Genomic DNA, 72089 nt, shown 5'->3' with positions numbered 1-72089 from the left:
GTCTTACAACTGGAATGTTTAATAATTCAGCTGTTAAGCTTTTTTATGACACAGGTAAGTGGACGTGCTAATGGCCCATCTGATGGTATGTGGTCACCACCACACTTACACACTCTAGTTTATTACGTAGTTACTCTGACTCACTCACCCTTCAAACCCGAGAATATCGGATGAGTGGGTGGCAAAACTAGTAATTAACAAAAGTTAACAGCTTGAAATAACATTATTGATATCGGTTCAATCAAGATAATAGGACAGAATATCTTTCAAACAATAGGCTGAAGTTTCGATCAGTATTGATTATGCAAATGTACAAACAGATGATCATTCATTGTTGTTGTTACATTAGGCGCAATTATATTGACGTGTATTCACGTGCTTTACATAAAGACCATGTATATGTTATACATATGTAGAAGCTTCGAGTTATTATAGATAAATAGAAATATTTAGACCAAGTAACATAGAACATGTCATTCTATAGCCCTATAGCCCTTATTGGACTGTAGTTATCATCCCATTGAAATATTATACTCCAAACTTATTGCACTTTGAACATTTTTTATGTAGTAGCTAGGCGTACAGATAAATGGGTCAGACATTGACGCTGTAAGAAATAATATCTATACCTTACATCGCAATGCACCACCAACCTTGGGAGCTAAGATGTTATATATCTTATACCTATAATTACACCGCCTCACTCACGCTTCAAACGGGAATACAAAAAATACTAAGTATTACTGTTTGGCGGTAGAACATCTGATGAGTGGCTGATACCCATATTGTAATAAAGTATTTTCCGAAGTGTAATTAAATAATAATCTGATGTTAGTGATAAAAGTTTTAACTAGCATTAATTTATAGCTTAGCAAATTAATATGTACTACACCTAAGGAACTGTTGCACAGCGATCAATCAATCGTTGTCACCCTTCGTTTAGTACATATTATCCGATCCTGATAAATTTCTATATGCATAGCATAGTAACAGCCTGTTAACGTGTCTTTTTGAGATTTCTGCTTATAATTACCAAATACTTCTATGCGGATTTACATGTGTTAGATTTTTATCACACACATACACAAGTTTTGATGTAAAATGACTTATATATGTAAAAATAAAACTCAGTCTTGCTTTGCCGGATATGAACCGCAAATATTCGTTTATATTCACGTGTTCTATTGGACCATCTGGCTCCACCACCACATCTGGCAAAACTTTACTAATAATCCTATAATCTCCTTGAAATTGTGCTAAGAGGACACGACAATTACTACGGCTAAAATATCCAAGTTGTAAGAAACAATTTTACAAAGTTTTAGTACAAATCGTATCACGCCAGGAATTACATATTTTATAACGTTTAGATTCAATAATAACTAGTATATATTCAATTTTATTACTCTGTGGTTTAATTGTATAAAATGTAAACATCGTATTAGATAGCTCGGATTTTGATCAATCAATCTGTGTAACATTAATTTGTCGGCTTAATACACATGAACTACCACAGGACCACTTGACGAAAGAGACGAGCCTTATTAAAATAGTTCATATGTTTATGGATTAGGAAACAATTGTTAGGAAACCAGTTCAATATTAAGAGGTTTGATATATATGAGTTACGTATAGAGTTTATTTATTTTAATTACCGCCTTCATGGTTTTCTGTTTGACCTAAAGGTTGACTGGCAGAGAACGCCTTCAGGCATTAAGTCCGCCTTTTGTCAAATTAACTTTGTGGTGGTCAATAAAGTATTTAAATAAAAAAAAATAAACGGATGGGATAATAGGTTGCATGGTGGTAAGTGGTCACCACTCCCCATAGACATTGGAGCTGTAAGAAATTCTATTCATTCCGTACACCTCCAAAGCGCCTTCAACTTTGGAAATTATGTTATATCTGACTCAGTCATCAAAACGGAAACCGGAGCCCAACATTGGAGAAGAAGGCGTGCATCTAACCGTTGGTTGCATGAACATGTTCGAACCCAGGCAAGCACCACTGACTTTGAGTTTGTAATTCATCTCGTGCATCGTGAGGAAACCTGCACGTGTCTAACGAAATAATATTGCCGACTGGCAACACTGGTAAAAACAGCATGCATCATTTTAATACAATGTTAAGACGGTACGAATAAGTACATTAAGAATAACCAACAATAATATTATTTATAAATTATATGATATATTTATAGTAGATTACGTATATTTAAACTTACTAATATCGATATTATAAACGAGCAAATTGTAAGCCAATCAATCAGCCGAGGCAACGACAAACACCTGTCACCGTAAGGTTGTTTCAAATTGAATCTTCGACTTTATTTCTCTCTTAGATTTATGATTTGTAATTTAATTAATTTCATTCATATTCAATCTAATAAATAACTTGCAACGTCAAAAGTTTATGTAATTTTTTAAGATATAAAATGCCCTTTTTCTATTATGAATACTACATTCAAGTCTGAACAAATGCTCTGAGAAAAATTCACGTATTCGATATACGATTTTTATATAGTATTCTATCAAGATTTTTATACTTTAATATTTTCCACTTATAATTACAGATTTTGTTAAAAATGTTTTAATGATAAGCGTGCTTTTACGCTGAATTTAAAAATAGTATGTCGCTGTAATGTTGGAAACAGGACTCAGTGAGCAAGTATTCACATTACGATTATATTGAATAACCCTCGGGCCAATAAAATCGCTATAATAAACGAAATAATTACAATTTATAATTGTGCCTTGTCTTGCTTTGCTAACGGTAAAAAAACAGTTTCTATTATTTTCCTTAAGCTTTCAAAATAATCCGCCATTTATTTTTACATCTTTAATTTTATGAGAAAAGTATTTTTAATAAATAAAAAAGTGTAACGTATTTTTCCTTGTAAATATATTCTTAATTACCTACTAGGCAATGTCCACTCAATCAATAAAAAAATATACATCGATATCAACAGAAGTGCTGATTGTTTTTGGCCACAGTGGCATTTTTAGGGAGACTACACGATTTTCGTAGGACTTAATACACATGCACTATGTATTTGCGTAAATACGGAGGACCTGTTTATTACCTCACTCAAATCAATCCAACGAGACGGCAAATTCGAAACGATCAGAACGAGTTCAGGCGCAAAATGCACGGGAGTATAAACACACTTCGAGACTCCAGTCTGCCATTGAGACTTATTTACCGACAGTAAAGCCCCCAGATCTTTTTTAATTGGCTTGTATTTGAACCTGGTTTTACGGAGTCTATAGTCATATAAGATAGCCACAAGACTAACGAGGTTAACGTTGATGGTACTCTACCAGAGACCTTTTTTTGTAATATTGGTAAGCGGACGGAAGAAAGGAGCACGAGGTAGAAAGTGGTCACCACATCCCATAAATATTGGCTTCATAATTTTTTTAACATAACATATATCATAAATGCATCACCAGAACGAAATTGCTAACTCCTTTGTGCTTATGATTACATTGGCTCACTCAGTTTTTAAACCGGAATATAACAATTTAGTATTGCTGCTGCCCTACCCAGAAGGGCTTGCGCCTTTATGTAAGTACTAAAAAATGGTTACAATATTCCTAACGAACACTATTAACACAAGACACCCAACCTAGTATTCTATAAAGCGAACAAAATCAACCATTACTTTTATTAAGACCAAATTAAATAATATATTATGAAAGCTGTTATTCAAATTAGAATAATTTATATTGAGAACTTAAATCCCTATTATTCAGTCTATTACCTCTTCACGCTGAAACCGCTACACCGATTTCGATGATGTTTAGTATAAATATAGTTTGAGTCCCGGGAAATGACGAAGTAAGTTTCTATCACGGAAATCGATAAGAGTGTGAATAGGGGGTTGGAATTTTGTATGGAGAAACAATGATTTTTAAATAAGGAATATGAAACTCATTGTAATGTAGCTTTTCGTTAATCTAAATAATGTTTGTACATTTTTGACCAATCAGTAGCTTTGACTTAAAGATAATTTAATTTTTTTAACGATTTTTGTATATGTACAGCCTGTCTATACTTATCACTGAGAGATTGAATGTAAATCAGTCTGTCTGTTACGCTTTCACGACTAAGCCACTAAACATATTTTGATGAATTTTAGTAAACGGAGTAAGCCGCAAGAAAGGTGATATACTACTTTTATTTTATTCACCCATCAAGGAGATTAAAATTTGGCGTGAAGGTTTGTGTGCTATATGCACTTATATATACGTAAAGTTTTATACGTTTCACTCGGGTAAGGCCGCAGGCTTAGCTAGTGAGTATGTATAAATCGAAATTAAAAAATAGCTGCTGTACAGATCGTGACCGCGTGGAATGGTTGCAAGAATGCTATGCCGTTGCATGGCGTTGAATATAATATATTAAATTTAGTTAAAATTAAACACGCCATTCAATTATGTTATGAAAATATTTGCAAATTTATTAAGTATGTGTTTATGTTTATTATTATATAAGTAATTCTTACTGTGTATATGAACATTATTATTTCTTATATAGAACGCAAATAGGAATAAATTCCATCATATCGAGGTTAACATTGCTATACATCGACATTAGTAATCAAGTAAAAGATTTAGACATATGTCACGATAGCTTCCCTCAGTTCAATCGAAAAATAAAGAATTTTAATAGTGCTCATATATAATAATGAATATTACTGTGACTGTGTGACTAACATTAGATTTGTTAGGTGACATTGTAACCGAGGCAGCGATATAAATAGCTACATAGTTTGTCACAAAATTACACCCTTATAAAGTAGAGATGGATATTTTTTTGTTTAAAAACGTTATATAATAATAGAATAGAATTAAAATAGAAATTCATTCGACAAATAATTAAAGACAAAAGGGCTAAGGATCTCAAATGATTAATTCGAATCCGACTTGTTCTAATATTGAAGCTTAAATCTGAGAAAGATAAAATCTTTTATTCCGAAAGGGTTCGAAGTCAATGTTATTGTTTAATTTATTTATCGTTTGTTCTGATAATAGCATAATTTATAAAATAAGTATTATTGCTTTTGAAACTGCATGACTAAAAACATCCTCTAACGAAAAAACAATAAAATTTAAGTATGAATTGTTTTTTTATAAAAAAAGTTCAGTCGGCCTTTTATTAAATAGTTATATATAATAAATACAAGTGATATTTCTTTCCTTTATTCTTGTTTTATATTTTCGCTTAATCTTTATAAGCAGATCCTGAGCTTCTATGTTCGATTCCAATCTTGGGCCACATAAAGTTATTAAGATTCTTCTGTCAATAAATTAGAAGGTAAAAAGTTGGTATATTAACAGACCCGTAGTGTTTAAGCTATAGCTATATAAATATATGTAATATATAAAAGCAAGCAATTTGGTAAATAGGTGATTTTTTCATATTTACTTGGTGGTAAGGCTTTCCAGTCAGCCAGTAGATCCCACCCATTTATACTTATTCTATCGCTAAACAGCAATACTTTATATTGTTCTTCTGGTTTCAAGGGGGAGTGACCCAGTGACATACTTATTATTTTTGTGTCCCGGTTGAGAGAGTTTATCGATGTTATTACAGACACAATGAACATAATCTCTTAGTTTCAAAAGTTGGTGGCACAATGGCGGTTTAAGCAATGGTCATCATGGTGCCAAAGTTTATGGGCACTGATAACAATAACTTAAAATCAGATTTCTCATATGCTGGTCTGCCTGCCTATTTAATAAAACGTTGCGTCGTTCAAAGCACTATTAAGCAAAATTTAGTATACCACATAATTAATCTCTCAGACGCGGTCAAATCGAGGGCTCCTTAAATCATCATTGTATTGTTCAAATGAAACCTTTCGTTTCTGAGCTTAGTGAGTACAAACATACGTAAATCTCTAGCGTCATAATATAAGTACAGATTAAATAGATGTATGACAATAAAGTCATACGTAACAGTTATTAAATGTTCCGTTGTCGGTATGATAACCGCTATTGTGATGCGATCAGGTTATTCCAATTAGCAATTGAAATCGATTTGAAATACCTCACAAATCGAGACGAAAACCAGGTAATTCGTATTGAATCTCTCGCTAACTTCGTGAAATTCGTTACCCTTTTGGAAAAGTGCCAGCGCTCGTATTAAACCTTAATTCTGTTGAGTTAAAAATTTAGGATGCCTTATCACATATTTAAGACTTCTAAATACTTTATATTGAAGTTATTAAGCAAGTTTGTTTTAACTCCGTAGTAGGAATTATTTTTATAGTATTAAAATAAAATTGCTTTAAATCGTGTTAGAGATGAAATAATTTAATTATCCAACTTATCGTAAAGTATCGATCACATCTGCCTGAATAAATCTACGGAAAGCGTCTCAATAGTAAATTATCTGTAAAGTATCGGTTACACTAAGCGACTAAGCGAAATATCTAATGCAAAGATACTTTGTGGTCATAAAGCTGTTTGAGGTTGCAAAGTTCTGGCTGTAGCTTGATTTTGTTATGCATCAATTTCTGAGTAATTCGACCCTTAAAGTTTGCACCGAAGTTGGCAAGGTAGTGAGTTGTAACTTTCGTATTCTTAGCCGTTCATTCTGCTTCAGCTCTTACAGAACAAATTAAGACATTCGTAGGATTACTTGAGTTTTGATCAGAGACATTTACCTATTTCAAAACAGATGTTTCGATAATGCTTAGTACATATTTATCCTGTCTATAGAACTAGCTTCTATGTGATTTCCGCGTGATCTATGCACTTATGAATAGAACGAAAAACTCTGCATTGAGGACAATAATAATCAATATAAATTACAAAGATATAAAACTAAGCCTGTTACTTATATTATATCACTTAGATATTTAGGTATATAATTCATTTTGATTGAATCGTTTTCTCAAAGAGTATTTATACAAAGCCTTCGAAAGCACAAATGTCTCTGTCAGGTAAATCAACGTCAATATTTAAATTGCTAAGATGGATAAACCGAGGCCTCCATTGTTAGAAATCACAAATCAAGACTAATGTCATCTTATTTGCTTCATTAGTGTTCGCTTAAAATATATTTCAGATTTTTGTTGACACAAACCTTGGCCTTCGCTTCTGAGTGTCCTACCTCGTCAATATAAAAGTAGATGAGACGCGGACTAGTTCTACTTAAGAAATAATGCCTTTGTTGGCTGTTACGATACCGAGGTAAAAAACCTACAGTCCTACATCTGGGAACTTATTCTACAACTCTGCTTCAATGTGGTTTGGTTGATACGCGTAGGTTTGGTTTTCATCTGACATCTGGAGGTTTCCTCACTATATATTCCACTTTATTTGAGTTCGAAACTGCCGGGGCAATTGTAGCACTTTACATTTATAATATATTACTTTCCTATTGTATTGGATTTTTTCGGATCCATATTTAAACAATGCTAATTTTATTACAATATTATACTGAGGATTTTTTAAATGGTTTAATGGTCACAAAATATATATTTTAGGTTAATTAAGGCGTCGTAGTCATTTTTCGATTTTTTTGGTTTGTAGTTTTATACGAATGTAGAAGAACACACACATCTAATAGAGGCCGCCTTTTATACTAATACTGGCGCTTCGAGACATCAATTCAATCAGTCAGTCAATGGAAACCCTGGGAGCTAAGATGTTATGTCACATGCTCACAATTACTCTGGCTCAAAGAAATCTCTCCGTTTCTCCGGTGAGCGTCACAGGATTGCTTTCGCATTGATACGGTGATCCCGTACACCTTGACTTGTGTACGATAAAACAAGAGTGCATGCTAACGTTTCTGGATTCTTTTCTATTTTCAAATTCAAACAGAGATCGTTTTTCTTTTCTCGCCACTAATATACTTCATTTGTACACTTCGCTTATTGAAACGTTTTAAGCTCCAATTACTTACAACGTTTCCTTAAAACGTCAGCTTTGTAAAACTATCTGCTACGTCACACTGTTATATCGTATTAAACTATATTCAATTTCGAGTTCTTGTTTATCTCCAATAGACATTTACTGGACACATCAAAACTTTTAATGTAATTTTCGTTGAATGTCATTTTTACTGGTTTTTACTTAAGGTTTTACTTGGTCAGAGGTCGGTATTTAAATCATGAAGACATGTCGATACTGTAAGGTAAAAAAGGTCGCGTTTATAATGCCAATTAATAAATATAACTCATATGTTAAAACAAAATATAATGAATATTACATACCTAGACATAATAAAGAGTGGAGTTCTTATTTGTTGATTTGCAAACAGAAAAATAATAATTTAATTGTATTAATATGTAACTTATTTCGTAATAAAGTATGACAACTGTTTAGTAGAATCTATATCCCTAACGAGGCGTAACTAAAATTTTATTTGAACACATCTAGTGGTTTAAACAGCAGTTAATTGATAAAGTGATTTTGTTTGTTACAATTACTCTATTTCTGATGTTTTGTAATTAATTTCAGCATTTTTTAACTAATCAGGAGGTTAAAATAAATTTATTGGACTAAGAGCATTTATAGGTACACTTCTGTCCCTCCAAGAAATTCTAACTAAATGACTTCAACGCACATCTTAAATTGAAATACAGGGAACCATCGTTTTGCAATATTAGGGACACACAATAATTTTTTATGGCGGACCGTGCACTTCCTCAGTTTTCATCTTGATCGACCACAATAACTTTTTATAGGGCCGACCTGGGACTCGTGGTCTGCAGCCGCTATTAGCTAGCCACTAAGCCAACGATTATCCTTCAACTGAGTATCAAATTTTGCAAGGGAAATAACTCAAGGCGTCAGACTCGGGATTAATAAAATTATTAATTACTATCAATAATAGAAATATACATTAAAGTGTACGACCATAACACCCGTAATTTTAAAGTAATATACACATGACTGCTTAAAAAAATGTCTACTATAGTAGCAAATCTCGGTAGACCCATTCTTGGCGTTATATACGAATTTTCATGGTAATCGGATGCTCAGTTGAAAGGTAAATAGTAAAGACAGAAAAACATATGTATATACACACTGGTACGTGCTAACTTTCATGATAGTTGGTCAGAAGATGTGGAAGGCTATGAACTCAAAAACATTTTATATAAACTTGCTACTGTCCAATATACACATAAAGATCATCAAAATCGGTTCAGTCGTTTAGGAGGAAATCAAGGTATATCAAACTCAAAGTCCAACGTGTAGCTCGAAGAATTTTGTGAACAAATTTATGCATGAAAAGCGACGGTACAAATATTATAATGACATCATCATTTAATATTACATGTCAAATATAATAATAATAATAATTTATTCGCGGTCGGCGGTCAGTCGACCGCTAACATGTTTTTAACTTACCGTTTTAATTGAAAGCTTCCATTTTACAAATACCAACATAGTTTATTTTTATTAGCGCTGTTGTGTATGATGTTACTGATTATATTAATTTCGATCAGAGTAGTTTTTTTTTACAATACTTTGTAATAACATTTGCAACGACTCCGGTAAAATATATTAGTGATGTCATCCTGACCGATTTCAGTCACAGCTGCTTAACTCAAGGGAGACCAGCCACCTACCAAGTTGTACGCAAATGTGCGCGCAAACATAGGTGGACTATCATCTCTCATAGGCTAATTTGACACAACTTAAAGTATTCAGGCGCAGGACCAACAGCTTCACGTGCTCTCAGAAGCACGAAGAGGTACACTCTTCCAGACTTCGGGCTGTTACGCAAAATATTTCGACAGTAAACCCTAAAAAAAATTACAAGTGCGACTTTGTGCATTATATCAAATGACTAGACCAACGAAGCAGTCACATTCGAAGTCATCTAATTTTTTATGTATGAAAACTCCACCGATTGACCGTTGAATTTCGACCTATAAGCGACTAGTTAATTTAATTTTGGTTATCAAATACCTACCAATTTATATTCCGGTCTTGTTTCAACGATCATATTTTACGAAGATTAATTAATTCGGACGCGTAATTGTTTGTCTACTTATTTTTTTAATGTATTATAAAATTTTATATTTAGGTATGCATTGATATTGATATTAATAGGGGAAGATCTATAAGACCATGGTCAGACCTGCTGTTCTATATGGATCAGAGTGTTGGGCCACAAAAGGGATGACTGAATGACAATTGCATGGGGCGGAGATGAGAATGTTGAGAGGAATGTTTGGCGTTACGCAAATAGATAGAGTAAGGAATGAGTACATAAGAGGAAGTTTGAAAGTGGCACCGGTACAGTTACTGGTGCCACTGAGGCTATGTGGAAACCGGCTGTCTTGGTATGGGCATGTTATGCGGAGGAATGAGGACCATGTTGTGAGGAAGGTCTTGAGCATGGATGTGGATGGATATAGAGGTAGGGGACGACCAAAGAAACGATGGATGGATTGTGTGAAAGACGATATGGTTAGAAAGAATGTTACTTGTAAGATGACATCCAACAGAGAAGTATGGAAGAAAAAGACATGCTGCGGCGACCCCACGTAGAATTGTATATTATTATATATGTTAGAATTGTAGGGCAGGAGAATGATGATGATGAGGTATGCATTGATACAAGATATTCGAAATTTTCGGTGCATTGTCATCTAACTAAAACGCGAGTGTAGCTACGGGTAAGAACTAGTATTATATATACTACTAGTTAGCAGCCAAAAAATTAGTTTTACTAATTGTTATATTTTTAACAACTTTGAATTTTATTATATAAGGATTCTATCAGATATACTTTTTTATGCCTTGCACCTACGGCAATTTTTGGTTGATAAATTCACTTATAATAATTATCATCTTGTGTTTATTTACACACGTTGAATGTTAATATTATATTTATAAAAAATATTTTTAGTTTCTGTATAAATCGTTCTATTTTATAACATATTTTTTCTTTTATAAGTCTGAAGACTATAAACAAAAAAAAAAAGATTTTACTACGAAATTAGCTCAATTAAAATTTTAAACATTGAGGATAATATTTATATGTATGTAACAAGTATACTCTATCATACATTATAATTTTTAATTGGTGGTAATAATTTTTCATGAGCTGTTTTTTATTAAACAAGTGTGTATTAGGTTTACCATCTGACGTCACGTCCGCAATGATTATAAGTCTTAACTAATTCCAGCTGCTGCGATAGTCTTCTGCTATCAACTATCAGTCATATGTGATTAATTTACAGGTAGACAATGTTAATTTTCGTTTGCTGTTGTAATTTAATCTCTCTATCTATTTTATTTATCAATGTGTGCGTTTGAATAGAAAATTCAAAACAAGTGGTATTCTCATACGTTTTGATATAACTTTTTTTTATCATAATTATCAAAAAATTATAAAGAGTAAATTATAATATACATTAAGATAACAACGAAATATATATTTATTTATACTATATACATATATATATATAGTATAAATAAGGAAATGCATAATATTAATCCGTATTTAAAATAGTCTCAGAGTAATATTATGTCACAAAAATACTGTTCGAGGACTGCTTTAAGTTTGCGTTTCGTAACAATACGAAGACGAACTTTCTATTCAAAGAGATTTTACTACACTATCCTTTAATATTTTCTGTTCTATTAGATGTTGGAGCCTAGTTGGTTTGGTGGTTAAAACGCGTGCGTCTTAAACGATGATTGCGAGTTCAAACCCAGACAAGCACTACTGAATTTTCAATTTGTGTTTATTCATATCGAGTTTGGCGGTAAGGCAAGACATCGTGTAAATCATTATGTGTCTAATTTCATTAAAATTCTGACAAATGTGTATCCAGTTACCTTAACCCTTAAAGGGAGAGGTGGTCTTAGCCCAGCAGTGGGATATTAACAGGCAACATTGCTTTTATATTTTCAAGTATTGTATCCAAGAGATATAATAATAAATACCAATGTACATTCATTTAATACTCGGAAACCACTAAAATACATATTTAGGTAAAAACCAACGGGTTAAACTACACTTTCCATTTACTATAATCACTTTAAACACCATTGTAATTTTTAAAACTTATTTCACACTTAAAATAAATCAAACGATCGCCACCTGGATTGGATTTCCTTATTATATTGAATTTTGTTACTAATTTAAAAAAAATAATAGAAAAAGTACCCCGCTATGTGTATACATGTTAGCCTGTGGTCGATTTTACTTTGACTTTCAATAACGACTTGTTTCGAATGAAAAAAATCTACAAGATAAAATAACTAGCGTTACGTGGGAATCAAATCTGTGAACATCTCGTTATAGTTTAGTTGCGACGATAACTAAGCAGTCTTTACAGTATTTTAGACAATTTCACTACGCCCGGAGCGCCGCGGGTCGATGCGAGGCGGGCGGGGTGTTTCAGACTTCAGTACTTCGACGGATCGTAAGCGAACCGCTCGCTCGGTGTCATCTACCCCTCTCGCGAGTGTAAAAAAGATAGACGCTACAGGTACCCTCTTCCAATGATACATGACAGTAATTTTGCGCCTACTAACATTTGAATATACAACAGGTCTCGGTAATAGAAAACTTGTTTTAGGATGTTATATTTAGTTTATTAGCTTTAATTTATATTTAAGTACAGTATTTTTGTATTTCTTTAATATATAATTAAATTTAAATTTTTAATTTTTAACGTGATCAAATTTTTAAATATCACTAATTTAAATTAAATTTATTAAAACTTTATAAAAGTTAAGCGTGATTGCTTTTTTGCGCGCTTTCTTATTGCGCATGATCAACGCACGAAAAACTAAAAGCTAATAAAAACCTTTAAAAATTATGACCATTATTTAATTGCGTCAATTTCGAATCCATATTTTATTAGTAAACCTTTTAAAATAAACTTATATTTCGTTTTAAATAAAAGCTTCGAGCTTTCAAGGTGAATTACCACTGTAAAAATCATCGTAAGTATATTATTATTAAACAAATTGTTAAGTAAGAGCGAAATATATAAGATTCATTAATAATTTCATGTTTCAATGATATCTACATAATCTTATGAGATCCGTTGGGATTTCGTATATCATTTTATGTTATCGAAATTGAATGCAAGACTCTCCGATTTGAATTTTCAATTTAGGCGTAGCTACGACAGCCCTTAAGGATACCTCGATATATCTATGTACGTATATAATGTGCATGTCGGTAAGGTCGAAATTTCCTGTGACCTAGATTTTATTTAGCTAAAATGGATGCTTCGGAAGAGAGTCGTTCGATAGATAGGGCGAACTTCGTGCCTGGGGCTATTATCGCTATCTAAGTACAGTTGCTTCACTAACTCCCCATTTTGTATTATGGTTTCTACGTAAATGTATAACGGTAGAATTTGAGTAATAGATTAGCGATGTTATTCATGCACAATTTTAAACGTATTCTAAATTTAAATATTCAGATGTTTTTTAAAATTATTTTGTAGATATGAAAAATAGAATTAAGACAGATTATAAATATATTTTTCAACCGATTAAAAAAAAATATATAAAAATATTATTTTATGAAAAATAATCTTCCGTCCGATCAATATTTGTTCGTTATTTAAAATTAAATGCAATAATGATTATTATTTGGATTTTTTACATTCGAATATAGCATTATTTGTAAAAGAGAATAATATGACGCCATACATCGATACGCTATTTCTATATTAAGACATATATATTTAAGGTTTACATAATAACAGATTATATTATTTGAGCTAATTTTTAAGTGACAATGTTACCCTTAGACCTGGGTATCCGTGAGCGTGACAGTTACGAAATTTAAGCGATTATAGTGAGCGTGACCTTTACGAAATTTAATATAATTATACGTTTCTATATTTGGGGAAAACTCATTCATGATTATAACTATAAATAAATATTTTCAGAAAATATATTTTTGCAAATATGATATATTTGAATACTATCATGAAATTATTAAGATATTGTTTTTTTTTACTATAAATCATATATAATATTGAAACGCAATAATGATATAAAAATCACAGCCTTCAAATGTCCTACTACCAGTCAACGGCCGTCAAGGTGACTCATTCTTTTTATGCATATTCGACCTCGATGCTCCAACGAGGCTTGGTGGTCTTTCAAAATTTCATTCCAAACATAAATTTCTTCACGATATTTTTATTCGCCAAGTACGAGATGAATCATTACGAACACAAATGAAGCACCACTGTAATAACACCTAATATTCACGTCTAAGCCTCCGTTCAAAGTCGTGTTTAATTAAATTACATGTCAGTAAAGACATCAAGTTAAACGATTCGATAGATTGATACGCATAATAATTACGGCACGAAGTCGTATTACACATACACGCACATTATCGTCAAATACAAACTTATGTTTGTAATAAAGATTTTTTTTTTGTATGCGTAGGTCGGGCGAGCAGATGAACTATTTGATGGCAAATGGTCACCATTTCTTAGATCACTTTTGCGCCACCTTGGGTACTAAGCTGTTATAGCCGTTGTTCCTTTAGCTGCACTGCCTCACCCTTTAAATCGGAACACAACAATACTGAGTACTGCTGTTTGGAAGTACAATATCTCATGAGTGGGTGGTACCTACCCAGACTTGTACAAATACCTACCACCAAGTTAACAATTTGTGAATTACAATTCGTATTAAACGAAATACAGAGAATTTGAGTACAGTTACACTTGACAGTTTAATTCAATTGATATTCAAATTATTTTCAAGTAAATTTTTAACAACGTTTTAGATATTTCACAACATTTTTAGATCACCTACTACCCACTACTACTACTTTGGTAGTAGGGATTTTTAGGTGGGTAAGTAATTTTAAGTAGGTAAGTAATAAATAGTATTGTGGTATTCCGGTTGAAGCATGAATGAGCCCGTGTATTACAGACACAAACAACTCATCTAAATAATAACTAAGGAATGGGTTCAAACACTAATGTATGTCGATGGTGACCAGTTACACTTATTACATCCGATGGACGAGCCTTTTTTAAATTAATTTAAAAATAGAATGAAGTATGTCGCAGTTTGGCTGCCAAATTATATAGAATGTTATCGTAATTTAAGTGGTACTTAAATTTCGTGGGGGAATCTCGAGGTAATATCCCTAGTAGGCGTTTATGATAAGACGTTTCAGTTACAAGATGTCGGTTGATTTAAGTAAATAATCATTATAATGGTGTTTGGGATTTATGGTTTCTAGAGAGGTAGTAATGATAAAATGAAGTATCTTGTCAGTGAACTCAAACTAGCAACACCAAGTTACCGATTTCGCAAAGACAATAAATCCTTCGCGGTTCGAGTATTTTAATAACATAATAAAATCGCTCAGACTGTTTTAAATTTATTACTGTATGTGTTAATAATAACTAAGCTCATGTTATTAATTATTAAAAAATACTTAAAAAATATTAATTATGAATATTATTGTAACGAAAATTTGGAGGAATAGATGTTTGTTACTCAATTACGTCAGAACCTTGAACTAATCTGAATGAAATTTGGAACAGAGAAAGATTTAGAAACAGTCTTGAATTGCACATAGATTTTGGAATGGTGAAAATCGAAATCAAAATCACAGTATACTTTATTCAATCTGGCTTATCATTTTGAATCGTTATTTTACAAACTATATTAAGTGAAGTTACCACCGGTTCGGAATGTAGAGAAGAACCGGCAAGAAACTCAGTAGTTTTTTTTTTCAACATTTAAAACACAAATTTATGTATGTATATAAATATCCTGCCTGGAAGTCAACGAGTATTAGCTCCGCGCTTTTTTATCATCTTAATTTTATCCTTTTCCGGGATAAAATCTGAACATACAATCTACCTTCCTCCTCCCATCTGCGCAAACACACACAGACACACACACACACTGGTGCACACGAAGCCATGGGCGGAAACTAGTAAATAATAAATGAGTGTGGAGTAAGTTCGTCGATTTTCATGCGGTATTCATAAATAAATATATATATATATATAATATTTCATGTCTACGTTTGTAAAAAAAGGTTAACTACTGAACATCTTGCTCTTTTTGGTAGAATATCTATATTCTCAATCGGTTGTATCATTACATTAAGTTTAATCTTGAAAAAGGCGAGTCTAGAGTGTTTCGATTTGACGTCAAAATGTCCGGAAGAATAAAGGTAGACAAATTTCAGTAGGCACCAGGTAATGCGATTTTATTAAAAAATAAATTAAGTTTAAATAATTAATGATGTAATGATCAAAACAAAATATGATTTAAATTACAATTAAAACAGGTTTTAGGCTTAAGTATCAATTTTAGTTTATTTTGTGTATTTTTACACAAAATAAACTAAAATTATTATTTATTAAATTGGTAAGTGGGGAAATGTGCCACCGGATGGTAAGCGGACACCGTCGCCATCGTTATTGGCGCATTAAATCCATTTCATAAAATAACAATGCGTCAGCATCCTTGGGAAATCAGATGTGTCCCCTGTGTCTGTAGTTATACTGGCTGTCTCACCCTTCAAACCGGAACACAACAATGTATTGTTGTTGGGCAGTTAGGCATTGCTATTGGTGGTGATGGTGCTGGTGGTACCTACGAGATTTTTTTTTTAATTATCGTGATACTGCCCACTGTGACACCAACAGATGGAAGGATTTCGTATTATTACGGTACGAAGGTTTAACGAGCTGAGCCTGTGTATTTACGATACAAGGGGTATAAGTTAGATTTTACAGTAGGCAGCACATTATCTTCTACTTACTTCTTAAGTTATTCGTTGAATGTTACTTATAAATATCTTATAATAAGTTTATTTAAAAAAGTTTACATTTACGACTTAAAGCGTATAGGTACGAATCAAAATTAAAAATAGCTTGGTTTTAAATCATGAATGCGTGAAAGGATGCCAAGAATGCAAGCGACATTTCCAAGTTGAATCGCAATTCCGATTCTCTGGGCGAAAAATGAATAAATCTCCTGTCACTGGTGGATGCAATAAGACGGGGCATCCCGACTAATATTACGAACGCGAAAGAGAGTTTGTTTATTTGTTACGCTTTCACGTCTTAACTACTCAACCGATCAACATGAAATATTTGCAAACATGGCTACGAGAACGTTCATAAAGTTACCTCTCATCTGCCCTGATTATACGCTGGTAAAGCAACGGCTGGAAGTTAGTACGTTTTGTAAATATTTTTGTACTCCAAGGTCCAAGTGTTACTGCATGCGGTACAAAGATATAATTTTCAATTAGAGACGAATATTTGCATCGTTTGTTCGCTTCAGCATTTTCCGCTGCGACTGCGGCCTTTGAAATTGTGTTTCTGATATGAGACGGGGCCAATGTGTCAACGCTTGTTTCGTTCCTAAGCACGTGGTACGTTAGGCACTGTCTTCCAATTCCAAAGAGAATTATAATTAAAACAGGCTCTTACATCTATACCTTCTAATATTATAAAGAAATCAAATTTGTATCAGCGTTCAAAATGATTCTGTTACCAAATTTTACAAAAATTGTTAACGAATGCTTGTGTGAGAAATGTATTAGTGAGTTCATGATTGATAGCACATCTTGGGAATGAAACGATCGCCTCCTGGCTATGTCTTTTCATATTGAATATTAATTGTTAATAGCAAAATTGACAAAAAAAGACCCTCTTAGATTCTTTCGCCGGTTATTCTCAGGTCAGGGTGTTTTATTTTCCGAACCGGTTGTAGTGTTTAATTTCACAATAAATAAGTATGTGTAATGCTTCTCATCATCCTCCTGCCCTTATCCCAATTTTACTTGGGGTCGGCGCAGCATGTCTTCTTCTTCCATACTTCTCTGTCGGACGTCATCTCACAAGTAACATTCTTTCTAACCATATCGTCTTTCACACAATCCGTCCATCGTTTCTTGTGTCGTCTCCTACCTCTATATCCATCCACATCCATCCTCAAAACCTTTCTCACAACATGGTCCTCATTCCTCCGCATAACATGCCCATACCAAGACATCCGGTTTCCAGATAGCTTCTCGGATGTGTAATGCTTCTATATTGAATAAAAGAATTTTAGTATATTTGTATGTAAAGGTTTTGTAAAAAAATATCACTGGTAGAAAGCTACTTTATTTTTGAGTGCTACAGTGTACAAATTATATCATAATATTTTCTTTATTAATAAATTGAATCCGTGCGTAGTCGGGGCGGGAGGCTAGTAATTTATAAAGTATTCTTAGTAAATTAATTTTCTTATGTATTATTTAAGTCTTGTCTCGTACTCAATGAGATTTTCTAGAATGTTATCTTTTGTCTCAGATTACTCTTGAATCTAAAGTGTTTCGAACAGTTTAGAATTCCTTTAGAATTATATTTGTCGTATTAACGTAGCATTATGAGTATAACCGTGCCTTTCGTTAATTTTGTGAAAGGTGTCAAACTGTGAGGCCAACTATTTACAAGCCAAACAGTAATTATATGTATGTTTGTCAGTGAATGGTGAGTGAGCCAGTGTTACCAGTACAAGAACAATAACATTGGTCCCGCGTTTTTAGTGTTTAAATGTGCAAAATATGTTTAAAATTCTTCACATGTACCTGGATAGCTGCTTTAAGCTTTTAAATATTTTTTTTAACTTTTAATTTTTCTTTTTTATTTCAACTTAATTTGTATTTCAATATTATGCCACCTTTTGTTTTAAAGGTGCGCTGCGTCCCCTCTGTTTTAAACTTCAACGCTCGACCAATTCAAAGTAATATTCTATTTATCAAACCAAGAAAATTAATATTATCAATGAGACAAAGGTGTCGCATTGAAAATGAATGACTCAGTAAAACCTCCCGTGGGCGATGCTACGCCAGTTAGTGCTAGTAATTCAATAATTGTATATAAAATTAACGACCACATTGTATGACTTTTAAATTATTAAATTCATTTCTTTATAATTCAAATGAATTAATTTATAAAAAAAACTTACACAGTAAAGTTAATATCTGCATTTGTTTACTGCTTATAAATGGGATACGTTAAAATGCGAAACTTTTATACCGAAGAAAAATGTTCAAAGGGTAAAAAAAAAATAAAAAAATGCGACGTTTGAGATTGGAACAACCCTCATGGCGGCATAATTTACATTTATATGGACATAGAAATAGAATATGCCGCTGAGGCGGCGAACATCAAAGTTTTTACACGCTTCAATGAGAATATTATAACAAGGCATATTATATCATTACATGCTGTATATGTACTTTTTTTAGGTATATTAAAAATAAACATAATCAGCCTGTAAATTTCCCACTGCTGGGCTAAGGCCTCCTCTCCCGTTGAGGAGAAGGTATGGAGCATATTCCACCACGCTGCTCCAATGCGGGTTGGTGGAATACACATGTGGCAGAATTTCGTTGAAATTAGACACATGCAGGTTTCCTCACGATGTTTTCCTTCACCGCCGAGCACGAGATGAATTATAAACAAATTAAGCACATGTAAATTCAGTGGTGCCTGCCTGGGTTTGAACCCGAAATCATCGATTAAGATGCACGCGTTCTAACCACTGGGCAATCTCGGCTCTTTATTAAAAATAAAAGCATGAGGAATTATAATTCATTCAACTCGTATGTATTTTATGCATGTTCAATGATTACTTGAAAACGGCCAAATTGATTTGGATGATTAGTGTTTAATCCAATGTGGTCCCTTCGAGGTCGCATGCATTTCACCTTAAAGTATTAAATATAGTTTTACAGAAAAATTATGAGGTATTTTTTGTAGTAATGCCCCAAATTAATTAAGGAATTACTAATATTCATATTTAGGGCGCTTTTTAAGCTTATCACTTGTGTTAGGAGTGGGGACAACAATAGCCCAAAGGGCTGACCCTTTCCGATCCTGAGATCGATCCTGCGATTTTTTCATCACATCTATCATATAGTCATATCATATCATGATATTGTCGATTCACATTAATTGTATTTATTTTATTTGTCAATGACCTGAATATTTATAACACTTAGAAATCGAACCAAATCGAGTTATTTCATGAAACGTAAACGATTTTTTTACCAAACAAATTAATCGTTAATATTTGTTTTATAAACGTGTTATGAAATTAATAATATTAGTTTGCGTCTGTAATTTCAATCTCGGGATATTAAAACATGGCGCGAATAATTAAAGCCCTTATCCAAATGAGGTCAGCGCTCCCTGGGTCATATACGCATTTACTGTTATTTAAGGTCTCTATGATAACAAAATTATGAGATCAGTATAGTTCGTCTTATCCCGAATTTTTACAAAAACTACTAAACATTTTATATTATATTTCAATGTGTTAATATTATGTATATTTTTGATACAGCAAATTGATGTCGCTGTTCTGGTAAACGCTGTGAGTAGTGCCTACAGCAGTTTTTGTGAAGGAGCATCTGAGTAGGTTAGAAAATAAATGATACATTTAGAAAGAAAGAAAGAAGAAAGAAAAAACATTTATTGACATACACACATATAAAGAAAAAAAATATATACAAAAATGGATATAAAAACAACATAATAATAAAGAAAATATAATTAATATGACACTTGTGTGCAGTCAAAAGGAGACAGCTCAGGCTATGAGGGATTTTTATCCCTCTGCTGATTTTCAGCTGTCTCCCTTGTCATTTATTAGATATTATACGAGTATTTATCCCAAATAGATAGGAAAACTCAAAAAAAGTTTTGCATTTATAATATAAGTATAATAGAGTGTAGCCTTATAACCAATTTTTCTTCTTAATACCAATAAGTTTCCCTTAAAATTTTAATAATGCATATATTCCATATACAGACGAACAAAGATTTCTTTTAACAAGACAAATAACTTTTTAATTATTTCTTTTCGACAGCTAAAAAAATATAGAATATCAATGGAATATTTTTACAAAAACATTACATGTTCAATCCACGATTGACACTTGGTGCCAGGCTTGGCTTGGCTTGGCTTTGTACTTATCAATAATTCAATCGACAAACGGTATTATCTGTTAGAAGAGTGCGTGAATCAGAGACACTTCCAAAAATTTGACTTATGTAGAAAGATGGTCGTGACCATTCAGTAGAACACTAGTGGGTCACCCACGAATATTCAACACATTTATAGGAATTTCGAAACCTATGATAGGTTATTTTTCATTTCATTTTATTATAAACTGATGACTTCTATTAGCGCGTTTTACATTTGTTTTTTTTATACAGCCATAGCGCCGTTCTCTACCCGGCCAGTCACTTTTATCCGCTCTCTAAAATTAATTATTTATTAAATCGGGACAATTTATTAAATTTAAATCAAGAATCCTCTTTAATTTTCCGCACATCTACGACTAGAGCTCTTCAAAATAAGACCATAACCGATCTTCTACGTGTAGCTATCTATCTATATTTAACTGTGATATATCTTTGTTATTAATTCGAGCATCTATTAACTGTAGCTTATTCTGAATATTAGGAAATAGAATTTAGGAAAGCGTTATTCGAGTGAACCTACACATTTGGGAATATTGATTTTCTCGGAAACGGAAAGTGTTTCCGTAAATAGTAACAGATGAGACCGCACCGAAGGTATTAGCAGTTCACGGAGATATTTTTAGCGGTACCTACAAGTATTACCTATAACTTTTATGTATATTGGCTTAGTAGATATAATGAAATATACATTGCATAAATTAGTAACCACTTAGTATAATTATCGTAACCTCATAAAAAACATGCTTGCACTTCTTTTTTATGATATAGGTAGGCAGACGAGCAAATGGTCCACCTGAAGGTAAGTGGTTATTGCCCATATACATTCGCACTGTACGATGGTCACCATCGCATAGACATTAGCGAAGTAGGTAATATTAACCTCTCCCTATATCGTCAATATGCCACTAACTTTGGATTAGTTTCCAAGGTTGGTTTTTATGTCCCTTGTGCCTGTGATTACTCTGGCTCACTCTTCAAACCGGAACACATAATACTAGGTATTGCTGTTTTGCGGTAGAATAAGTGATAAGTGCGTGGTACAAAATTAGGCTTGCTCAAAGCCCTGCCGCCAAGAAAACTTAACTTTTTATTATTTTATACTGTCATAGTCACAACCGTGTCGTTTCTTTTGAATAAAATATATGGACACAGAAAATTGTACACAATCAAGTTAATAGAGAAATACATAGCACTCATGGACAATTAATTACACGATTATGTTAAAGTTACATGTGTATAGATTTTCAATTATTTTATATAATAATCTTTGTTAAACTATTTTGGTAAAATCTACATTGGAAATTGATAACTTTTAATTTGATATGACCTTGTAAAATGACGCTTAAACTTGATTCTATAAAACAAGTTCTCCAGGTGGCCTTATATACTTTACTTTGACGTATAATTCTTCAGACAATTTTTTTACATTACATTAACAGCCTGTAAATTTTCCACTGCTGGGCTAAGGCCTCCTATCCCTTTTGAGGAGAAGATTTGGAGCATATTCCACCACACTGCTCCAATGCGGGTTGGTCAGACAATTACTGTCCTCAAATTCAGATAGTTTTGTTGTAGGTATAACAGTTCGCTTATTTCAAAACTATAGTTACGAAGTTGGTATATTTACTGGTAACAGTTACATGCATATTTGATTAAAAATTGATTGCATTGTTCCCATCATTCCACGCGGTCTTGAATTGTAAAATGGCTTAAGTCAGGTCATCGATAAAAGAAATTCGTGGAAATGAATGTATATAAGTATCTTACAGAAATAAATAGAAAACCTCTTAATTATTGCCAGACTGTTTCCGTCATCTTCAACTTTAAAGCTTCTGCTGTTTTGGTTATTTTAATGATATTTTTAAAACAATTTGTCGAAGGGCAGAGCGTTCTGAAGTGCCTAACATCCGATAAAAGGTTCGCTGTTAGTATGACCGCGAAGGCATTATTTATGCTTATGGGTGGGTAGTAGAACATTAAACACTATCGCTAAGTTAGACAACTGTATGAAATGTGTATATTTTTTAGAACAAACGTTGGCCGACAAGAAAATGTGCCACTAGTTGGTGTGGTCGCCACCGCCAATTAGTGCCGTAAGAAATTTAACCTTTCCTTGAATCGCCAATGCGCCACCAACCTTGGTTGGATAAAAGATATTATATACGTTTCTGTCGAGAAATTCTTAGTCGCAATCTGGAGTATGGAATTTCGAAATAATTATAATTTCGTACCTTTTCTCAGATTTGCCGTTCCATCGGATTATTAACATGACGGAATAGAGAGTGCACCTGTTTTTCCAAAGCAATTGCACTATTATACCTTACTATTATATTCCAATTGTCTAGTCTTCCTTGACAAAAGATGAAATCACTTAGACATACATCACTGTCTTTATCTCTAGCATTTTGCAATAAACTTAGTTTATCCAATATAAATACATTCTTGATAGTAAAGTAGAATCACTTTATGTCCCACTACTGGGCAAAGGCGTCCCCTCCCTTAGAGGAGATGGTTTGGAGCTTAATTTAAAACGCTGCTCCAATGCGGTTTGGCGGATACACATGTGGCAGAATTTAATTGAAATTGTTCTCCTCCACACAAATTAAGGGCATAAAAATTCAGTAGTTCTTGTCTGGGCTTGAACCCACAGTTATGGTTGAGATGCACGCGTTCGCACTGGTCCATATCTTAATAGTAACGGTATAAATAATATTTTAAAATAAATTAATCTCTAATTATAAAAGTATATGTACGTAATAATATGTACATAATACGTAGCCCATATTCATCGTATACAATTCCAGATACAAAAGAAGATTTCACCCTCAAAATCGTGAATAACTTTAACGTAATCTACGAACAGTTCCTTGCAAAAGTGAACTACTCCAAAAATTCTGTCGAGCAAATTATATTGCGAGTATCTGGAACCTGACGTCTGGCAATAAAGAATGTTGGTTTTTAATAAGTTTCTGTGAAGCATAGTGAATTAATGTTAGCATTACTAAAATTACGTAGATCTTGGAGCTCTAGGAATTTAGGCCATGAGAATCATTTTAATATTACTTTTCAATAAGCTTTAATTTTTTTTTTTTTTTAATTCACCCAAAACTGATAAGAAGATATACATAAATTTCACAGTAAGGTAGTATTTAACTTCAAAACTACCGCAGGAGGGAACTGTTTAGATTCTGGGATTTTGAGCAAACTTTTTTTACTTTTAATTAATTTCACCTGATGCTCACCTGATGGTACCACCATCCACATGAACCTTTGTAATGTAACGTATATTAATCATTCCTTATATCACAAATGCACCACCTTTGGCTTTCAATAGAATGCATATTGGGTATGTAATCACATAATAAATTAAGAAATATGAGTACATTGTCGAATTTAAATGACTTGGTTTCCGTGGCTTTTGTGTCATTAATGTCGTCAAACATCAACAAATTTACCGAAACATTGTACCAACTATACCCAGATATAAAAATACATACAGTGCTAATTTTACTATTTCATATTTAGATAAATCAAGTTTTATTGCAAGTATGTAAATGTAAGTAAGACTTATTTATTTATAAATGATATGTTTTATAATAATTTATATTTTATGTTAATAATAGAGCCAGCGTGTTAACAAATATAGGAATTCGATTTTAACCTGGTTCCAATTGTCGTTTTATATTCAAGCTTTGGTGTTATGGCAAATTCCCCTCATTTGGGGCTTAATTTGGGGTTCATAAATCTCAACGTCATTTGAATTATTTAATTTAGATAAATAAAAAGATGCGTGAAATTTTTTGACAAGCCATTTTTGTCACATACTAATCTGATTAAATATTCGTTTAATGACTTGTTATCTAACGGCGATATTGACATCTTTCATAATAATAAAACTAATTTTATTAAACATTCCAAAGATCTCATTGTTCGATCTCATACCTAATAAGTAATAAATTTAAGTTTTGTTTTATATTTTTTATTTTATAAATATTCTAATTTGCTTTTATATTCCTCAGTACGGTATTTTTTCTTTGTTATCTTAATTATTATTTAGTTTTTTTAATTTAATTTTATATTTTATATAGGTTAGTTTGGCTTATATAGTTTCCTATCAAAAATATTTTTGAAGGTCAATGTTGTTTACACCTTTAAAGACGTATCATTTTGCATGTTACGCAACAGATATTAATTTTAAGTGCTTAGTGATATGTTGATGGTGTAACTTTTCCAATAAATAAATAAATAAAATTAAATACTAATAATCAATAGTACTGTCGCTCATTGGTCGCTTATTACGTCATCGGCTACAATCGACCAATTACCATTCAGATTTCAGTCACAGAAATTCAAGCACTGGAAGTAAATATAGCGACTGTTACGCGAATGAATTATTTTCCATCTTCTAAAAATATAATATCATCTACGCTTTTGGCAAGGGAAAATCTTCGAGATAAAACCTTAAATATATCTGTGAAGTCGGATTATATGTATTAGAAAAAGGATATTGAATATAGATTATTTTGACATTATTAGTATAACCATATTTTAGTAATAGTATTTTTGCACCGATTGGAAAACTGAATTTAGTCTCAGAATAAGATCTCCATGAAGGAATCTAACCCTATTTTTATAGATTATCTTTTGTCATCCCGAATTACAACTTCATTTTCTTTGCCACGCACTGGCATTAAAGGTTTTGATTATACATTTATTTCAGTATTTGATAAAATCAAAATCAAAATATTCTTTGTTCAAGTGAGCTCATAAAAGCACTTTTGAATTGTCATGTAACAGTGTAGAATTGAATGCAAAGCTATCATCGGTTCGGAAAGTAGATTCTGACAATAAGAACCTGAATCGATTACGTCATCGCTTGATCAAATACATAATGCCATTCGTAATTTAAAATTGCCATATTTTATCAACTGTCTGCAAAATTTTATTCTTTTTTTAAATTTATTGATGTATCTCCACAGATGGGGTATATGTGCTATTATTTTATATTGCATAATTACTTATTGATTTTATTTGCGTTATTTTAATGTGCCTCCATATTTTTACTGCAAGGCAGCATCAAAATCTAATTTTGAGGATTATCAATATGGTATTTATATCGTAATTGTGATAATGTTTGCATAGGACGACGAAAACTTCTTTATTAATTCGGGATGTGTGACAATTTTCTTACTTGGGCTTATTCGTTTTCATGATGAATATACAATATTTTGGAAAATGGTAATTTTTATTTCGTCACACATACTAGCGAAAATATTTTCGGTATTTACCTCATATTTTCAACAAAAATTAATAAATTATTTATCAATAGTTGGTGACTTTCCCAAGAATTGGAAATTGTAAGCTTCATTAGATACAGATATAAAAACCAACTTGAAAAAACAACCTTGATTTTGTATTTATTACATTCCTATAAATCTTATAATCCTCTTCGTTTTTATTCAGTAGATGTTTAAGAAAATATCTATCAGCGATCTCTTTTGGTTCTGTTATCGTTGCGGACCAAAGTATGGTTGCTTTGATCCATTTTCCAGGTCACATGTATCGTAAGTTCGCTCCGTCCAATCTCATTTTATTTTCTAATCTTGCTTTTAATTTACGGACCCGGTTTTATTTATGCTTTCATTGCGTTGTATGAATTAAATAATAAAAAATATATCTTGCTCATTTGGAACAGTGCATGAATTAACCAACGAACCCTTCTCTGCAATTGGATTTTCCAATTGAGAAAAAAAATAGACAATAACATTCCTTTTTACGTTTTTGACTTACATTTTTTCTGATAGAAATTTAGCTAGAGTGGCCTATTGCATGCATTCTATATTACCTTACTCCATAATTTGATAGGACAGCAATCCCATACGACCGAAGAAACAGGAAATAGGCTCGGCCTATCTTCTTTTTCAAAGAGCGGGAATTTAACATTGGTTACTTCCTAATTCTGAGCTGCTAGTGATTTTTTTTTAATCAAATAATCTTGGTATCTCAAATTTATAAGCTGGCCGCTATAATAACGAAGCCGTTAGTCCAGTGTACCATACTGATGATGATGGTTGTTGACGTTCTTCATAATACAATCTTTGGGAATAATTTTTACTCAACACTGTTTTTAAATTATTTCACATATTACAAGCATCTCAGAGTCCTATTTAGTTTGGAACGTAATTTACGTAAAATAATACCTAATTCTCTTCACGCTCAAACTATATTGGGATTATATTAATACTACATATCACTTTGGGTCTTACATAATGCTTAAAATAAATAAATAACTCACCTCAGTGTATCAACTCATTGTTACCATAAGTAACTAAATAACTCCTTGAATTCTGGATTTTTTCACATTCAAGTAATACTAAGTGTTAATTTTAAGTGCGTATATATATAAATAGACTTACAGTTATTCACATAGCTCAACGAATAAGCAACTTAATGCTGCAATGGTGAGCCATATACTGCAGAACCGATGGCCGTTGGGGCAGACTGGTTTCTTGAGTTGAGGAGTCCTGTAGCCAGGTCGATGGTTTTTGTAAGGCAGTGGGATGGGGTTTGAAGAGGAGAGCTGAATATCGAATGGTATGCCATGCCTATGTCCAGCAGTGTACTGACTGACTATGAAACAATCTATCACCAAAAGTATGTTCATAGGGAGTTTTGTGTCAGGTTGTCAGGTTGTCAGGCTAGGTCGTAAAAGCTTTCCCAATTATTTCCATGCAGGTTTTACGCTCCGTTGGTCCCAAATACATAAATAAATTGAATGATGTGCGGTTGACACCTATAAATATTTTAAATCTATATTACGCATTATAGCTAAAATATATTGTTTACTAAATTGTCACTTGTGTCTTTGTATAGATAAAAAAATATAGAACATATATATAACAAGCAATTACACCATCTACTAAACCAATAAAGAAATTCTCATAAATACATTCTACCCATAATTAGCTCCTTCGGCAACCCTTCATAAATGAACCATACGATGAAATTTATACTCATCCTTTTCGAAATAAATACGCAGGAAATTATTAATTCATAATAATGTGACTTATATAAAATGACATTCACGAAGACGCAGTGCTTAAATTATTTTTTAGGAGGTAAATAATCACATAAAAAAGCGAGTTTTCAAAAACATGACTATGACCCATGAGTTGAGATGCAGGTTCAATCCTGACCCCGTAAAAGAAGAAACATCTTAAATACCTAGAATATACATATTCTGATTTAAAAAATTAAAATGTGAAAAAATAGCATAATAATGTCAAAGTTTTAATTTATTTCATGACTGTAGCTAGAATTTTTTTTACGGCGAATTACTTTAAAATTTGGATCGTTTTCAAAATCAATAAGACATCAAAACATCGAAGCAAGGCATCATTTACTTTTAAATAGCTAGTTGACACACGCAGTTTCGCTCGCGTTTTAGTGGTTGGTTAGTCAGGAGTTACGTATAAAAAGTCCTTTCTTGGGGTTCAAGCTTTCTCATATCAAATTTCATCTAATTCAATTCAGTGGTTTGAGCATGAAAACGTAACAACAGACGGAGTAACTGTCGTATTTATAATATTAGTACAGAAGTAACCTTCAAATTCTTACCATAGTGAAATATCACAAATACAACTAAAAATCCTGCGAAAAATACATTTAATATTATATAATTTATTTGATTATTTAATCAGATTAAATACATCAATCCACGAATTCTATAAGATTTATAATAATAAAATTTGAGTATTTAGAGGTTCTAGCAAAGTACTATAGAGCGGAGTAATTTTAACCCATATGCACTAATCGACAACGTAAGATTTCCAACCACTTGTATAGTGGTTGAGAATCATACCACCAGCAAATATTTTCAAGGAGAGTTGGCGTCAAACAGGTAGGCGGCCGTCCGCGAAATCCCTTTTTCATGCAGCTCACTCAACTCGCTGACCCTTATTAAATCGGATAAGGGCAGTGAATGATTTATATAGATATTTTATAGATATCGAATAGCAATACTTTGTATTGAAGTGAAGTGATCCGGTTCGAATAGTAAGTGAGCGTGATTTCAGGCACGAGGTAAATAACCACCAGGTATTTCTTTTTTTTATATTTAAGATTTGTAAATAATAACAAATTGATAAAAAAAATAATCCCGTTGTCTTTCGCCGGTTCTTCTCAGGTCTGGGTATTTTCTTTTCCTAACCGGTAGTAGTGTTTAATTTGACAATCAATAAGTAAGTGTTATGTTTCTATATTGAATAAAGGAATTTGATTTGAATAACATTTTAAATCCCGTGGTTGTCGACCGCATTAATTTTCTTAGCTTTCAGATTCAGAATATTGCATTAAACACATAATCACCACAAATGTTTGTAGTTCAAGGTCATTGACCTCCGAATGTGTGCTTTATAGATAATAATTGTATATTTAATCAAAAATGAACCTTCTTGCAAGGAGATAATAACTAAAATTTAATTTCTTAACAATATACATATCTAGTTTTTATTTATATATAAAAATCAAAACATTTCATATTTCGTAGAATATTTAATGAATCAATCTGCCCTTAATGAGGAGACGTGAGCGACCCGATTGCTTTTATATTACGTCGTTTGCAGCATCTCGGGGAACGCGTAACTGTGCATGTTCGTTTCATTTCCGTCCCGAGACGTCGACAAGAAATGACAATATCTCACGAAGGTAAAACACTGGAATTCTTCTGTACGCCTTCTGAGAATGTGAACACACTTTCGAGACGTTGATTAATATATAAGTTATTTATTGCATTAATAACTTATCTCTGTTTTCCGTTAATTTTTGTCAATTTAGTAAAATTTTTGGGTGTAATTTTTCTAAACTTCACGCATATCGTGTGTGTGGGAATTCTTCGATGTTTTGGAAACCCCTCGAAATTGTGCTCATTCCATCTTATTTAACAGTTCATTTCCGTTGACTGCCTCGTTGGCTTAGTGGCTAGCTTATGCGATCACATTGTGTCCTGAGTTCAAAGCATCTATATCTATGTAGATAAATCAGCATCAACCTTAAGTTTAGGAGTTGGTAACTTTTGACTTCCGTACCTCGGATAGCACATAAGCAACCGTAACGTTTGTTGTGTTTGCGCATATATCATACATACTCCATAATATGACCTGCACATTTGGTTCAAATATTAATTTTGGTCACCACGGATCAAACTCAGTTAGGAATTAATTTTTTATAGAAGCTATCTATACTAATATTATAAATGCGAAAGATGCTCTGCCTGTCGTTCTGTCTGTTGCTCTTTCACGGCCAGACGACGGAACCAAATTTGATAAAATTTTGGTTGAAGCAAGCTTGAACTCCAGAGGATATGAAACTCTTTTATGTTTAACTTCTTCACGACCAAGCCCTAAAACGCGAGAAAACTCGTTGCAACAACATGTCATTCATTATTATATATTTGATCAAATTTTATTAGTGTTTTTAAAGTAACACAAATGAAACGATATCATGTAAATTAGATTCCGAAAGAATTCAATGACGTAACAACCTATAAGTCTATAGTTTAAAATTGTGTATTTAATGACACGAGATATAAAACATTCGCATGACATTAAGAAGCTTAGAGCTGCTTTGAGCTGCTAGTAAAATAAAGTATTTTTATTTAAAGTCTGTTGTAGAAAGTATTCTTACCACACAGTAAATTGTTATATAAGTTTACTCCATACTACTTTTAATAGACTCTAAGAAGATTAAACTGAACGTCTAGTTTAGTTAAATTCATGTTTTCTACAGCGCTTTATTGCCACAAATGAAGCTAAAGCCATTGGGATTGGATTTAATCTATGAAGAGTCTATTGAAATCGAAGACGAAGTGATTTCAGCTTTGGATTAAAACCGACTTAAAGATCAATGATTCTTCAGACACAGTTCAAATAGTTTCGTCATGATTTTATTTTATAACCAACGAAGTAATTTAAAAATTATAATTAATGATCGTGGTAATATTTATGAAATGATGATTACATTTTAATAACTCCGCTATGGTTAAAATAAGGAACTGAAATTGATTAAAATCGGTACCATGAAAAGTTTTGGGTATTCATGGGTTAAGAAATTAATTTTGACAAATTATTATTATAGATAAAGCCGAGGTGGTCCAGTGGTTAGAACGCGTATATCTTAACCGATGATTACGGGTTAAAACCCAGGCAAGGACCACTGAATTTTCATGTGCTTAATTTGTGTTTATAATTCATCTCGTGCTCGGTGGTGAAGGAAAACATCGTGAGGAAACCTGCATGTGTCTGATTTCAAAGAAATTCTGCCACATGTGTATCCACCAACCCGCATATGAACAGCGTGGTGGTATATGCTCCAAACCTTCTCCTCAAAGGGAGAGGAGGCCTTAGCCCAGCAGCGGGAAATTTACAGGCTGTTAATGTTAATTATTCTAGATACTAAATCGTCAATTTTACATAATTTTCCCATAACATAACATAACATAATCATCAATAATCATCAATTTTCCCACTAAATATTATTCATTAAATCTATTCCAATAATAAATAAATGCGAAAGTAACTCTGTCTGTATGTCTAGTACTCTTTCGCGGCTTAACCACTGGATCGAATTTAATGAAATTCGGTACGAAGCTCGCTTTAACTCCAAGGAAGGACATATTATTTTTATGTCACCTCACAACCAACCACTAAAACTCAAACAAAGCCGACAACAAGTCCAATATAAGCTAATAATGAAGGATAATAAAAACTTATATGTTTATATTATTATAAATATATTACTAGAAGCATTATACCCATTGAGTCGGGTTGACGTTCATATATTAAACCAGCTCTCTTGTCTTCATTATAAGAATTAATTCAATTTCAACCTTATTTATATAGTGGAACTCAATCTTTAAATACTTAAAATAAATTAGATTAAAGTGAGGTAAGTATATACACTCTTAGAAGGTATTAAAGGAGGAAACATCTTTACGTTGACTGTAAGATTATCGTTACCATCCAATTTCAACCTTAACAGCTTCGAAACTAGGACGGAGTTTGCTTGTATGTACTTATTATTTTTAGATGTTAAACAAACCTGACCTAAGAACAGATAAGAAAAGGAATTACGCCTTTAGAATAACATGTTGCATAACGAATGTCAGTTAGGACCTTATTAACGTTTGGTAACGAAGTATTTTATGAAATGATATCGCTAATGTCGCGGTTGTTTTGAAATTACGCGTATTATATAGAATACAATTATAAACAGCTTAACAGTTTTTATAACAAGATAGGCGGTTAATAATTAAATTAATAAAAAAAAAATGATATAGTTCTTTATATAATTTTAAACACACGATTTAGGATAACCTTAAAACTCGGGTTTTCCTAGTTTAGGGGCCAGGTTTTCAATGAATTTTGTAAAACTAAATTTTATTAATAAATATTGTAATTACATTTTTACAATTTCAGAACTCGCTTATATTCAGGTTATCTACCATCTGTTACTGTTTCATTTACAATCAAGATTCAATTAATTCAGAGCGAAAATGCAGTTAGATTTTTTTATGCGTATAATTTTTGAAAAGTATGTCAAAGTCTGATTCGCTAATTTCGCTTACTCGAATGATCATTGGTCGGTGGCAGCGGATGACGTAATAAGCGACCAATGGGCTTTCAGAATAAAACCCAATCTGTTAACTTAACTGACATAATTACATCAATACAGGTAAAAAATACTTTAGATTGATATGTTCTTTAAGAAGATGTCATCAGAATTTTCTTTCAATAAAATTGTTTATTCGCTTAAAATATATATGCATTATACGTAAGTATCTTGTAAATTTATGTATGTGTCGGCTTCTCAGATTAAATATTTTTTTATTTATTGTGAGATTTATTCTTATTGTATAAACTCTATATATGTAAACTTATATATGTAGTGTCTGGGTCTCGAGCTCCTAAGCTCCAACCGTAGGGGCAAACCAATGAATAGTTATCAGATTTTTGTGACTAAAATTCTCAATAAGTGCCGAGCGTCTGGATTTAACCAGTGTTTCTATACACTGCATACCAAGCCGTTTGTACCGCGTCTGAACTCAGGTCTAAATAGATTGCCGTTCAATTTGTCTTGTTTGTGTGTCAGTGGAATAATAGAGATTTTTTTAATGATAAAGAAACGTGGGCGAGCATATGGCAAGTGGTCCAAATAAAAAATGGCATGACAAGAAATATTAACCATTCCCTACACCAATGCGCTACCAACATTGAGAACTAAGATGTTATGTCCCTTGTCCCTGTAGTTACACTGGCTAACTCACCTTTTAAGCTGGAACACAACAATACTGAGTAGTATCTAAGAATCCGTCTATTTATGTCCTTACGCTTGTGCAAAATTCTCTTCTGTGTGGCCGAATTTGGTCACGACGATAATACTATCTAAGGCAAATTATTTGCGAGCGATTAATTTTCGGTAAAAATTTTTACCGAATTATTATTTGTCGGTAAAAATATTTCGATATGTTTATTAATTTGTATCAATTTTGGATTTTACGTGATGAAAACGGGACTTCTATTACGTTTCAATGCTCTCAGGAAGCGACGGTGTTTAATGGCGGTACGGGTGGACAAATGAGTTGGGCAGGTTATTAGTTAAAAGCACTCTTGCGTACTGCGCTGCGATGTATCTTCTGATCTCGCATTTTTCACGATACACTCACAATCAATCGCAAATCGGTGTACGGAATAGTTGATTAGAAGTAATCTGTATTAACAGAATCGATTTTTTTAATTTATATAACCAGTCGTTATAGTGGTAGGGTTGGAAGTTAAGACCGTAAATATTCGACTTATGGGTAAAGGTTTGTTGTTCTCTTAGGAATAAAGGTTCGAGTTCAATCTATTACACGGTTTCAGTGCGAGTTGATGGGTGTAGTAGAATTTTATTCGTGTTGTTGATTTCCGTACCATTATTTCTATTTTCGCCGAACATATTTTGAAGCAGAGCAGATTTTTTTATAAAAAAGTAAATCATTACACGTCATTCCTATTTAAAAACGACGATAAAGATCGTTTTTAACGCGCTAATTTCAAGCTTTATTATTGCAATTCGAGTTAAACGTATTTCAAATAAATAGCCCGTTTATTGATGATAGTTATGGGCTATATAACTTCAAGGAGCTCATGGACCATAAAATATGGCAACAAATCTGACAAATTGTCCGTCAATTTAGCGAGTGAGATGCACATGCAGACGTTGTTGATAACGTGTTTGTGTGTTATGAGTAATCAATGAAAGTGCAACTGCGGGATCACTTTGTACGAAATTGATAAAATCCGATTGCGTTCAATCTGTAGCTACATTGTTAAAATATCATTCCAATGATTTGATATAATTTGGTTCTTAATTCGTAATAAGTTCTGTCTCTCGCAGCGTTTATATACGAATTATATATTTTGTATTAAAACTGATAGTATGTTTTGGTTCGAAATTATTGACTAATTGTAACTTCCCAAACATTATTTTTATATAATAAATTTAATATTTATAAACATATATAACCGGATACAATTAAAATAGTATTATTTCAAATATTATAAGTTAAATTTTATCTGATATTTGTTAATAATTAATAGAAATTAAAAAAAAGGTACGACTGTTATTTGTTGTAGATAATGTTGAAACTGCTGGACAATTTTGTATCTGTTTCTTACTTATTCGGACGGTTTAAGGAAGCCTATTCTGATTTGAAGGGTGACTTAGACTAGGCGTCAATGTTTGTAGGCGGTAGTGACCACTTACTATGATCTATTTGTCAGTTCGTGTTCCAATATAATGAAAAATGTATGCTCGGTATATGACATTCCCGGTACAATTTCTCAAAAGTATCATATAAAAATAAGAATAAATGATGTCTAAGTTGATGTATCCTTTCTCATATATATATTATTATATAGTTTTATATATATATATATATATTTTTTATGAACATTTATTTTTAAGTAGTTCTAAAATTTAAAACATATTTTAGTTTAGGATGTTGATTTGTTTTATTTTTGTGCACGCTGTGTTCTTCTTTAAGTAATTGTGACACTTAGAATACTTAGAACTTTAGTTTTGTTATACTATATTATATGAATCGGTGTACACATTGTTGAAGAACCAAATAAATAAAAAAATAAGAAAAAATATATTACGAAGCGTTAGAGTGATAGATATCATGAAATATTTTACCGCCAAGCAGTTGGTTTTAGTTTGAAGGGTGAGTGACCCAGTGCTACTACAGATACAAGTTATATTTAAATACCATGATTGGTGGCTCACTGGCATGAGGAATGGTAAAAAAATATTTCAGTGCCAATATCTACGGGTAGTGATGACCACTTACAATCAGGTGTCCAATGGATTCGCAAACCGATGCTATTCAAATGGTATTAATAAATACCGTTCGATTCGCACATTTTATCGTGTAAAAGAAATAACATAGCATAAATTTATGTCGCGATAAGTCTATCGGGAGAGATATAACATATCTGTTTTTGGCAGACATATAATTTTACAAACATATTCCGTGACGATTTGTATTTACGAAATAAAAATCCCTCAACGAGAAACGTTAAATAAGTATGGAAAAATTGAGAATAGTTTTGTATGAATAAATGTAAAGGATCCACATAACGGGCACCCTCGTCGATGTCTCTATGATAAATTGCGGTCGTATAGCAAATTTATTATATCTATTGACGGTTTATTATGAAATTTATTTGCTAAACGATTATATAACAATTTGAAGGGCATAAAATAAAAAAAGTGATTTAATTTTATTTCAATAACAGAATAAAAATATATTAATACTTATTTTTATTAAACATCGCGCACCACAACAATAGTACTTTAATGATACGTATTGTATTGGTTGAAGTGTGATTCTGTAACGATTCATTTCATATCTCACTTGTGATATTTTGACAACTGACTTAACGTCATTTTGATACGTGTATCCTATAAATTTTATAATTATTTTAGTGAATGTTGCATATCACTTTCTGCGGTGAGTTTCGACTTTCTTCTTATAGAATCCCTCCATTAATATGATACAAGAACTCACTTCGTAACTCACTCATGAAATGTATAAAAATCGACTTGTGGCTATGACTATTTTGACACATGCATGATGAAATACAAATGTTATTAATTATAGTCTATGGCGCACATTACTTTTTGATATTTTGCGATTATGTTCTGCTTATATAAGAATTATAAGTTTGTTTCGGGGCTCGTGACTTTTATAGTATCAATGTTAAAGTTTATCTGTCGATATTGCGTCAATTGTATACGTTCATACAATTTTAATGGAACAAATCTAAGCTTTTATGGAATCCGCGTTAGTACATATTATGTGCAAAAATTTTGTATTTAAAATGAAATCCCTTTTTATTACCTTAGAGCCGGCTCATTTTTGGTCACCCCGAGATAATTAAAAATGCTTAGTATCACAAGGGCAAATGTTACTAGGAGGCCATCATTTCATACGGAACGGATTATACGCTTTGTTCTCATTTTACACACGTGTGACAAATATTACCGCACGTCTGACGCTACAAATAACAAAATTTCAAACCTTCCGATAAAGATATTCTGTTGATAAAAAATATAACTGTTTCGTATTTTGGTTACCGTCAATACTGTATGATAAATAAACTGATCAAATCAAATCTAAATTTAGATTCTATCGTGAAGAACCGGCAAGAAAATCAGTAGTTATTCTTTTCCAACATTTGTAATACAAATTTCTGTCAATTGAATACAATTGTATAATATATCCAGCCTGAAAATCAACAAGTATTGAACAAATATATTATTTATTTTTCCCAATTCAAATATCGGATACAATTTTGGCAACGTTCCTTTGAAAAACATCTTACCGACTATTCCTCAATGTTTATGTCAACAAAATAAACTTTATCTATAATAATACTATTATAATAACGATATTATTGTTCCCTGTAAAATATAAACAACATATAAATATATATACTATGTATCCGATATTCATCTTGAAAATATCATCATTCATACTTTAAAAGTTTAACTTAATCAGATAAATGTTATTTATTAGGAATAAAACAAATTTTCGTGGTTGTAGGGCTTTGTGCAAGCCCGCCTGCGTCGGTACCACCCACTCATCAGATATTCTACCGCCAAACAGCAGTACTCAGTATTGTTGTGTTCCGGTTTGAAGGATGAGTGAGCCAGTGATACAGGCACAAGGGACGAAACATCTTAGTTCCCAAGGTTGGTGGCGCATTGGTGATGTAAGGAATGGTTAATATTTCTTACAACGCCATTGTCTATGGGCCGTGGTGACCACTTACCATCAGGTGGCCCAATTAGTCGTCCGTCTACCGATATCATAAAAAAAAATACAGCCTTATCCTTACTAATATTTAGTCAAGTTTGTATGTATGAATGTTTGTTACTCTTTCGCACTAAAATTATTGAATGGATTTTAATGAAACTTTACAATAATATAGCTCATACATCAGAATAACTCATAGACTATAATTTATGAACATATTGTGAGAATAATACCGCGGACGAAAACTAGAAATGTATAAATATGATTTTATTGCTAAAATGTATTAACACTTGGTACATTGAATAAGGTCAGAGAAACTAGGCTACTATAACATTTTATACTGATTATTTCGTAATATTTGTTTACACCGAGGGATAAAACCTTAATCGTACCCTTGCCAAGTTGGGTCGGATAACTCTTAAATTTACATTTACGTGGAGTTACGCCGTGGAAATATTATCAGATATATTTTTTTTTATTATTTCAACAAGTTTTTCCTATTTCTAGGCCATGTTTAATGATATTTATATTGTATCAATGAGTAATTTATATGTTTTACTGCTATATATTAAGTAGGATTGGAATAGCACGCTAATTCTTTCGTGTATATTTTTACAACGGTATTTAAAAATCGAAATTTGTATATATCGCTGTAAAAATTAAATATATATATTAAGGTACGTTTGTTTGCTAAGATTCATAAAAATACATTTTACATTACATTAACAGCCTGTAAATTTCCCACTGCTGGGCTAAGGCCTCCTCTCCCTTTGAGGAGAAGGTATAAAGCATATTCCACCACGCTGCTCCAATGCGGGTTGGTGGAATACAATGTGGCAGAATTTCGTTGAAATTAGACATGCAGGTTTCCTTAAGATGTTTTCTTTCACCGCCGAGATGAATTATAAACACCAATTAAGTACAGGAAAATTCAGTGTTGCTTGCCTGGGTTTGACCCAAAATCATCGGTTAAGATGCACGTTCTAACCAGTCGGTCATCGCGGCTCATAAAAATAACTAAGTTTTAAATAATATAACGCTTTAGGAATTCAACAATCCTCTTGATAGATCAACAATAAACAATACAATTGTAAAACGCTTATGTGCTTCTTTCTTTTAAGATCTGAGGTATTTCCGAATCATTGATAGATATGTGACAGCAAGTTAAATTATCTTAATTGGTCAAGATAACATTGCAAAAATAATCATAAACAAAAAAGTTAAACTCAAACATACCTAGAAATAAATATATTTTACGTAAAGAGGATTTAATAACTTCAACCTTTTTAGACGTCGGTTGAAATGTAATTAACATTAAGTTAAACGTATTATATTTTCAGTGTAAAATTATATTAACATTAATTAGAGCCATGATGCTACGTTAATCGGGTAATATATTAATATATGACAATAACATTAAGTGCTTAAATATATTGACCGCGTGGAATGGTGGCAAGAATTTCCCCGTCGAATCGCAATTCCGATCCTCTGGGCTAAAAACGAACCAGCCCTCCTGTCACCAGTGGAGGTAATAAGGCGAGGTGTTTTACTTTTGATATATATTGATTATGTTAAGGCATTTTTTTCTATGGTTTGCATTTTAAGCTCCGATGTTATGGAATCAAAAGATCTGCACTAAAGAACCTTTCGTAGTTCTGAGATGGTAGTGCACGGTCGCAGTAAATCTACGTTAATTGAAAAAAAACTCGCTGAGTTTCTTTTACTGGTTTGTTTCAGATATATTTCTTTATCGAAGTGATAGATTTAATTAAGATACCATTTCATATAACAAAGTCAGTATTGTGCCTTTGTCTAAATATTCTATATCTTCTTCCAAACCACTCGAAGGATTTTGCCGCGGTTTTCACTAATAGAAAGAGCCACAAACGAGAAAATTAATATTTACTTATATAAATAAATTTGAATTTACGTAACAAATTCAATTTTATACGACAAACGCATAAAATACACAAGATCAATATTAAATTAATATAAATGATATCAGAAATACATAGACCATAAGAAATACTTTTATCCGATTAATTTAAAAGGATTTAAAGAAAACACAAAGGCGATCTGTTACAATGCCCAGTGGAACATTCTTTGCGAATTATTTCTGTAATAAAACAGAACTTTTCAAAGAAACTAAGCTATTGTAGTCAATTGTATATAATAACTCTATGTAGAGAAGGTTGACTATTCAAACTTCTCTACATAGTTATTACTTCAATAAGATAAGAAAGAAATAACACTTAAACTTCCCACCGCGTGGGCAAGAGGTTAAAAGGTTTTGAATATTAATCCGCCACGCCACTTCAGTGCGGGTTAGTGGACACATACGATAATGTCCCGTAATGTTATTCGATGCAAGTGTCCACACAATGTATGAATAATAAATGTGACCGGCGTGGAACGGCCGCAACATGTGAAACATTGAATTTGATTGAATTGGCAATATTGAAAGAATTTATGATTAACGTAAACCTTTAAATAAATAACAAAAAAAAAAAATACTAAAATACTTTCGTAAATATAGTATTAAATATGATATTATAATAATATAGTCACAAAGTGTCAGCTTGATCTTCTTGACATATGTAATTTTTTCTGATCGACATAACTTTGCAATGACGAACATATTATTTTCTTAATTTAACGATTTTAAATTTGTAAAAATATTAAAAAAATACATATAACACAAAAGTCTCTAAAAATTCAAGCGTTATCCGAAAATTTTAAGACTTTTCATTGCTTCAAAGTAAAATTTAAATAGGAACACTGAAAATAATAGACGCTTGTACAATGTTACATCGGTCGGACGCATGGGACACGAATAACAGGCAAGAATTGTTACAAATATCGATTACAAAAAATCATGTTAAGTTATTGTTATAAACGGGGGTCCTTTTGGTTGAGGTCTCTTTGGCTAGTGGTTGAGGTCTCTTTAGCTGGTATAACTCTTAGATAAATAAAATCTCGCCACAGTTACAAGTATTTTAAAACGTTATTTTTTGAACTAGTAGATATTTTCTGTTTCCCATCACTAGCCCGTCTGTGAAAAAGATCAAACTAACTTGTACAGGGTGTAGTAAACGCATCACGGATGTCCAATAGATTGCAGAGCAGCACAGAGAGGGGGCCAATGAAAACGTCATGACGTTTGCCGTCACGGCACACAATTCGCTCTTACTTCTAGCATTATTAAATGTTTTACATCAACAAAAAAAGCCCGAGCAATGTATGCTAACAATTTATTGTTTAAATTAATTAATGAAACTGACACGAATGAAGTAGTCACTTACATTAATTAAAACGTAGACAATTCTATTGTTTTAGGAATCTTGTATTCAAGATGGATTTCAATTTAAACACAATTGCGAACAAGCTCTGGGATGTATAGTTATTTGTTACATATTTAGAGTAACATGACAGCTATTTTATGAGTACAATCTCTATGGTGATAGTGGTGATGGTATTTCGGGTGGTGGTGACGATTTCGATTTCGGCTACGGAAGGTATTTTCGAAAAACTTATTTTTATTTTTTTTTTACTTGATAGTAGGTCCGACTGGATGGGTATCATCTAACTAATCAGACACTTTTCCACCAAACAGCAATACTTAGTATGGTTGTGATCTGGTTTGACGGGTGAATGAGCCAGTGTAATTATCGGCTCAAGGGACATTATTTGAGGGAATTAAACTATCTAACATGATTGAAAACAGTTCAGGTGCAAGAAATTATTGCAATATTTATTTAATTATTTATAATAATTAACGTAATATGAAATAATAATAATAGGCGAACTTCCAAATAGCGCAAGCCGAATATCTTATCTATTTAATCCATTATACACACACACACACACACAAACGTGTCGCGTCTTATAAATATTTGCTCCATTGTATTTTAAGAATATGAATTTACATACATATTATTTCTGTACGTCTGTATGTATCTATGTATGTATGTTTTTTTTGGAAAATTGACAAAGAATCGACTCTGTTGATCCCGTCTATATGTGGTCTTGTCGGTCTTATCTCATCTTTTGATATCGTAGCCACAGGGGGAGTGCAGCTAGTCGAAAGGTAATGCTTCCCATACAGTGAGGCATTACGTTTCAAAATTGTTGATAAAGACCTTTGGATGTAGAATTTCGAGATGTTTATTTCTGTATCTCAGGACTGCCGCAAAGCGGAAATAGTAGTGAGATAGATAACAGATCCTGTGAGCCAGGACTCTGAAACCATACAATATACATATATAGTATGTAGATATACTCGTCCCTTGCAAGAAAATCACTTTCAAAATTCGATATCTCGAAAAATGCCTCATAAATCCTTTGGAGCGAAGTCTTATAATATCAAATCGAAGCTGAGTGCTATATCTCATGATGAAATTCGGTTTCCGCATACACTCGGCCGCGCAAGAAAATGACATTTAAAATTATACATCTCGCAAAATATTGGGAGTCATCCAAATTTCCTTATAATGAGACTCTTACCAATAACGCCATAACGACATTTGTTAACCAGTATTCGGAAGAATATTCAGAATAATTAGTGAATATAACAACATAAATAAAAAATAAAATTTTGCGTAATGACCATAATTAACAATTAGTTGTAAAAACATTTGAGCGTCGAATTCATTTCCATAAACTCATTTCAGCACAGCTTGATATAATATTATTATTTTAGGTATTTTGTATAATTATTTATTGATAAGTAATTAAATTTGAATGTCATATCACAATCTGCATTTCAACTAGTAATATTGATGTCATTTGAAAAGTTGCAACTAAAATAGAACTGGGTAGGACGTATTATAATTTCAGATTATCTTTGAGACCAAATTGCAACCAAAAATACTTCGTCGTCATCTCATAAGCTTTTATTGGCCCAGTCTGGAGATTGCACCCAGGAACTCGGAATCTGTATCCTTATTTCTACCCAATATTTTTTTTCACTCAGTTTTTTTTCAGTCAGACCCCTGGACAACCGATTATGTGAATTCCTACCAACTAAAATCACTGATAGCCGTCTCATCCCCACTATATGTAGCCACTAGACCAACGAGGCAATTCAAAGTACAATACTTTTTTGGGATATTTATTAATCTATAAAACTTGATAAATTTCTTAAAGTATATCAAATTTGCAGTTTTAGATGTCGGTTCAGTAAAACTTAATTAATTAAAGAAGCAGGTGTGGCGTGACACTCTTGCAGGTAAATGACCTCCTTTAATTAAAAATTCTTCAACCTAAATATTTCAAGCGGATTCAAAGTTATTGTACTCGTATAAATAGTGTATGACATTACAGGTCAGACTTCAGATCACAACCGATTCAAAAGTGTATATTAATTATATTTCTAATAAAATTGTCGGCATCTTGTAATTTTGTTTATTATATATATATTAACATTTTATTTATTTAAAATAGGTAAGCAGACTGTCAAATGGGCAGACTGAAGATAAGTGATCACCACCTCACTTAGACATCGGCACTGTTAGAAATTTTGTCCATGATCAATACGCCTTCAACCTTAGAAAGTAACATGCAAATTCTCTCTAATCCAGGTGTCTGGTTCACTTGTCCTTTAAACCAGAACATGGTCATAATAATACCTTTGGACGGTAGTATATATGCGGTATCGAAAGCCTTAACACCAGGTAACTTAATTCTCCCGAATCCCAACAATTTTATTGGTAAAATTATTGTCAACTCTTGGTAAATAGTTGCAGTAGCCAACGCGTTTTTACAAAAATGTAGAAACAACGTTACGGCTTGATCAATTTAGACGCATATCTATTTTTTTAACATTAATATGAACTTATATTACCAAAGTATTTATATTTGGAAATAAGTAATTTCTATTGTCGTCTGTCGACCCAACGAGATCGTGCTCGCTATAAATCCTTCTTAGGCAGCTTTGGTTTGTGAACAAAAACTATTTCAACAAAAAATATTACCTGCCGCCGTGATTTAATATTAAAAAGATGAAAGTGAGCCGGAAAATTAATATTATTATTTTTGTCATTGATTATTTGTCAAATGAAATTGTGCAGGTTTTCTCAGGATGTTTTCCTTCACCGCTGAGCACGAGACTAATTATAAACACAAATGGGTGTGAACCTGCAGCCATCGATTAGAATACACGCGTTCTTACCAACGGGGTATCTCGACTCTTAAGATTAAGATATTGCTTTAGCTTCAATTATCAATTGTCATGTCATTTAAACATGTTGGTTAGTAAAAGTTCGAACAAACATATTCAAAAGAGCAATTCTTAGATTTACCATTTAAATTAATATTACTAATAAACAAAAAAATGGTATCTAAAAATATGTTATCTGTATATAAAATCGCTGAATTTAACGACATCTCGCCAAAAACGGATATCCGCTTCCCCTTCCCCTTCCCCTGATTTGTAGGGATTGATGTGTTCGATAAGGCGAGACCCTTTAGGACTATTTTGACATTTATTGCTTATAAATAAACCACATACATGCATTTGGAATCAAACGCGACTACTTAAGCATATATATAATGTATTAAACAAACAAACTTCAACTATATATAAATATACAATAATATACATATAATATTTAATAAAACGGTATTTTACTTTCTATACCGCCAAACGTCTATATTTTGTATCATCGACTGTTGTGTTCCGGTTCAAAGGTTGAGTCAGCTAGCTTAATGGCTGTCATTAAGGAAATAACATTTCACTCCTAGTGGTTTAGCCCTTGGAGACGTAGTGAACAATTAAATATTTCTTACAGTTCCAAGATCAATGAACGGTGACCTTTAACGATGAGGTGGCTCGGTGGCCATTTGATCGTATGCTAATCTATTTAGCTCATCTAAAAACGACACCGTGTTTTTTTCTTGTTTTTATAACACCATCATTATATGATGGAAGAGGAATATTTTATTAAAAGCAGTTTTAAAGAAATCACAATAATGAATTTAAATTTTAAGAATCAACAGGCTGTAATAACATCCTGTCACTTAGATAGCGACAATATGACCATCAGATAATTCATATTCAAATCGTGAAATAGAAGAATCATTAGCTAAAATAATATAATAACTCATTCGATTAAATCTAAAATACTATCACGGACGAAGATATTATTTATTATTATTATTGAACAAGTATGTGCCCCAACACAGCTCACACAAAGTCAAAGTCAAACATCTTTATTCAATGTATAAGTGATCACACTTGCTTATTGATAGTCAAAAATCTACCATCGGTTCGGAAATTAACACCTCGGACCTGAGAAGAACCGGCGAAAGACACTCAGCGGGATATATATATTTAATTTCATTTCAGTTTCACAAATATAGTATAGTTCATGTACAATATATTATAATTCATATACACATGTACACACCTGGAGAGATATGCCCTGAAGAACCAAGAACTTTTAGTCCGGAGAACTGTCTATTTCCTAACTGCTACTGAGAGTTCGTTTAGAGAAAATCTTAACAGTTTGTTATAGCTGTCAGTGTCGTGCATTTATTCATACACGTAAGAATATAAAGTCTTCGTTTTCTTTACGTAACGATATATATAGTATATTACTTATTTGGGCGTAATCAGCATATATATGGCATTATTTTACGAGCGGCTACCTGCAAAAACCTTGGAAATGATTCTTGTCAGTGGGTTGATTGTGGAGGTTCGCATTCAATCAACTTTTTCGATAACCGCGTGCGTTTCTATTCTGTTCTAATAAAACCTTATTAGTTGAATTATCAATCAAAAGCTAAAAATTGTTTAAAAACGCATTAAGAATAAAAAATCACAAGAAAAGAAAAAGTAGAAATTTAATTTCAAAATTAATGGTTAAAATTTAGTAACTGTGAATAAAAAGTTGCTAGAGTTACAATTAAGGTTCACTCTGCGTAAATATAACTATACTTTGAAGCCAAGAATATTTCATGACATTTTGTTCACGTTTCAAAAAACTAAAAATATGAAATATTTTGTAACAAATTCAGAAGAACGTAAAGTGAACATAACATAATAACAAACTCATTCAAAAATACGCTTACATTTGGAATTTAGAGTTTCATGATAAAATAAATTGCAACATATAAAAACTAAAGACTAAAGAAATTGCAAATGTTTGAGATCACTTTTGGTTTTATTTCTCTCACATTAAATTATATGGCTTGCCTTCAACTGGCAACTTTCCGTTTTCCGTCAACTGTGTAAAGGCTGTGTGAGGCTTCCATTTTTAATTTAATATTTCAGTTTATTTTTCGTAAAAAATTGGAAACAATATACTTGTAAAAAGTTTAAATATTTGTTAGAGTTGTCGTCTATTTCGAAATGCTCGTCGTTAGGTTCCGTCTCAAAATATCATACTGCTGTGTCCCATCCGGTATACTCATAAAAAACAATTGAAGATATTGTTTCTAATGAATTATCTTTTTTCTAGCTATTTTATTAAAGTTTATTTTAGTTTTATATTATATAATTTACTATAGAACTTGCATAATCTTCATATTTTTTAGTATGTATATGTACGTGAAACCTTGACATAGACAGTATTAAACAACAGTATTATATATTTATTCCCAAATTACAAAGTATAAAATTATGATAAGTTGAGATGGCCAATCTTTATTTGAATTGAACATACCAATTTTAACCAAAGATTTGTGCAAAACAACTGGCTTCTAATGGGCGTAACTTGTGATCATAATTTATTTCACGCTTGGCATTAAAAAAAATATATAATAAATGTATTTACCGATGTGTGTTAGACCGAAAAGACCTAAGGTTCAAAATTTCTCCTTAAAAGGAAAGTTTTGCCAAAATTACGGCATTTACAGCACTTTAAATAAATATTGATAATTTTAAATCTCAATATTGAGAGTGAGTTTTTCAAATGTATCTAAAGCACTTAAATACTATAAGTCTGTGTGATCTGAACTCTCAACATACAATTTTCAAGGATAGAACATTGAATTTAATGTGGGACGATAATTATATGGTGTATTTGCTTTTTTAATACATATGTTATGTTTTTAAAATCGTTTACTACACAAAATACTTATGATTATTTTACAAATGTATTTAAATATTGAATGTATTAATTAACATGATTAAAAGGGATTATTTAATATGTTACATAGAATAATTTTATTTCCATGAAAATATATTGTTAAATCATAGTGAGTGATGTTGAAGTTTATGTGTAAATATGACGGTTGAAGAGTGATTTCAAGTGATATAGAAAACAGTTATGGTGTAATCAGTATTTAAAGCTTGGGTGATGGTGCCTCTTCAGATATTGTCATGGTGGTCAACACTGCTCCTGTTATCAACCCTAAAACGAGGTAAGATTGTTTACAGGTAATTTATTTATGAGTGTTGTTATTTTAGGTTTGTTTTCAGAAATATATTCAATAGGACTTCTCGGGTACCAGAAAGAAATATGAGTTACAAGCTTTTAGGCGTATAGTTTTAAGGTAAAGTTCGTATTTTCTGTACATGAATGGAGATGACCACTTATCATAACATAAAACGTTAACTTTAAAGTTTTCGGGAAGTGTATCACAAAATCCGACACATCCAGAATTTTAACTTAGACCAGGCTAAATCGTGCATTCATATGATATGACGGAGTATCTTTTCATTCCTTTAGCGATTTTAGCGCAAATTTAATTTATAGAACACGTGCATACATCTACAGAATTTAGAATTACTAATATTATTATGATTTCTTGAAAGATAACAAGATTAATAATTTTACGTACAAGGTTACTAGGCAACAGTATTTTATATCAGAGTCAATGGGTGCCACTGCGAACTCTGTTGCTAATGAGAATTTATTGACCGCAGAACTCAAAAACTTAGGACACTTTTAGTTTACACTTAGGACCTCGGGACCTTTCAGTATAAAAATTATGATACTAGAAAAATAAATTGTAAAATTCGAGTTGCCTTTCAACATGTCATCAACATCGTTATTACAAACGGAAGTCATCCACTGCTGGATAAAAAAAAAAAGCCTCTTGCCAGAATTTCCACGATAACCTGTCTTGCGCTACCTGCATCCAAAGGCTTTCCGCGACCCTTACAAGATCTTTTTATATATAATTATATTATAAGTTATCAATTTCATATATTGCAAAGAACTTGGTGGTAGGTCTGTATGCAAGTGCATCTGGGTAGGTACCATTCAATCATGCATTATTCTACCGCCAAATAACAATGCTTAGTAATGTTGTTTTCCAGTTTGAAGACTGAGTGAGCTAGTGTAACTGCAGACATAAGAGATTTAACAACTTACTCAGGTAGCTAATTTGCCTGTCCGCCTACCTATTGCATTGAAAACCAGTTTTTTTTATTACATATACTAAGCTTATTCGTTTAAAACTTAATTACGCCAATAACAAAAATATTATATTTATTTTGAACTCTAAATGTATAATTACATGTCTAAAATCATTTTACATAAACGAATTGCGTTCTCTCTGCGTTGAATTCATATCAAATTATGCTTCAGAAATTAATTTACGTAAGTGACACCTAAACGTTTAACGTGATTAATTTGTAACATCAAATTAATTGGCCACAGTGTCAATATAATATATAATTTTCTCATTCAAATATAATGAAGTTAGTTATGAACTTCAAACCAAAATTAACAAAACGATGCTTATTCAAGTGTGTCGAATAACTTTATGAATAGAATAGTTAACTATTTAAAGGCGAACGAATGCGTTTACGTTGGCGGTAGGTATTTTGTATCAATGCTTCAATTGAAGTATAAAAATGATTACCTCTTGATTGGTTACTAGTTGATATCGAACACGCCTCGGCCTATCTACGAGATAGACGAGCCAACTACATTACTAGCCAAATCCGCGGCTTTACGTTTCTGAAGTTTATAATTTATAGCACAAAAACCTTCACTTCCATTTTAACATACAAATTTTCACCTCCATTTTCACACTCAACTCAACTCACGGCTCACACACACACACACATCAGCCCGCATTCGCCCACTGCTGGACATAGGCCTCTCCAAATGCACGCCACTGTGGTCTTTCTTCGGCAACTCGCATCCAGCTCCTGCCAGCCGTCTTGCGCAAATCGTCACTCCACCGTGCCTGAGGACGTCCTACACTACGTTTGCCGACTTTACTTTACTCACGGTTCAAACTATCCTTATACCAAATTTCATCTAAATCGGTTCAGCGGTTCAAGTGTGAAGAGGTAATGGAGATAGTTACTTTCGCATTTATAATATTAATAGGGATTGTGCAAAAGTGTGTACGCACACAAGTATACACTTTATACCCTCAGTACTACGCACACGTCTGGAAAGAGTTCAGGTGCAGAACCAAATGCTTTACTTACTCTTCGAAGCACGGGTTGGACATACTTGCAACTATCAGAAAAAAAATTAGACAGAAAACCCCAATATTTTTTTTATCTGGCCGATATGGCGTTCGAACTCAGGACCTCGTTTATCTTTGGACTTTTATAGAGTCACTAGACCAACGAGGAATACTTTTCGTAAAAGTGAAATAGGCACAGATTTAGAGATATTATTGGCACCAATAAATTCTATAGACAATATTGTATGTGTGTGATATAAAATATATATATTGATAGTAACACAAACTAACCCAGTTGTTCTACATCGTCACCGTAGTATAACGTATTCAGGTCTTGAACCCTGAAGTTCCAAACATATCAATAATACAATAGTTGTGCAAATATGAAGTGCTACTATATCAAATAAAAGAGGTACCCCATAAACTTACTCGAGCGAAGACAGATTATAACTCTTTATATAATCATATCACTGAACTGTATTATTAATCTTCTGTCATAGCAGACAATCCATAAGAACGCAAACTTAAACACACCCCTAAGTTATTCGTAAAGGAACGGATGTTGGGATATCAACATTTTTGTAAGCATTACTGATATAAATATATGTTACTTATGCAACCGTACACTATTTAGAGAATCCTATTAAAATTTCGTTCACTAAATCACCCAAATTGTTTTATGTGGAAAATGCCAGAATAACGTTAAATATTTTACAGAAAAAAGACATAATTTGATATGCATCTAAACGACGATATGTTACTAGAATCGCTACTAAAATTTTGTTATTATTACAAGTCTTACTTCTTGATATATTTAACACTATGTCCAGCCCTTAGTCGTCTAGTAGCATTTATCCTTCCTTGGAGCTAAATTTCATCAAGTTATGTTCAGTGATTTGGCCTGGAAAGAGCAACAGACAGACAGACAGACAAACTTTCGCATTTATAATATTAGTATAGATAAATAATCGATTAAGAATAAATCGGTCCGGTATAATTAGTTTAAATGATCAATCAAAATCAAAATATACTTTATTCAAGTAGGCTATTACAAGCACTTTTAAATTATCGTTTTACAAACCATATTAAGTGAAGCTAACACCGGTTTTGAATGAGATTAAACCGAGGAGAACCGACAAGAGTCTCAGTAGTTACTGTTTTCCAACATTTAAAATGCAACGTTATGTTAGTTAGATATAATTATATATATAAAATAGCTTGCCTGGAAGTCAATAAGTATTAGCTCCACGCTTTTTTATAATTTATATAATAAGTTTACTAATAATTCGTAAATTTTGCAGCTTTTCACGAATACGATGCTTCTAATTCATAATTTAAAACGGGTACAGGGACGGTGTAATCTTTGTATACCACCGAACTGAATGACTGACTCGTCACGAGATCTCAAATAGGTCCGATTGAAAATAGAAAAAAACAGTCACGTTTCTTAGTAGTTTTAGAATTTCGAAAGTGTAATTATGCAAAACGTATTTTTTTAATTATTTGGGCTTAGAAACGTAGGACTTCATAACTTTTAATTCAAGTACGGCCTAGGAGTTCAATTTAAGAAAAAAAAAAACGATGTTTAAAAAAGGAATGTTTAATTCTACTTACATATTCAAATTATATATAAAAAGGTCGAACGCCCTAAAGAACGTTGGAGAAACAGACATTAGGATATTTTCTCCCAAAAACTTTGTGTATGAAACCCAATTTCGTATTCGTGTGATTTCATTTGATTATTATCATAGCTTCGTGATATACAAAAATGTTCATGATAAAATAATCATTTTCTAAAGTCCTCTTTCAAGAGCAATATCGGATAAGGACAATGTCTAGAGAATACTAGTTCAGCACACCCTAAACCAATTTAATACGTATCGGTAACCAAAAAATAAGTATTCTTTAAAAAATAAATAAAATATTCATTATCTTGAGACCTAACACAGATATAACGTTCTATTTAATAATTTACTGTACTTTTCGAGTCTATCAGTTGAATGGAGTTTGTTTAAAATTCAGTTTGGCGGAGATCAGACCCTAACGTAAATGTAACAAGATATCGAAACTGTTCACGATAGAGAATATGATATAAATAAAAAAGGCGCGGAAAGCAAACATATTTTTCTATGAAAAATAATATAATAATTACACTTAAATAATAATATATTTAAGTGTATTTTTATTAACTGCATGTCAAACTTACTTCAGATAAATTGAAGTAACTTACTTGAAAATAATGATGTTATTTCTCTACCTGTCACTTGCCATGGGCTTAGTGAACTATACTCCTCGTAGTTCGGCCTAAATCGAACGATAAAATTTAAAAATAACAGAAATATTTTATACAGGAATAAATGTAAAGATTAAATTGAAATATTAGATATTTTTATGAGACACACTCCATTACAATGTCCTTTAAAAAATTTCTTTGAAAATTTAATTATCTTAAATGCAATTTGCAATTGCAAGAACTAACTGAAACATAACTGCTTATCCCGCCTTCCAAATTATTGACATCTTCCAAATGGGACTTTGCTAACAAGAAACTACGTAATATTTCATCTTAGGAAGATGTATTTGGTATGAGCTCTTGGCTTTGTTTGCGTAAACTTTGGACATTGAATTACTTTTTAACAAGAGCAACAATTATTCTCTGTACAAGTCGTTATATAAGCTACAGCTATTCATAGTATTTTTTAAATTTATCGAATTGTTTCCGAATGAGCTGAACATAACATTTTTACATAAAAAACTTCTCTGACTAAGGATCAATGTAATCCATTTAAGTTTAACGTATTATCTTTCTGCATAAATCTGTTGTAAGTAAACATCGTACGACAAAACCCACACGTCCGGAAAGAGATCAGGCGCAGACCCAAATGCTTTGCATACTCTTCGAACCACGGGGTGTACATACTTGCAACTTTCAGAAAAAAATTAGACAGAAAAACCTAATAACTTTTTTATCCGCCCGACGTGGCGTTCGAACTCACGACCACGATCCTTTGACGTTTATATAGCCACTAGATCAACGAGGAAGGTATGTAAATACTATTCGTGTCATTAAAATACTTTTCGTAAAAGTGAAACAGGCACAGATTTAGAGATATTATTCGCACCAATAAATTCTATAGTCAATATTGTACATGTGTGCTATAAAATATATATATTGATAGTAACACAAACTAACCCAGTTGTTCTACATCGTCACCGTAGTTTAAAGTGTTAAGGTTTTGAACGCTGAAGTAATATTACTAGAAAATAACGTATTAAAATTAAAATTGGTTGACTTTTGACAAGAATCATATCTTCAATTCAACTTACTATTATCAAAGAGGTAAAGAATATCTATTAAGTATTAAGTAAATTATGTCCATATATTTCTTTATGAGTAAACGAGTATTTATAAAGGACGTTAAGATTAAATCCTTAGCCCGCATATTTTAGTGATCATTTTATTCTATATAAATGTTTCAAATAAACCTAATCAGATCAGATCACATCAAACAATACAGACGATCCATGAAATATATTTCACGATAACACTATACAGCGTGCATTTGTAATTACTGATTATGACAACACTATCGAGAAATACTCTATAGAAATGTTAAATAATATTTTAGTTATTCAGGTTGAAAACAGGCATAACGTCTCTACATTCTTATCAACTTAATACTCTGCGCCTCGTATTTACAGCCGGACCGGACGGATGATGAATGTCTTTGTCCGGAATAAGCGACGCGTGTCGGAAGTGCAAACAGGGTATTATCGTCATCGACGTGCCTTTTGTACCATCAAGTCCGGCACACGTTTGAGTATCTTTTTGCTCTTACTCGTGTAAGCCAATTTGCGCAATTAAGCACGTAGAGGACGGTTTATCTTTAGCTCGTGCAAATCAGCAAATCTATTATGAAATTTCATACTCGACGACCGGCACGATCGCAAAACAATGTGATATTTATTTTAGTTGATGCACTATCGATTTATCCGTCGAATTTAAATTTTTTTTTAATAGTTAAACAACGAGAAGGCTTATGTACACATTTTACGTACGTTTTTAAACATTTTAAATACGTTTTAATTTAAAGACATGTGGCAATTAGCAATTAAGCGTCCATTTGCAGCAATTAAATTTGGCAAACGGAATTGCGCCGAGATGTTATTGCATGTTTAACATATAGTATTAAAATATAAAAATCATCAATATATAATATGTGTTTAGCGCTCTAGTATTTAGAGCTCTATTTATCATACTAAGCGTTCGAGAGATGAAAATATTTTATTCATCTGTTATTGTTTCACAAATCTAACACATAAAACTGTTGTCAGTTATAAAAGAGCGATGTTTCCTGACAAAGGTTTCTTTATAACTTACTAGGAATTCTCAATCTTGTATATTATACTGTAGGAAAAAAAAAATTTAAACTTTTATTAAAATTAATAGCTACGAAATTGACGAAAGCCAATTCATATAACAATATTTAAATGGAAAATGTTTTGTATTCAATAGTAATTAATATCAAATATTGACGGTAATATTTTTATCGTCGTATGTTACTCTTGTTATGTATTATCATTCGTTTCATTCGAATCACTTTCGTTATTTCAGCGGCCGTGATGCATGCAGTAATTATTTTCAATGTTAATTTTTAATATACATTGAAGGTTTTATTATGGTTAAATATAAAGTTATCTATGAAAAATAAATGCTGGCTTTAAAAATAGATCAACTTTTTTCGGTTCATATTTTTTGAACCGTTTCTTACATCGACAAAACGCCACCATCCTTGGGAAATGAGATTTTATGTCCCTTTTTCCTGTAGTTACACTAACTCACTTACCCTTCAAATTGGAATACAAAAAGACACGCACACATCCTGTAAATATCCAACTACTGGGCCAAGGCCTCTCGTCCTTTTTGGAGAGTTTGGTACCTATTCCTCTACGCTGCTTCAATGCGGGTTGTTGGAGACATATTTGACAATATTTAACTGAAATTAGACACACGCATGCAGGGTACCTCGCTATGTTTTCCTTCATAAACCACGAGATTAATTACAAATACATATTAAGCACATGATAATTCAATGATGCTGGTTTTAAATTCGCAATCATCGGTTAAGATGCACGAGTTCTAAGCCAGTGCGTGTCAATACTGCTTAATTACATGCTATTTATTGCTATATAATAATAAACAAACATTGGACAACATCACATACATTACTCTGATCCCAATGTAAGTAGCTAAAGCACTTGTGTTATGGAAAATCAGAAGTAACGACGGTACCACATACACTCAGACCCCAGACAACATAGAAAACTAATTAACTTTTTCTACATCGACTCGGCCGGGAATCGAACCCGGGACCTCGGAGTGGCGTACCCATGAAAATCGGTGTACACACTACTCGACCACGGAGGTCGTCTACTATATACAAATCTAGTACAAATCGCATCATTTTTATATACTATAGAATATAATAATGATGTAATTTGTCAACTTTACTGCATTAAATCCTGTGTTACATAACATAATATTTCAACAATTTTGCTTTGCCTTAACTTGGCTTACAAAAATGTATCAAAAGTATATTTAGTATATAATAATAGATGTTCACAAATAACTTGAATTATTTGAATTAATGACTTAATTTCAATATACAAACATACTTGTTATGGTTGTTTCGACATTGTTATACCTGTCAACAACATGTTCACATCTACAAACAACTGTTTTGCGTCTATGTTGTTTTGGTTTGGAATGAAAAACACATTTCCAAATATAATTATTACCAGCAGATATTCTGTAAGAACAAACTTAATAAGTCAGGAATATGATAATTATAATATTTTAAGGATTCACACATAGCGTTATAACGAAAGTTAATTTTAAGAATTTAACCTGAATTTAACCACGTGGGGTAGCCACATAAACATTGCGACATCGTGACGTGGCACGTTGCGACATCGTCTACGATATTAACCGCGGTAAATCACTGGGTATAAACAATACGTCATTCAGTGCAACGTGGCATGCTACGACGTTCTAATGCGAATTTTTACAAAGTGCAACACTGATTTCCACGTAAGTTCGTCACAGCGTTACATAAAGTCGCAACGTGCCACGTCACGACTTCGTAACGTATTTATACGTGGTAACTTACAGAATAACACTGCCACTGAGATTTTTCATCAATTAAATACCTATCGCATATTATATTTTCGACAGATTTTAAAGCTAAGTACATATAATACATATGTATCTATTTATTTATACAGATAATATTAATTAAAATAAAGCGTATGTTGCTTTATGTTAATGTATTGTTTATGTTAGTGAGTTTAAAGTTCATTATTATTTATTTATTATTAATATCACCGAAATAAATTACAACAGTATTACAAAGATAACATACATAATAATTAACACACGTGGTAATCGTATTTAAATAGGTAATCACAACTCGCATAAAATAAAGCTTAAAATTAAATGTAACATTTGAAAATAAATGTTTGTTATCAGTTACTATGTTTGATTGGCTAAAATATAATTATTATTGTACATGCAAAATGGAAAAAAAATATATATATATATAGATCCCGCCGAGTTTCTTTCGCCGGTTCTTCTCAGGTCCGAGGTGTTAAATTCCGAACCGGTGGTAGATTTTTGACTATCAATAAGGAAGTGTAAACACTTCTATATTTAATAAAGATTTTTGACTTTGACTTTGACTAAATAACAATCGATATTTAACAACACGACTATTGTTGTATGCATAATTTGTTTCTGCGTATCAAAATCACCTATTTTTTTTCCATAATATGATTGTCTAGTGATCTAATTTTATTCCAATCTCAACTTTGAATGATCCATTAGGGACAAAGCTAAGTTGCTAAAAGTAGGTGTAAAAAATCTTGACTTCTGAACAAAGTCAAACGCTATTACATGCCGGAACATATTTTTAATCTTAATCATGTTTAAGTTACAGACGAGACAATTTGTTCCTTGTACTAGGATATCCATGGAGAACTAAAAAGTGACGAGAGTAAAATCTTCTGAATATATATATTTTAGTAAATACTTATTTAGTTTATACCGAATTGTACACTAGACAATAGTACAGAAGAATCTTAGAACTAATTAAAGTGTAGTACTAGAGGCGTCTAATGGATAATTAGGCCACTTACCATCAGGTGGCCCATTTGCCTGTCTACCTACCTAGGCAGTAGAAAAAGTATATTTCATTAACAATACAATGTTATATATCATTAAAAAAAAATAGTTTTGGTACCTTTTCTCCATTTAACGATATCGATTTGTTTTATTTTTTTTATAGGAATAAGTATTCCATAGTTTTAGTTAACAGCAAAATACTGGTGATAACTTAACTTTAAGCATAAGGCTATCTGGACAAGTCAAAAGACATTCAAAATTTTCAAATAACAATGTGCATAGGACTTTAATAGCACACAGTATAGAAGAAGATGAATATGCAAGATCAGGTGACAGCTTCAGATTATTAGAAAAAATATTTTGACATTACGCTTAAGATTATTTATATTTTTCATTTGAGACTGTGCGTATACTTGAGACGAGATTAGTCCAGTGTTCTTTGCTTTATTTATCACTATGTCTTGTTCTATATATTTTTTCCATTAAACCATTATAATCGTATTATTTTATTATTTATTTATTATTATTGTTGGGCATTGTTTCTTCCCTTAAAAAAGCACGCAGAGCCATCGATCGTGTGTCTAATCTCAGGTCGTATAGTCCTAGCAATCATGCTGTTTCATCCGGCTATTTTGCTAAAGGGATAAAGAGAGCTCCTCGTGGCTTCGTATACACTTGTGCAATATAAGATAAGAATATCAAAATTGTCCGTAGTGGACGAAATACGGTTACAAACACAATATTTATTTGAAAAATAGAATCCATCAATACTTTCCTTATACCAGAAATCGACTAAAATCTATTTATATTTTCTTTTGTGTTCGTGCTTCAATCGTCTCGCGACATTTTTTGGGTAAGTGTTGTGACGGGTGCGTTCCGGTTTCATAAATACCAGACTGTAGATATAACTATATTCCTTTGATACCACAGAAGGAAGATAAAGGTAACCTTATAATTTTGTTTTTTTTTATATGAATATCCAATTAGTTAACCTTAGTAATAAGGCTACTGTAAAGTAAGCATATCCTCAGTTTCATCTAAGGATTGCGATATAGTGCCAGATACTACTGGATACAGCTTTACGATTAGTATGTACAATAAAGCAATATACACTAAGTGTATAATTACAAATAATAGGGAAAAAAGTCTGCAGGAAAAGATGAATAAGTCACGAACCCAATAAAAAATTAATCGAATTTTTCGAACGATATTTACCAATTAAAAACAACTTTGTTTACGTAATGACTGAGATATCGTAACATGATTTTTATAGAATAAATTTTAAAATTAAATGTATTCCGAATAGTGAAACACGTTTTTAAAACCATCGATTGCTTTTAAATTCCTAAACGTGAATAGTAATTTATACTTTGTTCGAATTTAATTATACGTTAACGTTAAATTAAAAGTGAGTATACGAGTATAGCAAAGGATTGAAAGTATATTTAATGCATAGCATTTACATTTTTTTACATTAGCAGCCTGTAAATTTCCCACTGCTGGACTAAGGCTCTACCTTTGAGGAGAAGGTTTGGAGCATATTCCACCACGCTGCTCCAATGCGGGTTGGTGGAACACACATGTGGCAGAATTTCGTTGAACTTAGACACATGCAGGTTTCCTCACGATGTTTTCCTTCACCGCCGAGCACTAGATGAATTATAAACACGAATTAAGCACATAAAAATTCAGTGGTGCCTGCCTGGGTTTGAACCCGAAATCATCGGTTAAGATCCACGCGTTTTAACCAATGGGCCATCTCGGCTCTCAGAGCATAGCATTTCGAGTTTCATGATTAGATTAGTATTAGTGAAATCTTTTGTGAGATTTTCTACCCAAGATGTGTTTGTTGTTCAATGTTCAAAACAATGTCATTATTTAGTAAAATAGGACTGTGATGTGATGTGGGGTAATACATTTTGAAAAGTGAAATGTTTTCAACTTGTTTTAATGTTCCTTATTTTTAAAGACAATAAAACAATGTGCTAGCGATTTTACATTACAAAGGAAAAAAAAACATCATCCCCTCACTCTTTGTTTGCAACTAACAATGAACAGGACATTGGAAAATCAATTTTTTTCCAAATTAACAACTGGAATATTCCAGCGATCGATAATATAAATTCTTTTCTATATTCGATGCGTTAATTATTTTTTATTTGTGTTATTCAGTTTTTTAATTCGTATTATTTATATTGACTTCATTGGTCTAGTGGCTAGATATATGGCGGCAGATCTCAAGGTCCTAGGTTCCAACCCCAGGTCAATCCAAATAAAAGTTATTGGATTGTTCTACCAAAATTCCAAACAACAGCCTGGAGTCTAAAAGTTGGCGTGTACACTCCCGTGCCTAGGAAAGCACGTAAAATCTTTGGTCCTGAGCTTGAACTCTTTCCGGTCGTGTTGGACTATATGTCCCATAGGATAATGAGAAGGGGAGGGGGGGAATAGAGAGTGCACCTGTGTTACATTTTATACATTTATGTTCCCGCGTAGTTGGCTAGTGTCCTTATATGTTCTTAGCGATAGCCTATAAATTCTTGAACAAGTAGCACGTCTAATTATATATTTAATATAAATAAAGAATAAAAACAATTTCAAACTCGAAATGTAATAAGTTTTGATGTTTTTTGCTCCATCGTTTCTTACACAAATAGCTAAGCGTTGGATTTCTCTACTTGCATTTACGTACCGGAATATTATAATTTAAAGGTCTTCGTGAATAGAGAGAATTGGATTCTTCTCGGAATTCGCGCTTGCGTGACCGTTTTCCATTAAGCAGATCTGAGGTAATACCTTAGCCATTCTATTCTATAATATATAAAAAAAGTCGACATGCGATGGGGAATACGGTAATTCTGATAATACGACACAATACATACGGGTTCAAAGAATCGGGACATATGCTTATGTTTACTGAAAGGGTAAATTTAGTTAATTATTTTTCTTTACTTTTACTACATTCAACTGGTGAATTTACTTTTATGTAATCTTTATGCGCACAAGAAAATTTGCAATCCGACGCTGTCTATTTCAACTCTTACGACACTAAAATACTTCTTTAATAAGTAATAATCGGTACTGCCATTTCTCATTCCAAATATTGCTGTTATGTTTTGTTACTATTTGTTATACATTTTGAAATTTCACTTAACTTCATGGTAATGTTTAATAATCGGTTTAAAATTTTTGATGCACCAGAAGTTTAATGCTTAACAAAAAAGCATCATTTTTAAAGCTCTTAAATTTTTGCGTTGTTCGATAAAATATGCATGTTCCCAATTTGAATTTTACTCGGAAGTGCTTCAAAGCGTTTTTTGGTAGTATTTCATTCAATACTACTGTAAATACGTGTCGGAACATTATTCGTATGAACTAAAAATGCGTTGTTAACACTTTCACGAATAACATACAGACTTTCGAAGTAAACTACTTTTCTACAGATATTTCACTGCCAAAAAAATACTACGTATTAAAAACATTCAGAACATGACGTCTAAATATAAACCCAGAAATTTCCCAAGGCGTTCAAAAGGCCTCTGTTACCAAATTAAAAAAAAAAAATAATGAAAAAGATTTAGAAATGTCATCGATAGCCGCCCCCAGTTCAATCGAAAAATATTTTTTTGTGCTCATTACTAATTTTATGGTATATCTTATTAGTTTTATACATCAATCATTGATTATGTTTAATTTATATTTTTAATACACATTGTGCAGTGTGATAGTGCATGGTGAGACTACTTGTAAATTATATAACATATTTTGCCAAGATAATTTTGAAACGTATTTTTTTATTTTGATGTGATATTGTATCTACTGTTGGTTGTCTCATTGAAAATAAAATAAAAAGACACACCTTTGAAATGAAACAATCGCCTCCTGTTTATTTCTTTTCAAATTGAATATTTTATGAAATTTATGGGCTTTTAATAAGAATTTATTTGTCATTGTTTTTAATACGTGACTTTTAATTCTACATCGATGCTCAAATTATTTTTCAATAATATATTGTACTATACTTACTTACTACAAAGTTTTATTTAGAATTCAATATTAATAGAAGTACTTATAATAATTGGGCGTGTAAAGTGACATACTTGTAACGAAGATGATTTTATATATTAAGATGTTTATTTAAAGAACATATACAGAAACTGCTACCCGTCCCGACTTCACACGGATATAATAATAGTCTATTTTTTATGACATTGGTTGGCGGATGAGCATATGGGCCACCTGATGGTAAGTGGTCACCACCGCCCATAGACAACGGCGCTGTAAGAAATATTAACCATTTCTTACATCGCCAATGCGCCAACAATTTTGGGAAGTACGATGTTATGTCCCTTGTGCCTTTAGTTACACTGGCTTACTCACCTTTCAAACCGGAACACAACAATACTAAGTACTGTTTTTTGGCGGTAGAATATCTGATGAGTGGGTGGTACCTTCCCAGACGGGCTTTCACAAAGCCCTTCCACCAAGTAGTTATATATAAGTTTTTAGATTGAAGAATAGTCGTAACAATAGTGTTTCTTTCTGGCTAGGAGAGTTGAACTTCTAGGCTTTCCTCTACAATAATATACATGTATTCTACATATAATACTTCCTCTTGAATCACTCTGTTTATTGATGAAAACCGATTAAAATCCGTTGCATTGTTAATTAAGATCTAAGGGTACAGACGACAGGAATCGTTTTTTTTTAAACTTATAAAATACAGATTAAATAATCGTATTAATTTTGACACCCTCGTTAGTTTAGGTATATTTTATGGTCTTGGGTTCAAAGATCATGTATGGGTTCTAAGAGTGGTGCATGACTTGCCAACGGATCCTTAATATGCAAATAGAGAGTGCACATGTGTACAATAATAAGTGCACTTGGTTTGTTTTCATAAAAAAAAAAAAAAAAACTATGGCCGTAATACGATTAGATTTTTAAATATGATAAATAAACTGTATATGTCAAAGTTATGTTATACGATTATACGAATTACCGTACAATTATACGAATGTTAATATATTTTGTACGATATTTATTCCATGAATTTAAATTAGATTGTGGTCGAACGTTAAAGCCATGTCGCTAACACAACCATTTTACAGGAAGCGGTCAAGCGACGGAGGTCGATGTACGGATATCAGCGCCGAGCTGGGTCGCACGTGGTGGTTCAGCAACCCTTCGCTGTCTCCATCAAGTGCCACCGCAGCTGCTTTATAAGGTGGAATTTCTGAGGTCCGGTGCGAAGCTACTCCAGTATGTCAGGGAGAGGAAACCACCGTACACGAATTATACATTCCCTGGTGGGAAACTGAACGTAAGTATTTTTTTAATCCTTTTGTATTTCGTTAATGTATATTATTTCTATATTATTTTTTTATGTCATGTAAGCAGGCGGACTGGCAAATGGGCCACCTGGTAAATAGTCACCACTGACCATAGAGTTACGTACTTTAAGAAATAATTATCATTCCTCAAGTCACAAATAAGATGTTATGTTCCTGGTACTTTTAGCTGAACTAACTCACAGGGCGTGTGAATTCAATTATTCTACTTAACAGGAGATTACGCTATAGTCTAGCAGTGGGGCAGCTACTAACATTTACATTACTATATTTAAATATTTAAAATAATAATTGTAGCTGTAGATATATATTTATCAATAGAACATAAAAAGCAAAAAAACTAAATAAGAAAATATTAAACAACAATATGAACAGAATATGAAATATTTCAGCATTAAATTGGCAAAAATTTCAAAGTACCTTTGACCTTCCCGTAGATCGTCTGAACTAGTTCTACCTACATTTTACATATCATCGTTAAAAGCTTTTACCGGAAAATACGCTTATTATATAAGCCAGAGGTTTACTTTTAATTAATGCCTTTTACTACAAATGCGACGTAACCACAACACAATGATCACACCGCCAGCCGTATATTTCAAAATGTTTATTTGAAATATGTAAACTTTAGGAACGTATTTAACATTGTTTGGTTGAAAATAAATGACAAGAGTTTTGAATGAGAATATATATATCTACATTTTAATGTTTGTTTTATAATAAATAATACATTTTTAATGTTCAATGTTTCGTGATTCTGATTGAGTACGATCGAGAGCCATATTTCAATATCAAATGTACTCTTATGAGGAAGATACATTTTGTTATATGCATCCATTAATATAATAAGAGCTGAATTTTCCCAGTAACTTGAAGGGAATTTCAACAAAATGTTGAAGGTTTGAACGCGGGAAATACCGCAAAAAAAACATTGTTATGCCTTCCATGAATGTATCTTCTTATCCATATCGGAACAGTATGATGACACACTTTCCCCAATTTTCTCTTAATAGGAAAAGAGTCTCTAGGCAACGAGTGGAACATTAATTGACTGTTAATTTTAACTATTGTCAATAAAAATGCTGCCTATTATGATTAAAAAAGAAGTACCTTTACTGCCAATTCGTCTGTAGTACTTTAGGAAATACTCTACATTTAATTTAATACGAAAATAATATTCAAAATATAAAATTTACTAATTTCAATTCTTAGCTCAACGTTTGAAGGCTTTAAGTAAGTAGCTTAAATTAAACTGTGCCAGGTGGTCAGAATTGAACGGATCAAACTTGAGATATTCACCTTGGTAAGGGGTTCGTATAATGTTGAGTTAAAGCCTTAAAGGTTTTATTGGATATGTTTGGTTTGAAAAGTAAATTTGTACATTTTAATGATAAAACTACTTGCATAATCAACTTTTGATTGAAGTAAATTGTTTTTAATCTTCGAAAGTTTGGAAAAAGCATCCACTTAAAGTATTTATTGAATAATAATCATTAATACATGAACCTTAATGACTGCAGGTTGAAACCCGGGCAAGTAAAAATGTATTTTCATTTCCTTAATATATGTTAATCATTCATCTGTGGCATCAAAGATAAAAATGGTCAAGATATCTGCATTTATTGGATTAAATTTTGTCACATAAATAATCTCCGAACATTTTGTGGTCCTTTTTTGTTAACTTTAACAATTTACTGTTTTTTTTAGATTTTAAGATATTTGACATCTATATATACATATATATATACATAAATATATACATATATAGATGTTAAATATCACAAATACTAAGGGATTATTTTACTTCATGTTGATTTATCAAACTGAGAGCTATGACATATACTTGAGCATTTTCAGATGTCTCTGGTGACTGAGAATTCTATTACACTTGATAATCTGGACCCGACCGCCTCCGGGCTCTACTGGTGTGAGGTGTCCCTGGAGACGCCAATATTCACGGCCGCCTCTCCACCTCACCAGCTTACCGTCGTATGTAAGTAAAATACTATATTTGCTAGCCTTACTTGTAAATTTATTTTTCAGTTTTCAAGTTAAATTCCTAACTTAATATTATAAATGCGGAATAAAGTTTATTTGTTTGTTACGTTTTGTATTATCATTTTAAGAAGTACAGGAAATGGACTTAGGGTATCCAGCCCTCACACACATTGAATTCAAACTAGTCAAATATACATAAGATTTTTAATGAACTTATTATAAAAGTGTAAGTTAAAGTTACTGTATTTATTGTCTGAAAACTTTAAGAGATAAATTATATGTGTATTGCAATGTGTGCTCAAACTAGAAAATATACATATAAATTGAAATTATATTAACATATTTAGGTATAATAAATAATTACCTCTTGACCGATGTCGACCAAATATTCCCAAGAGAGACCATCTAATCGTGCAATATATATTATATAAAACTTAACCCAAACTTTAACCCACTTTATTCTATCATGACTGTCATAATCCAACATGACAAGTCATTTAAATTAATTGGACAATAAAGTTAATCATCTTGTCAAGTCGAATAAACTCCTGATATTATTGAAAATATCAATAACAGTACCTTAAATATTTTTAATGTATCTGAGTGTGGCTGAGACTTAATATTTATATCAGTGTATTAACGATCGATTTGTATCCAACGCCTTGATGTTTAAATTTACTTCATACCAATTTTTTCATACTTACTTTAAATATCGGTATATTTTGAACAATTGACACAATATCTTTATACATCTCGTCTATGTGCCTTTCTGATGTATAATATATTTTATTGTAAAATCCATTCAGTGATCTTGAGTAACAAACATACTTACGTACAAATTTTTTGCCTTTATAATATTTGTATGGATATAAGCATTACTTACTTAATGAATGTCAAAATTCTATCACCGGTTCGAAAAGAAACACCTCAGACCTGATAATAACTGGTGAAAGAAACTCAGCGGGATATTTTTTTGTCCAAAATGTGTATTTACAGTGATAAATTTACTTTTGAAACGGCCTGGAGGCGATCGTTTCAATCCCAAGACGAGTTATCATCTATAAATCCATTAATGTTATAAAAACCTTTAGCGCGTAAACGATTACTGGCGGTTTATTAAGCTTATAATAGATCTAATGGTAACCATAGATAAATTTGTTACTCTTTGGTATAAAGCTAAGTGGATTAGTTATACAAGGCTACTTTTTCAATATAATTAAGTTTCTTTTGCAAATTGCACTATCGGTACTAACAAGTCTTGGAGATTTATTTATCGGTATTTAATTTCAAGGAATTTTAGCTTGTATCCTTTATGCTAAGTGATAACAATAATAGTATTATTAATACCCCATCCCCACCCATCTGGTAATATTTACTATTGTTTCGGTTTGAAGGGTGAATGAGCCAATGGAACAATAGGCACGAGGATCATAATATCTTAGCTCCCAAGGTTGGTTGCGCATTGGATATGGAAGGAATGGTTAATATTTCTTAAAGTATTGTCTATGGGCGATTGTAGTCTATGTTTCTAATGATAATGGCGATGATATGTTGTTATATGTATGTATGTATAAATTTAAAAACAGTGATATAAAATTACATAAATTATCATAAATTTTAACAAGTAGTAGTAGACTTTAAAATTTTAGTAGTAGCTGAAGGAGAAATTTGGTTCGTGATGCTTTCGGAATTATATACATAATCTACTATTTACCCCCTTGAATGGAAAAAAGTTGTCTATGAATGGGGTTTTCATTATCATCATCGGTTTAGTGGTTTATAGCGTATCAGACAGACACACAAACAGATTCACTTTCGAGTTTATAATATTCGTATAGATATATCTTCAAAATATCAATTAACTCAACAGACTCGCAAAAACACCCTCCGATAATAACATTCGGAAAGCCTGATGTGGTAGTTGGCGGGTTGCTGCGTGCCAATTGTACGAGTGCACCCGCTGCGCCCGCGCCGCGCCTCACTTGGTATATCGACAATGAAAAGGTAAAAACTATTTATAAATTAAAAATCCTTTTTTAAGCATGGTTTCCGGTAAGCTAATGAAAATGATGAATTCGATTAATCGCAATGAAAAATCCAATGTATATGCCAAACAAGTATATAATAAGTATGTAAATTAAATTTATTAATACGTACCTATGTCGTAGATATTTGATAATTTTAGATCAGCTATCTATATATAATTAATCGTGACAGAATTGAAACGTTTTTGCTTCAGAAATATTTCTCATGAACGTTGCATTCGAAAACGTTATCCTTAAATTTGACCATTTGAACCTCATCACTCAATATGTATTCAATAATGTCGTTCGAACCGATTTCTGCACGGCGGTTAATCTTAAGGGAGGCCGGTCAACTACGCAGGACATATTTTAGTGCAGAAGTTGGTGCGCAAACACACATGTATCCCCTATTCCCTCACGCTCATAATCAGATGGATCGGCAAATCCGACGCGACTAGAAAAAGTTCAGGCGCAAGACAAATAGCGTTACGTGCTCTCCGAGGTTCGCGAGTCTACAAACTTTCAAATGCTACTGAGAAATTTTGACTGAAGAACCCAGTAAATTTTTTATCGGCCCGAACTGGGGTTTTAAACCAGAACCTCGGGATCTTATATCTATCCGCTAGACTAACGAAACAGTCAATATATTGAATATAGAATTGACTGTCAAAAATCTACCGCCGTCTTGAAAATGAATACCTCAGACCAGATAAGAATCGGAAAAAGAAACTATACTATGAGTTTCACTATTTCAGTTCCATTCAAGTTATACAAATGTTTAAAATTTGACAAAATTATATTACTCCACACTTCCTTTCCGTTTTATTTGATGTGAATAAATTTTCAGGTGCCCGACGAATCCATTAGATATTTCTCCTACCGTGTGTCTAGTTCAACGAGGACCAAGGGGGGAAGCGGTTACCGGCACCGGAAATACCAACATCGATATATTGCCCCCGAATTCAACTACACTGCCAAGTACTGGTCACTAGTGAGCGAAAGTACAACACAGTCGCCGGCTAACCTGACCAAGCAAAGTAAATGCGCCTTGAAGGATGGAAATGATGACGTTGCTAAGGTTTGCTATAAAATTAGTTCAAGTTTCTCCAATTCATTTAAAATACTTTTTATATTTTTTATTGATATTGAATAGGTTGGCGGACGAACAAATGGGCCAGCTGATGGTAAGTGGTCACCATCGCCCATAGACAATGGCACTGTAACAGATATTAACCATTTCTTATTTCGCCGATGCGTAACCAACCTAAGGAACTAAGACGTTATGTCTCACCCTTCAAACCGGAACACAACAATAATAAGTACTGATATTTGACGGTACAATATCTGATGAATGGATGGTATCTACCCAGACGAGCTTTCGCAAAGCCCTACCACCAAATATTTAAAACATCAGTTACATTATTTTTTGGAACATAAAGTACTTGAGTGTATTTTTGGATACGGAAAAACAAATTTTTTATGTAATTAATTTAGTTTCATTATCGTCAATCATTATAATAAATTGAATAATAAAATTAATTGGCCAGAAAATTAGGTGATCGGCCTGACAGTTAATCAATACTGCGTTCATTTGGATATAATTATTTTTATTTGAGAAAGCAAAATATAGTTAGGTAGTTATATTTGATGTAATATTTCTTGACTCTACAAAACGCTGTTCAAATTTAAAGGAATATACGCATACGTATCGTTTGTTTGATTGCGCTTATCTCAGGATCTACGAGCTCGATTCGAAAAATATTTCCTTTAGTTAGCTCATTTGTAGAAAAAGTTTATAAATAAATAAGATCAAGATGCAATTGGAACAGTAACAATAGTCGAAGGTTAAATTGCGCGGCGCAGCTACTTTAAAATATCTTTTCGCCAGATTCGAAAAAGACCTCGGGATCCATCCCCACCCCCAATATCTCTATGGGTATCGATAGCTGAACTGCGGACACCAGCTCACGGAAGACTTCAACTTACATGTACCGCTACAATACCCGACGAAGTTGGCCCGGGGGAACGATATGCAGACATCAAGAAACAAACTGTTACAGGTACAAACTTTCAGGTTTCCCCTGGATAAAGAAAGATCCTGGCCTCTTTGACCCTAAGAAAGGTCTCTTGGAAGATGAAACCCAAGGGATGTCTCAAAGTCCCAAATTGAACTGTTTAAAGCCAGTCAGGAAAACAATCACTAAGTTTTAATTGAAATGCTATAATCAAATTTTTATAACGATCCATAAATTTTAACGTAAAGTAATATTTTACTTCAACTTTCATTTCATAGATGCAGACAATCATGCATATTTGACTTACATAAATAAGTATTTATTTTATTAAAGTGCTTCAGTAATGTTTGTTATTGATTTAAATATACACTAATATCAATTTATATTAACTAAAATGGCCTTAGTGCTAAAATTTTAATAGTTGAAAACTTTCCCCATCCATTTATTCTATTACACGTAAACTCCACTAAAACTTTTGAAACGAAAGTTTCGTTTAAAATTTTGATACGAATAGTTGGGTTGAATACCTAAAATTTTATTTCAGTGGCCGTGAATGAGCTCAGTTTGAAGAGACCGCGAACCGACACTTCGTATGCTAATGCGACATCCCCGCGTCTTCAAAATTACCACCCATTTCTACTGATTGGCTACGGCTTCCTAATAAATGAGCTTCGACAACCTTTATATTAAAAAAAAAAAACAAAGTTTGATATCCATAGAATATATAGCTTCATATAGTTAACTCGTGCGATATGTTTTCACACTAATAATATTATACTTTCAGCTCGGTATAATTGTATTACCGGCTATAAAATAATAAAATACTGAAAAACGAAATTTAATTTTAAAGCATTTAACAGCGCTATATATTATATGGATAAGGCTACCTGCATTGATCGATATCGCTTAAATTAGACATAGTACATATTAAAACTTATTAGTGATCTCATAATATTTTCGCCCTAATTTAATTATTAACGGTAGTAAAATTATTTTTATAAAATAAAATTATTTTTCTAGTGTAGATATGAAACCTTTTGAAAATCTATTTGTAATATACTTCTAGTTCAACTTTTATGCTTTTTATCTGAGTAATATATTTTTAATCAGTTTTAATATACTATCATGAAATATAAAAATATAAGAAATAATAAATATTTGTGTTCGTATTTAAGCGTTAATATATTAATGAATTTAATATTGTTTTTATAATGACGTTATTCAAAGATGTGTGTTTGTAATTTCTCATTAATTAAGAGCTTTCTCTAAGTCAATTAATCTCTCCTTACACAGCTTCTTTAACAGGGTTCGTAACAGTAATCATTTAATTCCTTAAATCGGTAATCAAATACAATATTATAAATTCAATCATTTTAAATATTCAAATATTAATTAAGCCATTAAAATTCAATGCGCTTTCATTTCAGTTAAATATTTAATATACAATATTTAAACATTTTTTTATCGATTAATTTTCAAAATTCAAATTGAATACGAAGTTATCTCGGCATTTTTATATTAAATTTACTCTTTGACTAAAATAATATATCTGTACATATTTCTAAAAAAACTTGCATTTATATCAATATATTAATTTATAAAATAGTAACACTCTGTATACTGAGTTAATTACATTTTGCAAACGAACATTATTTGATTTCTTTGATTATTATTTATTCGACTACATAGAAAAACCGAATGCGTTTTTTTCCCAAGCTCTACCTACTATTCTCATGTGTCATATAGTTTGGGATTCAGGGTTAAAATAAAATTGTAATCACTGCTTGTTTTAATAATATATATATTGTTGACTCAAATGCTTGTACCGGAAAATTAGTATTGAGACATTATAAAGCAAAAATGAAGTAAAGTTTGGCTAAGTTAAATGAAGATTTTTATTATTTAAATGTGCCGAAACAACATCCAACGATTGTTTTTTTTTTTACTATGATTTTATTAGTAAGCAAAGGAACAATTACTAAAATATTTAATATTATAATTGTATATTTATCTCCAGATGCCATATTCGGTGTTGCCTGATTTTAATATTAAAATTATAAACACTATCTAGACAAATATATCACTAAAATATGTTCGATACTTAATAAAATATCGTTCTATTCCGTATTCACTAGTACCATTGAATATAAAAAATTAAAAAAAAAGAAAAACGTCAAAAATAAATAATAAATTAACTTCAGCTTTAAATGTTGTCACTACAAAAATAAAAAGAACACGTAGATTTAAAAAAGATATTTTAAAAATATATTCATAAATATCCGACAGACATTCAAACAATAGTCTGGTTTGTTCGAGTTCAATATTACTTTCTATTGAAAAATAGTCGATTCATATAGGTTACTGAAGCAATATCTTTTTCAATTTATGAAAGCCTAGATATTATTTGGTCTATAGTTGGGAAATGTGTCTAAGATACAAAATATAAAGGAATATTCCTTTAAAAATAATATCATTCGTATATCAAGCTAAACTAACTACATTGGCACGTAATTGAAACACATTTAAAAAACAAATACTCTATATAATTCTAGAAAAAATCAAAAGAAAAAAAATCACCGATTATTTTGAAGCATAACAGTTATTTTCATTCGTTTGCAAGGAATTAGTAACGACGCGCTTCAAGTACAATATCGAGCCTAAAGAACAAAATTGTTCTTTGTTAAAATTTGAAGTATTTTCAGGTCGCTTGAGTGTATAACTACCGAAGTGCTTTAGTAACTGTCTCGAGCATCTCTTTTACCGCTATTTTGTGTTTAACAATGAACTAGTTCAAAATGTTATTACTTATTATAATAAATATAATTATTTTCTATTCGATCAAAGACCAGAGTTCTGAAAAGTGTTCTGAAGATACTCTCATTTATGTAAAGATCATAATCTTAGATTGCCAATGCGAGAGGAAAGGAAACGATAAAACTCGGTTAAGTTTTACTTTATCGCATTATTATTTCAAGTACACAACGAGTTCTATTTTTAAGAATACCCAATTATATTAGTTTTTTTTTTTTTTTTTTTCGAAAAAAACATTTTGTTTTGACCAGAAAATAACAGGGTCTTAATTTGTTATTACGATCTTTAAATGTTAATTTCGATCAATTTATATCTTTGTGTCAATTAATTATTGTAAAGTAATTAAAAATAAATTAATTAATTTTTTTTATTTATTAAATTTCTACAAAAACTTTATGCAATGTAATACTTCTATTTATAATTTTAATATTAAATTAAATATAACCCAGTGTAATACTTTCATTACGTATTACGAATGTATAGTTTAAAATGCTACTTATAAATATAATAAGTCTATGTTCATTATCTCAATTTTCCATGACAGCATTCAATGTAAGCCATAATGTCTTAATAAATGTTTTAAACGAAACTTTTCAAATAAAATAAACACACATACAGGTATTAGCGCTCACGGCTTTGCCATCCTCTTGTCCGTTTCATTACGAACCAAGCCCAAATATCATTATAATACAGAGTAAATACATTATTAATAATTTTCCAATATAATTTCCTTATTCAAAATAAACATATATAACGTTACATAAGTCTAATGATGTGTGTTGATCCTACAGTTATCATTAAATTAGTAAAAGAATCTATTAGTATAGAAAATTTCCTATCTTGAGCTTAACGGTGCCAGAACATACCAAAACAAAGTTAGCCTTATTTCATTGATCCTATAAAGTAAGCCTTTATATAGTATCTCCGGAATTTGTATGAAACTTCTGCCTTCTATAATGCACTATGGTTTTAATTTCGGGCTGGGCGTTGTGTGAAAACATTATTTTAATAATAATTAATATAAATTATCTGTGTATTTCAAAAATATATTTTCGATATAAATAGTGTTATGCTGTTAAATTAAATATACTTAATATAGTCATAATTGCCGATCTGGGATTGACTTTTACATGAGCAGTGTTAAGTCATTCACGTGGTCTGGTGTTATATGTCTTCCTGCAGCTCTATACACTGAATTGTAGAGAATTAATTTGTTTAGGCTAAATGATGTGATAAGTCAATGGATATAAGAGCGAAATATATTTTAAAAATAGAATAATATCGTAAATTTTATTTACTGCGTAGATTAGATTAGTTGTAAATTTTAGAAAACATGAGACCAGTTAACTGATAATCGCCTCATCATTGTAAATGATTTAATACAGCATTTCAAAATATATTTACTACATTATTTAGTTTCAATATTAAATTGTTAATTAATTTAAAAAAGGAACGAGTTATTATTTAATCTGTGCAAAACGTCAATATAAAATATCAGTTGACGTATTCACTAGAACCAAAATTGTGTGTAAAATTACTTCGTAATTGCTGTAAATTGTTTAAAATTTAGTAACAAGATTTGACGCACACATATTAATAGCTGAAATTAACTAAATGTTAAAAAAAAATTTGGTCAACTTATTAAACAATTCGTGTGGAAATTATTACAATATAATATTGTATCTTGTATTATTTTATGTTAAGTTATTTGGTGAAAAACATTTGTTTTCTGAGCACGTTTAAGTTGTTAATAATGTTTAGTTTTTTAAATTTGTAATGCTTGAAGCGATTGTTAGCATAGTAAATATTTTAACATCCTCGGGCCATTGTAAAGTAAAAAAATGAATTATAATAATTTTATTGTTGTACGTTATGTGGTGAAATAAAAGCTTTTAAAGAATAAACCGTTTTATCATTGTGTTATTCTTAAATAATATAACTACTCAAGAAAATAAGGTTCTTAATCTAGTTTAGAACTCATTTTTAATATT

At 31.9% G+C, this 72089-nt stretch overlaps 1 protein-coding gene across 2 annotated transcripts; it reads left to right on the top strand.

The window, feature by feature from the left end:
- The first annotated feature begins 12398 nt into the window (after nt 1-12398).
- Nucleotides 12399-68431, top strand: LOC113403955 (uncharacterized). Of its 2 annotated transcripts, none has more exons than XM_026644647.2 (8): nt 12399-12472; nt 46546-46709; nt 61011-61222; nt 63108-63243; nt 65119-65252; nt 66120-66350; nt 67161-67332; nt 67832-68431. In XM_026644647.2, exons 2-8 carry the CDS (start codon nt 46646-46648, stop codon nt 67975-67977), a joined length of 1095 nt encoding a protein of 364 aa, XP_026500432.2. In that variant the 5' UTR covers nt 12399-12472; nt 46546-46645; the 3' UTR covers nt 67978-68431. The 2 variants fall into 2 exon arrangements, with proteins under 2 accessions (XP_026500432.2, XP_026500422.2); XM_026644637.2 differs by having other exon boundaries at nt 12407-12541.
- Nucleotides 68432-72089: the final 3658 nt, after the last annotated feature.

Source organism: Vanessa tameamea, chromosome 10 (assembly GCF_037043105.1).
Source record: "Vanessa tameamea isolate UH-Manoa-2023 chromosome 10, ilVanTame1 primary haplotype, whole genome shotgun sequence".
Classification (NCBI taxonomy): Eukaryota; Metazoa; Arthropoda; class Insecta; order Lepidoptera; family Nymphalidae; genus Vanessa; species Vanessa tameamea.
This window is presented reverse-complemented; position numbering and strand designations above follow the sequence as displayed.

Excerpts from the sequence above, each read along its gene's own strand:
- LOC113403955 (XM_026644647.2), top strand. The coding sequence starts at position 46,646 with ATGGTGCCTCTTCAGATATTGTCATGGTGGTCAACACTGCTCCTGTTA. Across the intron at positions 61,223-63,107 it reads TCCCTGGTGGGAAACTGAAC|ATGTCTCTGGTGACTGAGAA; the intron begins GTAAGTATTTTT and ends GAGCATTTTCAG. Across the intron at positions 67,333-67,831 it reads CAAGAAACAAACTGTTACAG|TGGCCGTGAATGAGCTCAGT; the intron begins GTACAAACTTTC and ends ATTTTATTTCAG.